This window comes from Bombina bombina, chromosome 1 (genome assembly GCF_027579735.1).
Source record: "Bombina bombina isolate aBomBom1 chromosome 1, aBomBom1.pri, whole genome shotgun sequence".
Classification (NCBI taxonomy): Eukaryota; Metazoa; Chordata; class Amphibia; order Anura; family Bombinatoridae; genus Bombina; species Bombina bombina.
Genome location: NC_069499.1, coordinates 531,693,403 through 531,765,491, shown reverse-complemented (window position 1 = coordinate 531,765,491; position 72,089 = coordinate 531,693,403).

Sequence of the window (72,089 nt, the reverse complement as noted above, 5' to 3'; positions counted from 1 at the left end):
ACTAAAGTCAAAATTAAACGTTCATGATTTCAGAGCATGCCATTTTTAACAACTTTCCAATTCCCTTTCATTATCAAAATGTACACAGTCTTTTTATATGCCCTTTTTCCTACGCACCAGCTCATACTGAGCATGTACAAGAATTCCCAGTATATGTATTTGCTTTTTTTATTGGCTGATGGCTGTCAAATGATGCATGGGGAGGGAAAATTTAAGTAACTGAAATTTGTCAGAATAAAAATCTACTTCTCATTTGAAAAGTGCTTTTGTGTTGTCTGTCTATTATACATTGTTGAATGTGCAATTCTACTGTATTTAATAGTCCTTTAAGAGAGAGCAATATTTATTTGTAATAAGGGTGGTTAGGTCTAAACACATTGGGCCAGATTACGAGTAAAGCATGATATTTGTGATCCACTCGTAATAACAGAGCACACAATTGTGCGCTAGTATTATAAGTGAGGCACAATGCGAACGTGACCTTGTGTTCCATGACATTGCATGGAAGCTTTGCGCTCACGAGAGCGCACTTCCATAGGCTCCAACCTAGCACAGCGAAGGAGGTAAGTTGCGCAGCATTGGACAGCAAAGTGTAAATATATACTGTATATGAATTTATACATATATATATATATATATGTGTTTATATGTGTATATACACATATTAACACATAAATATATTAGTATATAAGCACACAGTTCCCCATAGACTTTCTAACACCCCACATCCACAAACTGTAGGCCCTTAAAATTGGTTTGTGCAGTTACATTAATAAAAATAAAGATGCTACATTTTTTTACTATTACTATAGAATACTATTCTTCTTCATATGGAGATTGGAGTTGAGGTTATTTGTTCAGCTGTGAGAAACATGTAGTTGGTTCAAAGCACTGGTTTGAGTGGAAGGCGAGGCCTGTATTTCTCTATCCCAATCATTAATTGCCCCCAAAAGACAAGATTGTAAGAAACCCAGCAGTTTTAAAGGAAGCACATACAATGGGGGTCTCATAAGTAAAAAGGAATTAGAATTTTTGAATGGCTAAAGTCCTAAAAATCCAATGTTTTATGTCCTTCTGAAAATAAATAAGGGCAGAGATAATCCCCCAGGAATTGATTCCTTAACTAGCAATTTATCCACTACATAGGTACATTTACCCAGCCCTATCTATTATAAACAAAGGCATATACTAAAGCAACCACCAACATCTTAAATATATTAAAAGAGATGAAGTGGGTGGATAGAGGGTTTCTGGATACAATGGATGTAACCTCTTTGTATTCTATAATTGATCATAAGAAAGGGATGGAAGCTGTTCAATATGTTTCCAAACAAGATAAAAACGTTTTGCCAGAACAGATAGAATAAATTTTAGAGGGAAACTCAATTTTTTCTGGTTTTAATACTATTTATATTTAAAAAAAGTGGAACTGCAATTGGCACCAGGTTTGCTCCCAGTTATGTCAATGTGGGAAGACTACTTTGTATATTGTTCACATGACTGGACGCACTACTTGGTATTCCATTGTAGGTTTATTGATGACCTCTTCTTAAAGTAGTACAATTGGAGAAATATATAGAATGTTTCAACTCCAATGATAGAGGCCTCAGATTGACCTGGGAAGCCAATCAAAATTAAATAAAAAAAATTAGAAATTTTTTGGTAATTTTGTTTTAAAAAGGTTGACACTAAATCATACATAAATAAAAACATAATAGATAAAAGAAAAGAGGCGCCACATAGAGTAGTAATGTCTGGAATGCCCCGCAGGAAAAGCCCCCTGATCCCCTCGTAGTAGCAACTCACAGGAGGTAGCGGCACAACCGGAGTGCTGGACAAGACAGCATGGGACCCACAGAGTTGCCCGTAGGACTCACAAGGCGCCAGGAGCATCCAACGTGAGGTCAGGTGACAAGAGGATCCAATCCAGAGTGCCGTGTAGTGGCAGACAACAGTGGGCTTGAGGATCAAACAACAGACCGTGCGTAGCCGTATGGGAGATAAGGCAGCAAACACAGTACAAACATAGTGATATCCAGATATTATTAAAAACAAGGAGCAGGTAGTTGGCGATAAAAAGTGTATACATCTATTAATTTACACCAAAATTCAACAACGCGTTTCTCAGCAACAAAAGCTGTTTCATCAGGCTGTATGAAATGACAAATACTTGCTCAAAATATAAAACACTAGCTGACCAATCAAAGACTAATGTGATGCCACACCTTCTGATGTGTCAAATCACACTCCAAAAGGTGTAAGCTATAAAGTGTATTATCAGTCAGCGAAGGGTGAGCTTACAATCAGGTAGTTAATGTTAAAACATAAACATTACAACATAGCTTATTAAAATCCGGTAATACAAAAAACATAATAATAATGAAAATAAAACATAATAATAATGAAAATATAAATGATGAGGTAAATAATGATAAAATAGGGCACAAGAGTATGCACATATCTAACAATAAGCATGGATCCTGAATACCTAGAATCACAGACCAATGATCAGACACACCTTGTGGACAGTACGGATAAAATATGGTCAATGGTAAGGGCTATAAAAGACACATGACGATTAGCAAAACTTAGACAAAGGAGTCATCATTGAGAGTCTATCGCTAATACAGCTGAAGTACGTAACTCGCATTATCGACACAAGATGTTCGGATAAATTAGTACATTCGTCACAAATAATTAGTAGAATAACATTTAGAAAGAGAATAACCTTAATTCACTATATATATATATATATATATATATATATATACTACCCAAGGGTATAGGACTGAAAGGAGAAAATAACAGAGGGGATACAGACAGGACAGTGCCAAAGGTGGTCACATAGTGGTAAGGCTACCTAACTACACCCTAAGTAATATGTGTATGTAGAGCAGTAGTATAAGATGTGGACCTAGGTGATGGGAAATAGGAGAGAGTATCTCGTCAGGGGACAGGTACAACTGACAGAAAACTATAAAGATAATCTAGGAGGCTACTATCAGCACAAAATGCTAAAATGGTCGAGGGCCACAGTCCCTATGAGGGAAAATAAATATGAAATACATATCAAGGACAAACCACCAGAAGTAAAAGATGCCGAAGCATATAATATATCTTAGTTAAAGGCTGCTAAATCGATATTAAGATTAAGCCCGGTGGGATGCATGCTCTTAAGTACATGGATCCAGTAGGTCTCCCTCTGTCTTAACCTAAAGAACTGATTATAAAGGTGTGATTTAGGAATAAACTCTATTGGTGTAATGGAGTAACAGTTATTCTTACCAGGATGTTTAAGATTACAATGTCTCAAGACACTGAGATTTTTATAATTATGTTTGATGTTACGTTGATGTTCAGACCATCTGATGCTTAATCTTCTATAAGTGCGCCCAATGTATTGCACCCCACAAAAACAGGTAAGGAGGTAGACAACATATTTAGAAGAACATGATATATGGCCCAAGATGTAATAGTGACGGCCGGTAACACTAGATTTGAAGGTCTTGTTCTTATGTAATATATGATTACATAATTTACATCTCCTATTATTACATTTATAACTGCCATAAGAAATTACTGATGGCTTAGTCTTCAAGTTGGTAGGAGCCACATTCCTTTTATTCCTAACAATCTTGCTAGGAGCTAAGATCATTTTTAGATTAGGAACCCTTTTAAAAACTACCTTTGGTGCATTTCCTATCAAGTTACCTAGAATCGGATCCTTGGTCAGGATACTCCAATATTTAGTAATTGCATTCTTTATTAATTTATGATTGCTATTGAATTGAGTTATAAAAAGAGGGGATTTTTCCATCGGTTCTAAATCCATTATTGTTCTTTTGATATTTCTATGATTAGCAAAATATGTATTCCTATAATCAGATCTAGCTCTATGGTAGATCTTATTGATGATATATGGAGGGTATTTCTTTTCTAAGAAACGCTCTTTCAAGATCAAGCTTTGTGTTTTGTAATCACCAAGGGTACTGCAATTACGGCATACTCGATTAAACTGACCGTAAGGAACATTTAGTTTCCAAGGCAGGTAGTGATTGCTGGTGAAATCAAGATAGCTATTACAATCAATTGATTTGAAATGGGTCATACTTATGACTTTACCATTAATAAACTCAAGGTTGAGATCAAGGAAAGCAATACTCTTTGAGTCGATAGTGATAGTGAAGAAAAGACCCCTATCGTTTTGATTAAGATGATCTACAAAAGGTTGGCAGAGTTAGTATCACCTTTCCAAATAAAGATCAGATCATCAATATATCGACCGTAGAGTATCAGGTTCGCCCCATATCTAGGATCATAGATGTATTTTTCTTCAAAAGATCCCATAAACAAATTTGCATAACTAGGGGCGAATCTGGTACCCATCGCGGTTCCCTTGATCTGTAAGTAAAAATCATCCTGGAACAGAAAATAATTATGTTTCAGAATAAAAGATATTAAAGACAACAGAAAATCACATTGGTTAGAGGGAAGATATGGATCTTGTTCAAGATAGTATGCTATTTCTGTAAGGCCTAAGTGATGTTGTATGTTAGACTAAAGAGCCTGAACGTCACAGGTGATCCAGAGACAGTCAGGTGTAATTACATGATGTTCAAGTTTCTCTATTAGATCAGATGAATCACGAATATAGGATTCTAAACCTAGCACATATTTTTGTAAAAAGTGGTCTACATAAGTAGACACATTATCTGTAAGACTGCCTATGCCGGCTATAATTGGTCGGCCAGGGGGACAAGTTGAATTTTTGTGAAGCTTAGGCAGATGATAATAGAAAGCCACATTAGGTTCATTGGAACTAGAAATTCTTTTTCTTTTTTGAGAATCATACCTTCTTTGAAAGATAGTATTTTCTAGCCTCTAGAAGGTAGTCCTCCAAATTTTGCAGGACTATCCCCTGCCCTTATCTGCTTGCCTAATGATAAGAGATTTATTGTTCTTAAGGCTAAGTAAGGCCCTTTTCTCATTAGGAAACAAATTATTCCTAATGAATCTATTATTCTTAGGAATAAGTTCAAATTCTTCGCTTACCAACTGCTTAAAGATTTCAATATAAGCATTGTTGGTTATTGGGGGTGTAAAATTAGATTTAATTCTGAATTGAGTTTGAATATAGCCTCCATAAAGTTGTTCTGCTAAGGCATCAGGGGCGCGATCCGATATACGGCGTAGTTTGCGGCGCAAGCGAGGGAACCCGCGTTGCCCGCAGTTTCAGCTCGCATCTCGAGCTATCCAATATACGGCGCCGTCAGATGCTAACGTGCCGTAAGTCGGATAAACCAGTGATGTCCAGAAATCTGCACAAGTACAAATTTCTGGCGTCGTCAGTGACTTGCGCCACGTTAGAAACTGCCGGCGCCTACAAAACCTACAAATTCGGAACAGCCAATAGAATGCGAGCTCAATCTGATTGGCTGATTGGTTCAGCCAATCGGATTGAACTTAAATTTGATTGGCTGATTCAATCAGCCAATCAGATTTTTCTACCTTAATTCCGATTGGCTGATAGAATCCTATCAGCCAATCGGAATTCGACGGACGCCATCTTGGATGACGTCATTTAAAGGTACCTCATTCGTCGTTCAGTCGGCAGCCGGGATGGATGCTCCGCGTCGGTGGAGAGAAGATTGAAGATGCCACTTGATGGAAGATGCTGGCGGATGGAAGAAGACTTTGCTGCCGCTTGGATAAAAACATCGCCGGGATGAAGATTTCTTCTTTACCGCTTGGATAGACATCACCCGGATCGGATGAGGAGTTCGGCCCGGCTTGGTGAAGATAAGGTAGGGAGATCTTCAGGGGGGTAGTGTAAGGTTTGGGTTAGATTAGGGGTATGTGGGTGGTGGGTTGTAATGTTGGGGGGTGGTATTGTGTTTTTTTTCAGGCAAAAGAGCAGTTTTCTTTGGGGCATGCCCCCACAAAAGGCCCTTTTAAGGGCTGGTAAGGTAAAAGAGCTTTGAACTTTTTTTAATTTAGAATAGGGTAGGGAATTTTTTTTATTTTGGGGGGCTTTATTATTTTATTAGGGGGCTTAGAATAGGTGTAATTATCTTAAAAATCTTGTAATCTTTTTTTTATTTTTTGTAATTTAGTGTGTTTTTTTTTGTAATTTAGTTTAGTTTATTTAATTGTATTTTTAGATAGATATTTGTAGTTTATTTAATTTATTGATAGTGTAGGTGTATTTGTAACTTAGGTTAGGATTTATTTTACAGGTAATTGGGTAATTATTTTAACTAGATAGCTATTAAACAGTTAATAACTATTTAATAGCTATTATACATAGTTAAAATAATTAACAATTTACCTGTAAAATAAATATAAACCCTAACATAGCTACAATGTAATTATTAATTATATTGTAGCTATCTTAGGGTTTATTTTATAGGTAAGTATTTAGATTTAAATAGGAATATTTTAGTTTATAATATGAATTAGATTTATTTAATAAGAATTTAGTTAGGGGTTATAGGGTTAGATAGAGTTAATATAGTTAATATAAATACTATAGTAACTATAATACTAATAACTATAATAACTATAATATACTTAGGGTTAATATAGATAATATAGCTGGCGGCGGGGTAGGTAGATTAAATTAGGGGTTAATAATTTTAATATAGATGGCGGCGGTGTAAGGGGCTTACATTAGGGGTTAATACTATTAATATAAGTGGCGGCGGTGTAGGGAGTGCAGGTTATAGGGCAAAAGAGCTGTTTACTTTGGGGCAAAGCCCCGCAAAAGGCCCTTTTAAGGGCTGGTAATAGAGATAATTATTTTAGGGGGATTAGATTAGGGGTTAATAATATTAATATAGCTAGCGGCGGTATAGGGGGATTAGATTATGGGGTTAATAATTTTTATATAGGTGGCGGCGGTGTAAGGGGTCAGATTAGGGGATAGATAAGGTAGGTGGCGGCGGTGTAAGGGGTTCACATTAGGGGATAGATCAGTTAGATGGTGGCGGTTTTAGGGGTTCACATTAGGGGATAGATCAGTTAAATGGTGGCGGTTTTAGGGGCTCACAGTAGGGGCTTAGTTTATGTAGATGGCGGCGGTTTAAGGGTTAAATACTTTATTAGGGATTGCGGCGGGGGATCGCGGTTGACAGGTAGATAGACATTGCGCATGCGTTAGGTGTTAGGTTTATTTAGCAGGTAGTTTAGGGAGTTACGGGGCTCCAATAGTCAGCGTAAGGCTTCTTACGGCTGCTTTTTGTGGCGAGGTGAAAATGGAGTAAGATTTCTCCATTTTCGCCACGTAAGTCCTTACGCTGTATATTGGATACCAAACTGCGCTGGTTTGGTATACCTGCCTATGGCCCAAAAAACTACGGGCGACGGCAGGTTACGCCGTATATAGGATACCAAACCCACGCAAATATTGGCGTCGCCAGGTTTTGCGGGCGACGATTTTTATCGGATCGACCCCAGTGTTCAAAGACTGGAACATCTTGTCCATTTAGACTGCTGTCCATATTATTAATTAAAACAGGCCATCTAGTATTATCTTTTAAATGTTTTTCAGCAAAATATTTTTGCATTGATAGTTTTTGTGTATAACGGTAAAGATCTACAAATAGAGAGAACATATTATGCCCGTTTGTAGAACTAAAAGACAGTCCTTTACCCAGGACTTGAACTTCATCATCTGTTAAAGTGTGTGAAGACAGATTGAAAATGCCTTTATTTATTGCCTTTAATCTTGCCTTTTTGCTGGCTGTTCTTCGTCCTCTACATACCCGTGACCGTAAGGTCTTTTTCCTTTTTGGGGAGTTGTCAGGGAGATTACAGGTTCCAAATAACTTGATATGGTTTTTTGGTTTCCATGCTGGTAGGCGTGGACCTGACTCCAAAAAAGGCTGAACAGGAGTCTGATTGGCATTGGATGACCTGGGTTAGAACTGAGCGATAGATTATTTATATGATGTTGTAATCCAATGTTATTGGGTTGTGCAGATTTATGGTTTGTATTCTGTTTATTACCAGAATAAAAAAAATGTTCTCGTTGTGAATAGTCTCTTATGCATCCTGGTAAGAATAACTGTTACTCCATTACACCAATAGAGTTTATTCCTAAATCACACCTTTATCATTGGTTCTTTAGGTTAAGACAGAGGGTGACCTACTGGATCCATGTACTTAAGAGCATGCATCAGACCGGGCTTAATCTTAATATCGATTTAGCAGCCTTTAACTAATATATATATTACATGCTTCGGCATCTTTTACCTCTGGTGGTCTGTCCTTGATATGTATTTCATATTGATTTTCCCTCGTAGGGATTGTGCCCCTCGACCATTTTAGCATTTTGTGCTGATAGTAGCCTCCTAGATTATTTTTATATGTTTCTGTTAGTTGTACCTGTCCCATGACGAGATACTCTCTCCTATTTCCCATCACCTAGGTCCACATCTTATACTACTGCTCTACATACACATATTACTTAGGGTGTAGTTAGGTAGCCTTACCACTATGTGACCGCCCTTGGCACTACCATCTTGTTTGGGTCCTCTTTATTTAGTTTAGTGCAGCAATGTCCTGTCTGTATCCCCTCCGTTATTTTCTCCTTTCAGTCCTATACCCTTGGGTAGTATCTATTTATAGTCAATTAAGGTTATTCTCTTTCTAAATGTTATTCTACCAATTATTTGTACTGATTTATCCGAACATCTTGTGTTGATAATGCAAGTTACGTACTTCAGATGTATTAGCGATAGACTCTCAATGATGACTCATTTGTCTAAGTTTTGATAATCGTCATGTGTCTTTTATACCCCTTACCATTGACCATATTTCATCCGTACTGTCCACAAGGTGTGTCTGATCATTGGTCTGTGATTCTAGGTATTAAGGATCCATGCTTATTGTTAGATATGTGCATACTCTTGTGCACAATTTTATCATTATTTATCTCATCATTTATATTTTCATTATTATTATGTTTTATTTTCATTATTATTATGTTTTTTGCATTACCGGATTTTAATAAGCTATGTTGTAATGTTTATGTTTATGTTTTAGGTACCTGATTGTAAGCTCACCCATCGCTGACTGATAATACACTTTATAGCTTACCCCTTTTGGAGTGTGATTTGACACTTCAGAAGGTGTGGCATCACATCAGTCTTTGATTGGTCAGCCAGTGTTTTATATTTTGAGCAAGTATTTGTCATTTCATACAGCCTGATGAAACAGCTTTTGTTGCTGAGAAACGCATTGCTGAATTTTGGTGTAAATTAATAAATGTATACACTTTCTATCGCCAACTACCTGCTCCTTGTTTTTAATAATATCTGGATATCACTACATCTGTACTGTGTTTGCTGCCTTATCTCCCATACGGCTACACACGGTCTGTTTGATTCTCAAGCCCACTGGTTTCTGCCACTACACGGCACTCTGGATTGGATCCTCTGGTCACCTTACCTCACGTCGGACGCTTCAGACGCCTTGTGAGTCCTACGGACGACTCTGTGGGTCCTGTGCTGTCTTGTCCGGCACTCCGGTTGTGCCGCTACCTCCTGTGAGTTGCCACTATGAGAGGATCAGGGGGCTTTTCCTGCGGGGCGATCCAGACATTACTACTCTATGTGGCGCCTCTTTTCTTTTATCTATTAGGTTACATCTGACTACTTCATCTATCAAAAGCGCGGCTTCTCCAGTTTGTTTGTTCTCACTTCCTGCTTACATGAGCGCACCGCTTCGGGACCCTGGCGTCCTAGGATAAATAAAAACAGTTGTCATTGTAAAGGTTGGCTATTCCTAAGGGACCATTCTATAAGTAAGAAGGAATTGAACAGGGATGGATAATTATGAAGAACAGGGAAACGTACTGAAACAGTGGGTCAACTAAATAGGGATGATCTTTTGAAGTATAAGAAAGAGGAAGAGAGAATAAATAAAAGATAAAATAAAAGAAGAACCATATGCAACATATATATATATATATATATATATTTATGTTTTTTTATTTAGAGTGCTTATAATAGTTTATTAATTGTATTATTTATAAATAAATATGTGTGATGTAAACACTCCAATTAATTAATATATCCTTCTAAATGTATAAATACAGCAGTATTTTTATATATTTTTAAGTGATTTTATGTATTTTTATATCTTAAAATGTCTGTGCTATTATTCTTAATGAAATGCTTTGAAATGGCAGCTGAAAGGACCAAACAGAAAAGACGTAATAAAAAAACAGAAGCAACGTTTTTGGATTACACAAACTGGAACCAGAACGGGAGTGGCTGTTCTGATTACACAAAGACAGTGGTGCCAAAATGCATGAACGTTTACATAGATAGATGATGGGAACCAATAATATAACAGCATTGCATTTAAATATCCTTGAAAACATCATTTATGTTTACCTGATAAAGGTACAGATTACAAGTGGAGCCCTAAATATTGCTTTCATAAAATCAGTATTTGCACTCCAATTTGTAATACCAGCGCACGCTAATGAGCACTGGTATTACAAGTTGTCAGCAATGCAAATGCAACCTTGCATTCACATTGCTGGGAAGTATTGCACTCAGTGCGCTTCTATAGGATCCTATGGGAGCCTTGTTCTGATGCCATACACGTCATACACGGCATCGGAACTTCAGCACAGCGAAGGGGGTAATGGCTGATTAATTATCGCGTGCCTGCAAATTTCCCTCTTTGCGGGCGCGTGATAATTTAGGGCTCCACTTGTAATCTAGCCTAAATGTGTTTATATCATGGTGGTGAGAGTCCATGATCCATTACTCCTGGGAATTACTCTTCCTTACCACTAGAAGCAGGCAAAGATTCCCAAACCCCAAGAGCTGTATAAAACCCACCTCACAGGTACCTCAGTCTAACATATAGCCAAGAAAAATGAGGCAGGAAAAGGGAATAAAAGCCAATAAAAGAAGCAGGGAAAAAAGATGTGCTCAAAAAAAAACGAACCCTAAAAAATCGCTAGATTACGAGTTGTGCGTTAGGGTAAAAAAGCAGCGTAAAAGGGACACTGAACCCAAAAATTTTCTTTTTTCAGATAGAGCATGCAATTTTAAGCAACTTTCAAATTTACTCCTATTATCAATTTTTATTCGTTCTATTGCTATCTTTATATGAAAAAGAAGGCATCTAAGCTTTTTTCTTGGATCAGAATTCTGGACAGCAGTTTTTGATTGGTGGATGAATTTATCCACCAATCAGCAAGGACAACCTAGGTTGTTCACCAAAAATGGGCCGGCATCTAAACTTACATTCTTGCATTTCAAATAAAGATACCAAGAGAATAAAGAATATTTGATAATAGGAGTTAAATAGAAAGTTGCTTAAAATTTCATGTTCTATCTGAATCACAAAAGAAAAAATGTGGGTTCAGTGTCCCTTTAAAAGGTCCTAACGCAATACATACTGATCCCTTCGTTCTGAAGGTAACAGGGGGGACAGACATGTCCTTTTTTGCCTCCCCACTATAGAGGGTACCAGTATAACCCTCCTCAAATAGACACCGTAGATTATATACAAAGGATGAAATAGAGGCTGTGTAACTTCCAAAGTTCGGATCTCATTTTATATAACACAGAGATACCCCGGGAAATGTAACATAATATGTCATCAATGCCTGCCCTCTAGCCTTTTGGATATGGGTAGAGGGTTACAGACCATAGATTCTATTTCTGTTTATGTTTTTCTCTTTATGGAAGTGCATTAATAATCTGCTTTCTTTTATGTTTATGTTCGGATCCAACAAAAGATTTGGGCATGGATGGCAGATATGAAGAGGTTACTGGGAGGGGGGAGGGAGAGAGGATCTGATTTTCTTTTCACTTGTTTTCATTGTACACTTGTTATATTAAAATGCTAATAAAAAGATTTAAACATAAAAGGTCCTAACGCTGCTTTTTTACGCACGCTGCTATTACGAGTCTTGAAGGTTTAGGGTCACCACACACTTCTTTGGTCTTAACGCAAATCGACTTACGTAAACTTTGTAAAGTCTATTTTCTATGGGACTTCCATAGCGCCGGTATTACGAGTCTGTCCTGGAAGGCCAAAAAGTGAGCGGTGCACCCTACCCCGTCAAGAGTCCTAACGCATTTAAAAGTCAGTAGTTATGAGTTTTATGGTACAACGCCGTAGCATAAAACTCCTAACTAAAGTGCTAAAAAGTACACTAACACCCATAAACTACCTATTAACCCCTAAACCGAGGCCCTCCCGCGTAGCAAATACTAAAAAAAAAAATGTAACCCCTAATCTGCTGCTCCGGACACCGCCGCCACCTACATTATATGTATTAACCCCTAATCTGCTGCCCCCAACATCGCCGACACCTACATTATATTTATTAACCCCTTATCTGCCACCCCCAATGTCTCCGCCACCTACCTACACTTATTAACCCCTAATCTGCTGCCCCCAACGTTGCCGCCACTATAATAAACATATTAACCCCTAAACCGCCTCGCAAACATTAGTTAAATATTATTAACCCCTAATCTGCCGGCCCTAACATCGCTGCCACCTACCTACATTTATTAACTCCTAATCTTCCGCCCCCAACGTCGCCGCCACTATATTAAAGTTATTAACCCCTAAACCTAAGTCTAACCCTAAACCTAACACCCCTAACTTAAATATAATTTAAATAAAAATAAATAAATATTACTATCATTAACTAAATTATTCCTATTAAAACTAAATACTTACCTGTAAAATAAACCCTAAGATAGCTACAATATAACTAATAGTTACATTGTAGCTAGCTTAGGATTTATTTTTATTTTACAGGCAAGTTTGTATTTATTTTAACTAGGTAGAATAGTTATTAAATAGATTTAATATTTTAGATTAGGTTTTGGGCCGCAAAAGAACTAACTGCCCTTTTAAGGGCAATGCCCATCCAAATGCCCTTTTGAGGGCAATGGGGAGCTTAGGTTTTTTTAGATAGTATTTTATTTGGGGGGTTGGTTGTGTGGGTGGTGGGTTTTACTGTTGGGGGGTTGTTTGTATTTTTTTTACAGGTAAAAGAGCTGATTACTTTGGGGCAATGCCCCGCAAAAGGCCCTTTTAAGGGCTATTGGTAGTTTAGTTTAGGCTATGGTTTTTTTTTATTTTAGGGGGGCTTTTTTATTTTGATAGGGCTATTAGATTAGGTGTAATTAGTTTAAATATCTTGTAATTTGTTTATTATTTTCTGTAATTTAGTGTTTGTTTCTTTTTTGTACTTTAGATAATTTAATTTAATTTAATTTATTAAATTGTTGTTAATTTAGTTAATTTATTTAATTATAGTGTAGTGTTAGGTGTTATTGTAACTTAGGTTAGGTTTTATTTTACAGGTACTTTTGTATTTATTTTAACTAGGTACTTATTAAATAGTTAATAACTATTTGTAAACTATTCTACCTAGTTAAAATAAATACAAACTTGCCTGTAATATAAAAATAAACCCGAAGCTAGCTACAATGTAACTATTAGTTATATTGTAGCTATCTTAGGGTTTATTTTATAGGTAAGTATTTAGTTTTAAATAGGAATTATTTAGCTAATTATAGTAATTTTATTTAGATTTATTTAAATTATATTTAAGTTAGGGGGTGTTATGGTTAGGGTTAGACTTAGGTTTAGGGGTTAATACATTTAGTATAGTGGCGGCGACGTTGGGGACAGCAGATTAGGGGTTAATAAATGTAGGTAGGCGGCAGCGATGTTAGGGACAGCAGATTAGGGGTTAATAATATTTAACTAATTTTGCGAGGCGGGAGTGCGGCGGTTTAGGGGTTAATATGTTTCTTATAGTGGCAGCGACATTGGGGCAGCAGATTAGGGGTTAATAAGTGTAGGTAGATTGTGGCGACATTGGGGGTGGTAGATTATGGGTTAATAAATATAATGTAGGTGTCAGCAATGTTGGGGGCAGCAGATTAGGGGTTCATAAGTATAATGTAGGTGGCGGCGGTGTCCGGAGTGGCAGATTAGGGGTTAAAAAATATATGTACATTTTAATATTATTACCCCTGTATACAAGGGTTTGAATAAAAATACACAGACATGGCAGGCATTGACATCGATATTTGTAACATGGCAACAATTGATTTATCAAATGAAAATTCTGTGACTGATAATGGTGATATACATACATGGGACACTGAGTATCAACATGCTGTATTTGATGTTGAAACAAGACAAAGGTACTTTGATAAAATTTTTGCAGAAGATCCGGAGTCAGACCTAAAGGAACAGCAAGACTTCAAAAAAACTTTTAAAAACCTAGAGCACATGTTATCAGTGGATCTGAGATTAATGTGGGACATTATCACTTTTCAAAAATATTTAGATTGTAAGCGCATTCCCAGAGGTCTTAGAATCAAAAAATTTCCCTCTTTTGAATTTGAGGATTCAGCAGACTTAGAAGAATGGAACATGGCACTCACTGAGTGTTCTAGCAAACTAATTAATATACTCATCAGAGTTAAAGAAAAAAAGCGTATAAATTTAAGAGACCCTCTGATTTTAGCAAAAGAAGAACTTAAAAACCATGAAAGAAATACAAAATTCAGTGCTTTCAAAAAAAGAATGGATGATGCACTTGAAAAACTAGATGGTGAACAAGCTACCAGAAAGGGAAATAAGTTTATACGTGATAAAGAAGATTATGAGCAAAACCAAGTGTACAACTGGGCAGCCCTACGCCAACTAAATATGCAGAGAAGGAGGTCAAATTATAAAAATAAAAATAATAATAAAAATGCTGACAAACAAGGCAAATTAACCGCAGATAAAGAACAAGTCAAAGAAAGGTGGTGTTCAGCACAGATGAAGGTGACTCCACGGACTCTGACATAAGTGCAAGAAGCATAGGTGCCTCAGCCTGTTCCTCCTCTATGTCCTCTTTGAACTCCAACTCCCCCTCTCCCTCTCTCTCTTCTTCTTCTTTTTTACAGGAATCGTCAACAGAAGAAGTGGAGGAGGCTCCCATAGTGGACAAACCGAAGATCAGAAGAAATCCACAAAGAAACAAAGGCGAAGAAGAAGATGGAAAATCAAAAGGAGTAGGAAAGAACAAGGAAAAGAAAAAGAAGGGACTTTAAATCTAGGAAATATGGATTTACCAGCAGATTCACCTAGTAATCAAATTGACCAAGGCCTCAGTATAATAAATCTATCTGATCATGAATTAAATGCTCATGAAACAAATGTGCTCTCTAAGGGATTGGGATTTGCACCCACAAGTAGTTTCTCTGGTTTCTCCACCCTCCTGGATGTTAACAAATTTGTCCGCAAGCTAACATTGAAAAGATATTTTGTAATGAACAGGTTTCAGGACAGTGTTGGCTCCAGGGGGGTGGAGAATAAAAAGAGATACTATAAAAAAGTACATGTAGATTTTTAAGAGGCCTGTACTCTTAATACGTTGGTTGATATGTACAATGATGAAAATTCAAAATATCAAACAGTGTCTTTTCCTAATCCACATCATTATTCTGATTTTTACCCCACCAACTCTAGGGGACCATGTATTAATGCTTTTCAAAAAGCAGTACAAAAAGACATTCTGGCACTGGAAAATAAAACACACTGTGCTGCCCCCCATAATCTGACCTTCAATGAGTGTAAAGCACTTAAATCTCTGCAGAACAATCATGATATAGTCATACGCAATTCGGATAAGGGGGGCAGCATAGTTGTCATGAATAAAGAAGCATACTTTGATGAGGCTTATAGACAATTGTCCAATGAAAAAACATACAAGAAATTGACTAGTAATCCAACTAATTTATTTAGAAGGGAACTTGCTAAGTTGATAGACAATGGTATTGTTTTGGGAATTTCCTCTGATAAAGATAAATCTTCTCTTGTTCCAGCTAACCCTATTTGCCCTATATTTCACCATGTACCCAAGGTGCATAAGGATGCGGGGTGTCCGCCGGGTAGGCCGATTGTGGCAGGCATTGGCTCTTTATTTGAGCCATTAGCCGCATGGCTTGATTCCATCTTACAGCCTATTGCTGTGTCACAGTTGAGCTACCTACAGGACACCTCACATCTTTTGCTCACCTTGGATGAAGTCAATTGGCATAGTGATTACTCTTGGGGTGTTATAGATATAACTTCCCTTTATACATCGATTCCACAAAACCTAGGTATCATGGCTGTTAAACACTTTTTGAAAAGAGAATCTTATTACACTTTGTCTCAAATTGATTATATCTGTGAGGTATTACAATTTTTACTGTCTAATAATTATTTTTTATTTAATAATGAATTTTTTTTACAGATATGTGGTACGGCGATGGGGGCAAAATTTGCCCCCTCGTTTGCCAACATTTTTGTGGCTTTCTGGGAACAAACACATCTTTAATCTTTAAATAATCCATGGAATCAGCACATTGCACATTATGTGCGTTTTATAGATGATTTGTTATTTATTTTTAAGATACCCATGAATGATGATACATTTTCAAATTTTTTTAAATATTGTGACAGTAATGACTTAAACCTAAAATTCACTGGGGTACATAGTCAGAGTTGGTTAATTATTTAGATCTTACCATACAAATTATAGACAATACCATAGTGACCAGTACATACAGAAAGCAAACAGCAGGAAACACCATATTGCACGCACACTCCCAACATCCTAATCATTTAGTTCGGTCTATACCTAAATCACAGTTTCTAAGATTGAGGCGCAATACCAAAATCGACAGCATATATGAAAAACAATCTATAGAGCTCAGAGATAGACTAAAATTAAGAGGATATAATCATAAACAGCTGGAAGATGTAAGAAAATCAGTTCAAAAAGATAAAAACATAGTTAAAGAACAGGATGTATATCTCAAAGAATCCACTTATGATTCTGATTCAAATTTTAGTGATGCTATTGTTTTCTTTACACCATATAGTCAACAATATGAAGAAATAGTTAAAATTTTAAAAAAGCATCTTAATTTGTTGCAATCAGATGAAATTTTACAGCCACTTATACAACAATGCAAATTTGTACCAAGAAAATCAAGGACACTAGCCCAAACATTAACACCAAGCTTAGTGAAAAAACAAAATTCCACACAAAAATGTTACATCCTGGTTAAATAAAAAAGGCACTTTTAAATGTGGAGCTCGCATGTGTTTGGCATGCTCTAATGTTTTACAGGATGATCACTTTGTGTGTCAATTTAATGATAAAACATATCCAATAGAGTTCTATGCTAACTGTGGCTCTAAATATGCCATTTATCTATTAACTTGTAATCTGTGTTTTTTTCAGTACGTGGGAAAAACCACACGCACTGTCAGGACACGTTTTAATGAACATGTCCGGGATATAAAAAATTATAGCACAGACTCCTCAGTTGCTGAATATTTTAATAATAAACATCTTACAAATATTGCACAACTTACATTTCAAGTTATTGATTTAGCAAATGTCCCTTTAAGAGGTGGCAACAGGGATAAAATTTTGGAAAAAAAAGAACTTTACTGGATACTAAAATGAAATACACGTTCTCCTTCAGGTATGAATAGAGAATGTGATATAAATTACTTTATTGATAATTAAGTTTGATTTCCATGTATCCAGTTCCCATGTGGCATTTTAGCTAAACTATATATTTGGTATACGTTGAATATATATTAAGTATATATATAAATATTAGTGCAGTGTCTTTTTCCTGTGCCAGAGTGTCTATTCTAATGTTACTATATCCACATATCATGATATTTTTAAATCTTCATATTATATGTTATCTTCACTTTATAGTGTACATATTTCAAAAGATATGCGATCAGAATAATTAAGATTTGAATAAGCTTTAAATGCTGAGTAATAGTAGGTAAATCTAAAATATTAGCCATGGTTACTAATTCAATGACTTGTTTTTTGGTAAAACTAACTTTTTCTTTGATGTCAAACAATAGATTGTTTTTATCTTATTTTCTGTATTTGTGGGACTGAAGGGGTTAATCCAATCCCCACTTCAGCCTATAAACATGTGAGATGGAAACACAGAACTCAGTCTATGAGTAAGCACCTGTGAGGTGCGAAACATGTCAGACTTCCTGCTCTATTGCTCCCATGTCTGTTCATTCTTTTAAATGAATCAATAAATTTGTTTTTTTAAATCAACATACGCTTGGAGTAGTACCTGCCTACCGCCTTCTGTTCCTGAGTTTCTACGGCTTGATCTACCGTTATTGGCTACGGTACTCCAGGGGAGGTATTACTATACTAGCCCGGTTTTGGGCTACCGGTGTCGCACAACTTGAACGCCATGGTTGCAGCACTACTATCTTCTGTTAAAAAATATAATGTAGGTGGCGACGATGTCGGAGGCGGCAGATTAGGGGTTAATAAGTGTAAGATTAGGAGTGTTTAGACTCGGGTTCATGTTAGGGTGTTAGGTGTAGACATAAATTTTATTTCCCCATAGGAATCAATGGGGCTGCGTTACTGAGTTTTACGCTGCTTTATTGCAGGTGTTAGACTTTTTCTCAGCCGGCTCTCCCCGTTGATTCATATGGGGAAATCGTGCACGAGCACGTATGACCAGCTCACCACTGACTTAAGCAGCGCTGGTATTGAAGTGCGGTAAGGAGCAAAATTTTGCCCAAGGCTCACTTCTTACCTTTTAACGAAGGGTTTGTAAAAACCCGTAATACCAGCGCTGTAGGAAAGTGAGCGGTGAGTAAAAACTGCTTGTTAGCACCGCATAGCCTCTAACGCAAAACTCGTAATCTAGCCGATATTTTTTCCCTGAGAAACCACAACCCCACAGAAACCCAAAAAGGGCATAAATCTTTCCTTTTTTTTAATGCACTTAAAACAACTAATCAATCAGGCAAAAATAAATCAAGCTGAGAAAATGCCTGAATGACTTTCATACCAAAGGCTGTCTCAGATGAAGCAAAATCATCAAAATGGTACATTTTAGTAAAAGTATGCAAAGAAGACCAAATAGCTGCATTGCAAGTTTGGTCAACTAAACCCTTATTCTTGAAAACCCAAGAAGTGGCAACTGACCAAGTAGAATGAGCAGTAATCAGCTGTGGTGGAGGCTGACCTGTCACCAAGTAAATTTAGATAAGGCTTTTCAGCACACAGGCTTAGGTGCTGCACGTCACCCAGGGACCACTGCCTAGGTCCCCAGTTCACAAGTCAAAGGAAAAGCAAGCAGGTGACAGCAGATATATTATTCATTTATTAAGGAGGTAAAAAAGTTACCTCCTTAATAAATGAATAATATATCTGCTGTCACCTGCTTGCTTTTCCTTTGACCTGTCACCAAGTAAGCCTTGTGAATCAAGAGTTTTAACCAAGTGGCCAAAGAAATAGCAGATACTTTCTGTCTTTTTCTAGTACCAGAAAAGTGAACACACAAACTAGAAGTCTGTCTAAAGTCCTTAATGTATTATTTAAATGATCTAACCAGGATTAGGACAACAAGAAGGAACAACTACTGATATTGTCTGAATAAACAACTTTTGTCAAAAAGTCAAAATTTAGTCCGTAACACTGCCTTAACCTGATGAAAAATAAGATGAGGCTCACAGGAAAGAGCCGGTAACTCTTCTAGCAGAAGAGAGAGCTTAAAGGAATAAAATCTTCCAAGAAAGCAGTTTAACATGCACCTTATGCATTAATTAATACAAACTAAAGACTGAACAAAACTATGAATATCAGGATGATTAGCAATCTTTCTATGAAACAAAACTGAAAGAGCTGAAATCTGCCCCTTCAGAAAACTGGCAGATAGGCCCTTATGCAGATCATCCTGTAAAAACTGCAATATCATAGGAATTCTAAAAGAATGGCAGGAAAAACCATGATCAATGTGCCAAGAAATACAGGTCATCCAAATCTTATGATAAATCTTCCTAGTTACAGGCTTACGAGCCTGAATTAAGGTTTCAATCATAGACTCAGATAAACCTCTATGTCTAAAGACTAACCGTTCACTTTCCATGCCATCAAGTTCAGAGACTTGATATCCGGATGGAAAAACGGACCTTGAGACAGAAAGTCTGACCACAGAGGAAGAGGCAAAGGCTGAACCAGATATGCATACCAAATCGTGTGAGGCCAAGCTGGTGAAATCAGGATTATTAAAGGTTTCTCTAGGCTTATCTTGGAGATCACTCTGGGAAGAAGAACCAGATAAGGAAACAGATAAGCAAGCTGAAATGACCAAGGAGCTACTAGAGCATCCTCAAACTCTGCCTGAAGGTACCTGGACCTCGTAAAGTACCTGGGAAGTTTGTTGTTCAAATGAGAAGATCCACAATTTCCCCAAAGATTCACAATCTGGTGAAGAGACCATTCCCCTGGATATAGAGATTAATGACTGAGAAAGTCTGCTTCCCAGTTGTTCACTCCTGGAACATAAATAACAGAGACTAGACAGGAATTTATTTCTGCCCATGAGAGAATTCAAGACACTTCCCTCATAGCTAGAGAATTGTGGGTTCCCCCTGATGGTTGACATAAGCCACTGCTGTGATACTGTCTGTTTGGAAACAGAGATAAGACTCTCTTTTCAACAGAGGCCAAATCTGAAGAGCCCTGAAAATGGCACAGAGTTCCAGAATATTTAATGGCAACCTCGCCTCCAGAGAATCTCAAACTCCTTGTGCTCTCAGCGACCCCCCCCCCCAAAACAAAAAAACTGCTCCGCAACCTAAAAGGCTTGCATCTGTAGTGATCACAGTCCAGGTAGGACGAGTAAAAGAAGCCCCCCAAATAATGAACTGATGATACAGCTGACAAGTCAGAGAATGAATTGTACTGGGATGCAGAAAATTCCTTTGAGATAGCCGAGTATGATCCCTGCACCACTGACGAAGCATACAAACCTGAAGAGATTTCATGTAAAATAGAGCAAAAGGAATTGCATCTGAATCTGCAATCATGAGACCCAGAACCTCGATACAAAGAGCAACAGGAAGAATTGAAAAGGACTGAAGTTTCAGACAAGTCAAACCAATTTTAACCTTCTCTGCTCTGTTAGAGAAAGACTCATGGAGACTGAATCTATGTGAAATCCCAAAAAAGTAACCTTTGTCTGAGCAGCCAAAAAACTCTTTGAAAAACTGATCCTCCAATCATGTCGTTGAAGAAACAACAACATCCTGTTGGTGTGAGATTCTGCTAAGGGTAAAGATCGAGTTGAACCAAAATATACCGTCCATGTAAGGAAACACTGCAAATTCCTGAGATCTGATCAATAGGGCACCCAAAATCTTTGTAAAAATTTTTGGAGCTGGAGCCAGGCCAAATGATAATGCCACAAACTGAAAATGCTTCTCTAGAAAGGCAAACCTTTGGATAAATCTTTGTGGATCGGAACATGAAGATAAGCATCCTTTAAATCTTTTGTGGACATAAACTGTCCTTGCTGAACAAAAGGCAGAAAAGTCGGAATAGTTTCTATTTTGAAAGAAGGAATTCTTCAAACCAGGACTGGTCTGAAAGTACCTTCTTTTTTGGAACAATGAAGAGATTTGAATAAAATCCCTTCCCTTCTTCCTGCAAAAGAACTGACACAATCACTCCCATAGTTTCCAGATCCGAAACTGACTGAAAGAAGGCTTGAGCCTTCAAGGGATTCCTTGGAACATTGGACAGAAAAAAAAACTTCCTCTGGGGGGCCTTGTTCTGAATCCTATTCAGAACCCAGGGATCCGGAAAAGACTGAAACCAAGACTCCTGAAAAAGTCATAACCTGCCCCCTACTAGAACTTCTAGATCGGGGGCCGCACCTTCATGCAGTTTTGGTAGGAAGGATAGATGTCTATAGATGATATATTCTTAATCAGAACCAAACAATTTGCTAGATTACAAGTTTTTGTCGGTAAGGCTTGCGGGTCTAACGCTCCTTTTTTTTCCCACCGCTCCCTTAAGCCAGCGCTGGTATTACAGGTTTAAACCTGGGGTCAGCCGCAAAAAAGGTGAGCGTATAGCAAAATTTAGCTCCACATCTCACCTCAATACCAGCGTTGCTTACGGTAGCGGTAAGCTGGCTAAACATGCTCGTGCACGATTTCCCCATAGGAAACAATGGGGCTGAGCTGGCTGAAAAAAAACCTAACACCTGCAAAAAAGCAGCGTTCAGCTCCTAATGCAGCCCCATTGTTTCCTATGGGAAAATAAAAAATATGTCTACACCTAACACCCTAACATGAACCCCGAGTCTAAACACCCCTAATATTACATGTATTAACCCCTAATCTGCCGTCCCGAAATAGTCGCCACCTGCATTATACTATTAACCCCTAATCTGCCGCTCCGGACACCGCCGCCACCTACATTATACTTATAAACCCCTAATCTGCTGCCCCCAACATCGCCGACACCTACATTATAGTTATTAACCCCTAATCTGCCCCCCCCCCACTTCGCCGCAACTATATTAAATAAATTAACCTCTAATGTGCCGCCGCCGCAAACGTCGACGCCACTATAATAAAGTTATTAACCCCTAAACCTAAGTCTAACCCTAACACTCCCCTAATTTAAATATAATTTAATTAAATCTAAATAAAATAACTACAATTAAATAAATTATTGCTATTTAAAACTAAATACTTACCTATAAAATAAACCCTAAGCTAGCTACAATATAACTTATAGTTACATTGTAGCTATTTTAGGATTTATTTTTATTTTACTGGCAACTTTGTATTTATTTTAACTAGGTACAATAGTTATTAAATAGTTATTAACTATTTAATAACTACCTAGCTAAAATAAATACAAAAGTACCTGTAAAATAAATCCTAACCTAAGTTACAATTACACCTAAAGGCTGTGACACACTACAAGCGATGCGGTGCGAGGCGATGCAAAGCAAAGCAGCAAGAAAAGTTTGCAAGCTTCACTTCGCGCTGCACCGCCTCGTAGCTTGTCTACACAATTGTCTGTACTGTCTGTAGTTTTTCATGTTTACCTCTACAGATTCTGCTACTGATGGATATCTCTACTGAGTGGTTGAGTCCGGTTAATAAATTTGTGTTTTATGTAATCAAATTACAAATATACATTAAAGGGACAGTATACTATAAAATATGTTTACAATTACTTTTTAACCAGCTGCAGAATATAAAATGTATGATATTTTCTTTTTAAGGTTTATTTGTGTATATAAATGACTGGATTTGTGTTTTTGAGGCCACAAACTAATAAAAAGTGTTGAGCTTGTAGGTATAATTAGATCTCATTACTTTGTCAAATTGTGTACATATGCCTACTTCCTTATCTTATATCTGTAAGGTAACCAAACACCAATACTTCGAGAGAACAATGGAAAGTTAACATTTTATTACCTTATCTCTTCTGCACCCCACTGGGAGTGTAATTTATTCTGCTGGCTGTGTTTACACAGCTTGGCCTTAAAAGGGACATGGCACACAAAAATTTACTTTGGTGATTCAGATAGAGAATACAATTTTAAACAACTTTCCAATTTACTTCTATTATTTTATTTGCTTCCTTCTCTTGTTATCCTCTGCTGAAAGGTTTATCTTTGCAAGCTCAGGAGCAGCAAAGAACCTAGGTTCTAGCTGCTGATTGGTGGCTGCATATATATAACAATTGTCATTGGCTCACCCATGTGTTCAGTCAGTAACCAGTAGTGCATTGCTGCGCCTTCAACAAATGATACCAAGAGAATGAAGCAAATTTGATAATAGAAGTAAACTGGAAAGTTGTTGAAAATTGTATTCTCTATCTGAATCATGAAAGAACATTTTTGGGTTTCATGTCCCTTTAATGCCAAAATCTTTCAGGATAGGTGTGAATACCACAGGCAAAATAAACTATTTCAAATGCTAATATAAGGGTAATGAAAATACTTGTAAACAATTGAATACACTCCAGCAGGTAAAGTGGATCATTGGGAACAAATTAAAGGGGAGAATTTATTTGAGTAAACTTTCCCTTTAAAATTATGCTTCAATAAACTAAATGATGTCATTATAGGTAATAACTCAGGGAAGGAGGAGACAGATTTTAGCTGCTCTCCTTATAGACTCCCTGCTTCAGCGAAATACCAGAAGATGGTGGATAAGGCCCATTTACCAACGAAGGGCCCAACAAGGGGTCTTTAATAATCTGATTCAGGAAATGCGATTAAATGATGATGAAAGCCACTACTTGTATTTCAGAATGTGTCAAGAACATTTTGACAAGCTGCTGACATTAGTAGGACCAAGAATTTAGAGACAAGACACAAATTTCCTTCAATCTATCAATCCTGCTCAAAGGCTGGCAATTACATTAAAATTTTTGGCCACTGGAGAATCATATCCAAGTATCGGTTTGGCATTCCGTTGTGGTAGAACAACAGTTGGACAGATCATTCCAGATACTGCAGCAGCACTGTGGGATGTTTTGTGGCCAGTATACATGCCTGTTCCAAACCAGGAAATGTGGAAGATAATCTGCTTTGAGTTCTGGGAGAAATGGCAGTTTCCCATGTGTATAGGTATGAATTGTTTATTCAATTTTAATAAATCATGAATTTTAATGTATTCAAAATATCAAAATAATAAATGTATTATTACATTTTTTTAGGGGCAATGGCTGGAAGCATGTGTATATTCAAGCCCCACCCAATGCTGGATCCATGTGGTACAACTACAAGGATTCCAACTCTATTGTACTGCTGGCACTTCGTGATGCTAACTACAAATATATAATTGTTGATGTAGGGGAATACGGAAAACAAAGTGGTGGTGGAGTTTTTTCTGAAAGTAGTTTTGGGAAGGCAATTATTGCTGGAAATGCTGATTTGCCTCCTGCATGCAAGATACCGGGGACATCCATAGTTGTTCCACCTGTTATTGTTGCTGATGAAGCATTCCCACTACTCAAAAACCTCATGAGGCCTTTCCCTAAAAAAGAAATTAAAGAAGATCAAATCATCTTCAACAGAAGACTATCAAGAGCTAGGCGGATCTCTGAAAATGTGTTTGGCATCTGTTGTGCAAAATGGAGACCAATTTTGGATTCATTGTACATGCATCCTGATAATGCAGAAACTGTAGTAAAAAGCATTTGTGCATTGCACAACTACATCAGAGTAGAGGAAGCTGTAATGGAACTGGAGAGAAGAAGGTACTGCTATATGGATGTGGAGGAAGCAAATGGAAATATAATATCTGGACGATGGAGGCAAGAAGTGGATGCAGATCGTGTCCATGGATTATGTAGGCAGGGTGCCAATAACTATAGTAAAGTAGCAGATCAAACAAGAGAAACGTTTGTGAAGTATTTTACATCGAATGAGGGCAAGGCACATTTTGTTGAAATGACACATTTATTGTATAAAAACTTTTAATTTATTTGTTTAATAAAGTGCATTTAGTTAATGCAAAACAGTTTCAAAGCTTGAAATTATTTTTATTATATATACATAAATGTTTAACTATTCAAAAATCAATTGCCAATAACTATTTGTTTTTATTTATGTATGCTAATGACTGTTGTGTATGGGGGCCCAAACACTGACTCACATACATAAACAAAACAAAAAAAAATAGTTATTGGCAATTGATTTTATTAAAATATATAGATACATTTTTTTACAATATTATAACTGTTAAACACACTCTAGAACCAGTTAGAAATAACAAATTAAAAGAAAATATACTATACAGGTATATATATATATATATATATATATATATATATATATATATATATATATATATATATATATATATATATACTGTAAACTACATTGGCATGTAGTTAATGTAAACTGAATGCAAAAAATAATAACAAAACTTTGAATATTATTTTTAAACAAAATGCAAGTAACATTTGTACACATTCAGAACCGGTGCATCAATGTTCTTGTGCATCATCTATTAATTTAATGATTTCAATTTTAACATTATTTTTAATGCGCGGATTAATCTTCATAAAATCAGGTAAGAGACTTAATAGAAACAGCCTGTCTGCATCCGACTCCATGGTTGATTGGTTTGAAGGAACAATAATCGGTGCTTTTAAAGCTTCCAAAACCTTTTCCATAGTGCTTTGCTGAACACGTTTTCATTTTCCTGGAACAGCATCTCTTGAAGTTGTAGCAGAATCTGAAAGCACATAAAAATATTTTTGCTGTAAATGCAATATTCTTACCCTGATTATACTGCACTGTAACAATCCTAAATTTTAATTGACCACCAACCTGTCATGTCGGAACTCTGTGAAGCTATTTCTGCGCTGTCGGTGACAACTGGATTTAACTCAATATAAGTCTCCAAACTTGGGTTTTCCATTATGATGGTTTCAGTCATGTCCTGCACTGTGCCTGATAGCATATAGGTGTCCTCCTGCATTGATGTCTCTGACTGGGAGGTCTGAGGAGTTTCTCTTGATAGAAACTCACTAAAGTTTCCTGTAGTCCTAAAGAAAAAGATAATATGGTTTTAATACATTTTTCATAAATAATATAATAAACTGAATTTATAATAATTATTAAACAATTTCTATTTATTATATAATAAAATAATTAAATACAGAAATTAAGATTATAACTTTAATACAATGATATAGGAAGTTTTACCTTTTTGGTTTTAAACAAGGATTGATGAAACTCAGATATTTGCTCACAATCCATGTGGGATCTTCTATTATAACGTCTGCTCCCGATCCACTTTTTTTATAAATTCGGAGGTATTTGTCTCTTATGGACTTCCACTTGGCAGGACAAGCGGCTTCTGCATAACAAAATAAGTAAACAAAAATATTTATTTACTTAATTATGGTAACATTGTTTAAGTTACACTTTTTATAACAAACACTTTTAGGACTATTCTATGAAAGATCTCCATACAAACAGGAATACTGTACCTGGGATATTTAAAATTTCGCTGATTTCTTTCCATGCCATTTGCCGGAAGTTCTGATTGTGATATTCTTTTATTCGCATGTCGTAAAGACAAGGTCTTTTTTCAACTTCCAAAACAAACAGAATATCTGCATCCCAACCACACTGTTGCGAAAAGGCCATTTTCTATGAAAAATGTTTTTCTATAGAATAAAATAAAGCAGAAAAAAACAAATAAAATAAAATAAAATAAAGCCACTGAACACTCAAATTAAAAATGGGAAGGGTTTAGGAATACATTTTATATGTATATACCAAATACACAAGCAGGAACTCATGATTAATTATCACATCACCACCCCTTCAACAGCCATCTTACAAATTACTTCTTTTTTTTTTAAATGTAAAAATATTTTTTATCTTTATTTGTATTAATAATACACTTAATTGTTTTCAAGAATTTAAATATTTTTAAACTTTAATTCAATAAAATAAATTAATCAAACTTTTATTGAAAGTTTCAAAACACATCCATGTCCACTCACATGAACCCAATTGACAGTCCTGATTTTATTTTAAAATTTACCACTGTTATGCCGTTGTATTCCATCCAAACGGCACTGGGATTTAGCGCTGTTAGGACAAAATACAACGTCATAGCCGTTGGATGTCCTGAAGCCAACTGCGCTTCCTGGATTTGATCGCGGTTTGGAGGGCGTTCCTAGCGTTATAGGGACGCCCCCCAGACCTGATCCCATAATTGAAATCTCGCAATCGCATGCACAATCGCGACATCGTTCCGATGTAGACATTATGACCCTGTCATGAAAGGGTTAAACAAGTCCTTATGTTTGTTAAATTAGTAAACTATGAGAACTAATAAAGGTGCTATATATACTCTTTAGAATAAAAGAATGGAACATAAACCATTCTCTGATTATATAGATTATATGACTTACCCAACATAAGGACTTGTTTTAAAGAGAAAGTCAAGTCCGAAATCAACTTTTATGATTCAGATAGGGCATCTAATTTTAAATAACTTTCCAATTTACGTTTATCACCAATTTTCCTTTGTTCTCTTGGTTTTCTTAGCTGAAAGCTCAACCTAGGAGGTTCATATGCTAATTTCTTAGACCTTAAAGGCCGCCTCTAATCTGAATGCATTTTGCCAGTTTTTCAACACTAGATGGCATTAGTTCATGTGTTTCATATAGATAACATTGAGCTCATGCACGTGAAGTTACCTATGAGTGAACAATGATTGGCTAAAATGCAAGTCAGTCAAAACTACTGAAATAAGGGGCCAGTTTGTAGATGCTTAGAAACAAGGTAATCACAGAGGAAAAAAAGTATATTAATATAACTGTGTTGGTTATGCAAAACTGGGGAATGGGTAATAAAGGGATAATCTATGTTTTTCAACAACAACAAAAACTGGTGTTGACTGGCCCTTTAAATAAAATCAGGACTGTTGGTAGCTATATAGTGCACAGTGTAATTTATTTTATTTTATTTCTTAATTCTGTAACAGCCCTGATATCACTGGTCATGTATGGGGCCAGAATACAGAAATAAAAATTACACTGTGCTATATATAGCTACCAACAGTCCTGATGTTATTTAAAACAAGTCCTTATGTTGGGTAAATTTATAAACTATGAGAACTATAGGTGCTATGTATAATCTATATAATCTGAGAATGGTTCAATTTCCATTCTATTTTTATATAGATTATACTATATATATATAGGCTGACCATATTGCCGCTTTAAAAAGGTACACATATGAAAAATACATATGTCAGGGCTGTTTAAAGAAATGGTTTTGTATAAGAACCCTCACATATGTATTTTTCATATGTGTTCCTTCTTAAAGCGGCAATATGGTCAGCCTATATATATAGCACCTTTAGTTACCAAGGACTTTATTAACCCCTTAAGGACCAAGGACGTATAGGGTATGTCCTACAAAAAATGTCAGTTACTGACCAAGGACGTACCCTGTACATCCTCAAGGGTTTCAAGCAGTGGAAGCGATCCTGATCGCTTCCAACTGCTTTCAAGGGGTTGCAGTGATGCCTCGGTATTGAGGCATCACAGTAATCCCTTTTTGTATCCACAGATGAAGATAGAGACAATCTGTAGCCCTCTCTGCATCGGGCATTGATGGTGCCGATCGTTGGTGGGTGGGAGCAGCAGTAGGGAGGTGGGTGGGTGGCCCATCGATGTACCGGCATCCTGTTCCAGTGTCTCACATCTGCGCCTCACTAGACGGAAGCGTCCGGGGGGACGGGTGGGTGCGGAAAAATCAAGATCTTTGCGTACATTTTTTTGCAAGAAGCCCATGGTGGGGACATCCTCGATGTTGTGTAAGGGATCTGGGAGGGGGAGGGAGGTAGGATATTGAGGGGGGGGCAGCTACACTACAGAAATATATTATTATATTAAGAATAAAAAAATCACACATTTTTTGGGGGCAAACTGGGTACTGTCAGAAAGCTGCCAGTACCCTAGATGACGGTAAATAGGTAGAGAGGGTTGGATTTAGAGAGCTGTATGGGAGGGGGGGATCAGAATCAATTTAAGAAAAATAAAACATAATTTATGTAAGAACTTACCTGATAAATTAATTTCTTTCATATTGGCAAGAGTCCATGAGCTAGTGACATATGGGATATACAATCCTACCAGGAGGGGCAAAGTTTCCCAAACCTCAAAATGCCTATAAATACACCCCTCACCACACCCACAATTCAGTTTAACGAATAGCCAAGCAGTGGGGTGATAAAGAAAGGAGTAGAAAGCATCAACAAAGGAAATTTGGAAATAATTGTGCTTTATACAAAAAAACATAACCACCATAAAAAGGGTGGGCCTCATGGACTCTTGCCAATATGAAAGAAATGAATTTATCAGGTAAGTTCTTACATAAATTATGTTTTCTTTCATGTAATTGGCAAGAGTCCATGAGCTAGTGACATATGAGATATCAATACCCAAGATGTGGAGTCTTCCACTCAAGAGTCACTAGAGAGGGAGGGAATAAAAATAAAAACAGCCATATTCCGCTGAAAAAATTAATCCACAACCCAAAACAAAAATAAGTTTATTTCATCTTTGAAAGAAAAAACTTAAATCAAAAGCAGAAGAATCAAACTGAAACAGCTGCCTGAAGAACTTTTCTACCAAAAACTGCTTCCGAAGAAGCAAATACATCAAAACGGTAGAATTTAGTAAATGTATGCAAAGAGGACCAAGTTGCCGCTTTGCAAATCTGATCAATTGAAGCTTCATTCTTAAAAGCCCACGAAGTGGAAACTGATCTAGTAGAATGAGCTGTAATTCTCTGAGGCGGGGCCTGACCCGACTCCAAATAAGCTTGATGAATCAAAAGTTTCAACCAAGAAGCCAAGGAACTAGCAGAAGCCTTCTGACTTTTCCTAGGACCAAAAAATAAAACAAATAGTATGGAAGTCTTCCTGAAATCTTTAGTAGCTTCCACATAATATTTCAAAGCTCTTACCACATCCAAAGAATGTAAGGATATCTCTTAGGATTAGGACATAAGGAAGGGACAATAATTTCTCTACTAATGTTAGAATTCACAAGCTTAGGTAAAAATTGAAAAGAAGTCCGCAAAACTGCCTTATCCTGATGAAAAATCAGAAAAGGAGACTCACAAGAAAGAGCAGATAGCTCAGAAACTCTTCTAGCAGAAGAGATAGCAAAAAGGAACAACACTTTCCAAGAAAGTAGTTTAATGTCCAAAGAATGCATAGGCTCAAATGGAGGAGCCTGTAACGCCTTCAGAACCAAATTAAGACTCCAAGGAGGAGAAATTGATTTAATGACAGGCTTAATACGAACTAAAATGGGGTTTATTTAGCAGCGCTAAAAAAAGCTAGGAAATGATGATACCAATCTAATTTATGTTTTATACAATCTAGATTATTTAAAAATTCTTATAACACATAAAAACAACAGCAAATGTTTTTCCTAATTAATAAAGGGACATCTCCCTTATACAACACTTATAAAAACAGACTAGAACCATATAATCCTAGAATTCCAGGTATAGAGGAATTAATTCTATAGATAACATATGGCAAGCAACAAATTTCTAAGATAAATGGTGAATTGAATTTTTAAAAGGCACAAATGTATCAATTCTAACAGCTTTACAGTTCTTCAGTAACAAATACAGTTATAAAGTTACACAGTTACTTTCCTTGGACATATAATTGGCTCAGGTGTGCTGGATAGTTAAAAAGGCAAAAAACAGCCGTTATTCTGATTTAGGTGCCAAAGCAATCGTGGTTAATGGAAATGGTTAATTTAACAGATGAATACCTTGATGTCTTTAAAGTTCAGTTTGCGTGTTTTAAAAAACGTGGTGCAAATTAGTGTAGAGGTACCTTAATCTGTCCTGGTTGCAACCGCTGATATTCTTCACTGTGAGGGATTCACAGACTGTTTGTTCCTGGTGCTTCTGATAAGTCACCTGACCTTCTCTTTGATTCAGAGGTCAGGGGTGATGATCCGTTCTGGTGATGTAGTTATCCTTTTTTTTGTTTTCCTTTCTTCTTATAGCCCAAATATTGTTTTCATCTGGGTTCCCTCAGACTTCTTAAGGTTTGAAGAAATCTTTGGTCAGTGTTTAGCAGTAACACCGTATTCCCTGAAGTTACCAAAGGTAGATTTTAACTTGCAGGGTCAGGAGAAAAGTTTAAAGTTGCAGGGTCTCACAGCTTTGTGACAGTAGTAAATGAAGTTTAGTAGAGTGTAGCAGGTCCCATTCAACGCGTTTCACCCTTCTGGGCTTTATCAAGAAGTCTAGCGGCTGAGATAATACGCCTCCCAATTGTCTACACCTGGGATATGCACCGCAGAGATTAGACAGGAGCTGGATTCCGCCCAAGCAAGTATCCGAGATACTTCTTTCATAGCTTGGGGACTGTGAGTCCCACCCTGATAATTGACATAAGCCACAGTTGTGATATTGTCTGTCTGAAAACAAATGAACGGTTCTCTCTTTAGCAGAGGCCAAAACTGAAGAGCCCTGAAAATTGCACGGAGTTCTAAAATATTTATTTGTAATCTCGCCTCTTGAGATTTCCAAACCCCTTGTGCTGTCATAGATCCCCAAACAGCTCCCCAACCTGATAGACTTGCATCTGTTGAGATCGCAGTCCAGGTTGGCCGAACAAAAGAGGCCCCTTGAACCAAACGATGGTGTTCTATCCACCATGTCAGAGAGTGTCGTACATTGGGATTCAAGGATATTAATTGTGATATCTTTGTATAATCCCTGCACCATTGATTCAGCATGCAAAGCTGTAGTGCACATAGCCACTGAAGGGAATGACTGAGACTGAAGGTGCCAGCATGCTGCGACCAATTTTAAACATCTCTTGTCTGAATCTATCTGGAAACCTAAAAAGCTAACCCTTGTCTGCAGAATCAAGAAACGTTTTGGTAAATTGATCCTCCAACCATGTTTCCGAAGAAACAACACTAGTTGATTCGTGTGAGATTCTGCAGTATGTAAAGACTGAGCTAGTACCAAGATATCGTCCAAATAAGGAAACACCGCAATACCCTGTTCTCTGATTACAGATAGTAGGGCACCCAGAACCTTTGAAAAGATTCTTGGAGCTGTTGCTAGGCCAAATGGAAGAGCAACAAATTGGTAATGCTTGTCTAGAAAAGAGAATCTCAGAAACTGATAGTGTTCTGGATGAATCGGAATATGAAGGTATGCATCCTGCAAGTCTATTGTGGACATATAATGTCCTTGCTGAACAAAAGGCAGAATAGTCCTTATAGTCACCATCTTGAAAGTTGGTACTCTTACATAACGATTCAAAATTTTCAGATCCAAAACTGGTCTGAATGAATTTTCTTTCTTTGGGATAATGAATAGATTTGAATAAAATCCCAGACCCTGTTCCTGAACGGAACTGGCATGATTACCCCTTATAACTCCAGGTCTGAAACACACTTCAGGAAAGCCTGAGCCTTTACTGGGTTTGCTGGAATGCATGAGAGAAAAAAATCTCACAGGCGGTCTTACTCTGAATCCTATTCTGTACCCCTGAGACACAATATTCTGAATCCAATGATTTTGGACAGATTTTATCCAAAAATCCTTGAAAAACCTTAATCTGCCCCCTACCAGCTGAGCTGGAATGAGGGCCGCACCTTCATGCAGACTTAGGGGCAGACTTTGGTTTCCTAAATGGCTTGGATTTATTCCAATTTGAGGAAGGCTTCCAACTGGAAGCAGATTCCTTGGGAGGAGGATTGAGTTTTTGTTCCTTATTCTGACGAAAGGAACGAAAACCCTTAGGTTTTTTATCCTGAGGCAAAAAAACTACTTTTCCTCCAGTGATAGTTGAAATAATAGAATCCAACTGAGAACCAAATAAATTATTACCTTGGAAAGAAAGAGATAGTAATCTAGATTTAGATGTCATATCAGCATTCCAAGATTTAAGCCACAAAGCTCTTCTAGCTAATACAGCTAAAGACATGGATAATATCAAAAATGGCATCCCAAATAAAATTATTAGCATGTTGCAGTAGGTGAGTAGTGCTAGATATGTCAGGATCCAATTTTCGTTGCGCTAAATTCTCCAACCAGAAAGTTGAGGCAGCCGCAACATCAGCCAAAGAAATAGCATCTCTGAGAAGATGACCTGAATATAAATAGGCCTTCCTTAGATAGGATTCAAGCTTCCTATCTAAAGGATCCTTAAAGGAAGTACTATCTTCCATAGGAATAGAGGTACGTTTAGCAAGAGTAGAAATAGCCCCATCAACTTTGGGGATTTTTTCCCAAAACTCTATAGATTTTGCTGGTAAAGGACACAATTTTTTAAACCTTGAAGAAGGAATAAAGGAAGTACCTGGCTTATTCCATTCCCTAGAACTCATATCAGAAATAGCCTCAGGAATAGGAAAAACCCCTGGGGAAACCACAGGAGGTTTAAAAACAGCATTTAAACGTTTATTAGACTGAACGTCAATAGGACTGGTTACCTCAATATCCAAAGTAATTAACACTTCTTTTAATAAAAAACGCATATACTCTATTTTAAATAAATAAGTAGATTTGTCAGTGTCAATGTCTGAGGAAGGATCTTCTGAATCAGATAGATCCTCATCAGAAGAGGATAAATTATTATGTTGCTGGTCATTTGAAATTTCATCAGCTAAATGAGAAGTTTTAAAAGACCTTTTACGTTTATTAGAAGGTGGAAATGCAGACAAAGCCTTCAGAATAGAATCAGAAACAAATTCTTTAAAATTTACAGGTATATCATGTACATTAGAAGTTGAAGGAACTGCAAATGTCAATGTACTATTACTGATGGAAACACTATCTGCATGTAAAAGATTATCATGACAACTATTACAAATGACATTTGGTGGAATAATTTCTACACTTTTACAACAAATGCACTTAGCTTTGGTAGAACCGATGTCAGGCAGCAATGTTCCAGCAGAAACTTCTGAGGCAGGATCAGATTGGGACATCTTGCTCAATGTAAGAGAAAAACAACATATAAAGCAAAAACATAATTTATGTAAGAACTTACCTGATAAATTCATTTCTTTCATATTGGCAAGAGTCCATGAGCTAGTGACATATGGGATATACAATCCTACCAGGAGGGGCAAAGTTTCCCAAACCTCAAAATGCCTATAAATACACCCCTCACCACACCCACAATTCAGTTTAATGAATAGCCAAGCAGTGGGGTGATAAAGAAAGGAGTAGAAAGCATCAACAAAGGAAATTTGGAAATAATTGTGCTTTATACAAAAAATCATAACCACCATAAAAAGGGTTGACCTCATGGACTCTTGCCAATATGAAAGAAAACATAATTTATGTAAGAACTTACCTGATAAATTCATTTCTTTCATATTAGCAAGAGTCCATGAGCTAGTGACGTATGGGATATACATTCCTACCAGGAGGGGCAAAGTTTCCCAAACCTCAAAATGCCTATAAATACACCCCTCACCACACCCACAAATCAGTTTAACGAATAGCCAAGAAGTGGGGTGATAAGAAAAAAAGTGCGAAGCATATAAATAAGGAATTGGAATAATTGTGCTTTATACAAAAAAAATCATAACCACCACAAAAAAAGGGTGGGCCTCGTGGACTCTTGCTAATATGAAAGAAATGAATTTATCAGGTAAGTTCTTACATAAATTATGTTTTCTTTCATGTAATTAGCAAGAGTCCATGAGCTAGTGACGTATGGGATAATAAATACCCAAGATGTGGAACTTCCACGCAAGAGTCACTAGAGAGGGAGGGATAAAATAAAGACAGCCAATTCCGCTGAAAAAATAATCCACACCCCAAAATAAAGTTTTAATCTTATAATGAAAAAAACTGAAATTATAAGCAGAAGAATCAAACTGAAACAGCTGCCTGAAGTACTTTTCTACCAAAAACTGCTTCAGAAGAAGAAAACACATCAAAATTGTAGAATTTAGTAAAAGTATGCAAAGAAGACCAAGTGGCTGCTTTGCAAATCTGATCAACCGAAGCTTCATTCCTAAACGCCCAGGAAGTAGAAACTGACCTAGTAGAATGAGCTGTAATCCTTTGAGGCGGAGTTTTACCCGACTCGACATAAGCATGATGAATCAAAGATTTTAACCAAGATGCCAAAGAAATGGCAGAGGCCTTCTGACCTTTCCTGGAACCGGAAAAGATAACAAATAGACTAGAAGTCTTTTGTAAATCTTTAGTAGCTTCAACATAATATTTCAAAGCTCTAACTACATCCAAAGAATGCAACGATCTTTCCTTAGAATTCTTAGGATTAGGACACAATGAAGGAACCACAATTTCTCTACTAATGTTGTTAGAGTTCACAACTTTAGGTAAAAATTTAAATGAAGTCCGCAACACCGCCTTATCCTGATGAAAAATCAGAAAAGGAGATTCACAAGAAAGAGCAGATAACTCTGAAACTCTTCTAGCAGAAGAGATAGCCAAAAAGGAACAGAACTTTCCAAGAAAGTAATTTAATGTCCAGAGAATGCATAGGTTCAAACGGAGGAGCTTGTAAAGCCCCCAGAACCAAATTCAAACTCCAAGGAGGAGAGATTGACTTAATGACAGGTTTTATACGAACCAAAGCCTGTACAAAACAATGAATATCAGGAAGATTAGCAATCTTTCTGTGAAACAACACAGAAAGAGCAGAAATTTGTCCTTTCAAAGAACTTGCAGACAAACCTTTATCCAGACCATCCTGAAGAAATTGTAAAATTCTAGGAATTCTAAAAGAATGCCAGGAAAATTGATGAGAAGAGCACCAAGAAATGTAAGTCTTCCAGACTCGATAATATATCTTCCTAGACACAGATTTACCAGCCTGTAACATAGTATTAATTACGGAGTCAGAGAAACCTCTATGACTGAGAATCCTTGGAGCTGTTGCTAGGCCGAACGGCAGAGCCACAAATTGGTAATGCTTGTCTAGAAAAGAGAATCTCAGAAACTGATAGTGGTCTGGATGAATAGGAATATGCAGATATGCATCCTGTAAATCTATTGTGGACATATAATGCCCTTGCTGAACAAAAGGCAGAATAGTCCTTATAGTTTCCATTTTGAATGTTGGTATCCTTACATAACGATTCAATATTTTTAAATCCAGAACTGGTCTGAAGGAATTCTCCTTCTTTGGTACAATGAATAGATTGGAGTAAAACCCCAGACCCTGTTCCAGAACTGGAACTGGCACAATTACTCCAGCCAACTCTAGATCTGAAACACATTTCAGAAATGCCTGAGCCTTCACTGGATTTATTGGAATGCGAGAAAGAAAAAATCTTCTTGCAGGAGGCCTTACCTTGAAACCTATTCTGTACCCTTGTGAAACAATGTTCTGAATCCAAAGACTGTGAATCGAATTGATCCAAATTTCTTTGAAAAATCGTAATCTGCCCCCTACCAGCTGTGCTGGAATGAGGGCCGCACCTTCATGTGGACTTGGGAGCTGGCTTTTGCTTTCTAAAAGGCTTGGATTTATTCCAGACTGGAGATGGTTTCCAAACAGAAACTGTTCCTTTAGGGGAAGGATCAGGCTTCTGTTCCTTATTCTGACGAAAGGAACAAAAATGAACAACTTCCGGTGACAAGTATGACGCCGGAAATGACAAAGAATTTTTTTGCGCCAAAAAAGTCTGTGCCAAGAATGATGCAATAAAATGAAGCATTCTCAGCCCCCGCGAGCCTAACAGCCCACAGGGAAAAAAATCAAATTTTAAGGTAAGAAAAAATGTCTTAATTCATATGCATTATCCCAAATAATGAAACTGACTGTCTGAAATAAGGAATATTGATCATCCTGAATCAAGGCAAATAAATGTTTAAACACATATATTTAGAACTTTATATAAAAGTGCCCAACCATAGCTTAGAGTGTCACAAAAAATAAGGCTTACTTACCCCAGGACACTCATCTACATGTAGTAGAAAGTCAAACCAGTACTGAAACGAGAATCAGTAGAGGTAATGGTGTATAAGAGTATATTGTCGATCTGAAAAGGGAGGTAAGAGATGAATCTCTACGACCGATAACAGAGAACCTATGAAATAGATCCCGTAGAAGGAGACCATTGAATTCAAATAGGCAATACTCTCTTCACATCCCTCTGACATTCACTGCACACTAAGAGGAAAACCGGGCACCAGCCTGCTGCGAAGCGCATATCAACGTAGAATCTAGCACAAACTTACTTCACCACCTCCATGGGAGGCAAAGTTTGTAAAACTGATTTGTGGGTGTGGTGAGGGGTGTATTTATAGGCATTTTGAGGTTTGGGAAACTTTGCCCCTCCTGGTAGGAATGTATATCCCATACGTCACTAGCTCATTGACTCTTGCTAATTACATGAAATAAATGAATTTATCAGGTAAGTTCTTACATAAATTATGTTTTCTTTCATGTAATTGGCAAGAGTCCATGAGCTAGTGACATATGGGATATCAATACCCAAGATGTGGAGTCTTCCACTCAAGAGTCACTAGAGAGGGAGGGAATAAAACAAAAACAGCCATATTCCGCTGAGAAAATAATCCACAACCCAAAAATAAGTTATTTTCACTTTGGAAAGAAAAAAACTTAAATCAAAAAGCAGAAGAATCAAACTGAAACAGCTGCCTGAAGAACTTTTCTACCAAAAACTGCTTCTGAAGAAGCAAATACATCAAAATGGTAGAATTTAGTAAATGTATGCAAAGAGGACCAAGTGGCTGCTTTGCAAATCTGATCAACTGAAGCTTCATTCTTAAAAGCCCATGAAGTAGAGACTGATCTAGTAGAATGAGCTGTAATTCTCTGAGGCGGGGTTTGACCCGACTCCAAATAAGCTTTATGAATCAAAAGTTTCAACCAAGAAGCCAAGGAAATACCAGAAGCTTTCTGACCTTTCCTAGGACCAGAAAATAAAACAAATAGACTAGAAGTCTTCCTGAAATTTTTAGTAGCTTCCATATAATATTTTAAAGCTCTTACCACATCCAAAGAATGTAAGGATCTCTCCAACAAATTCTTAGGATTAGGACATAAAGAAGGGACAACAATTTCTCTACTAATGTTGTTAGAATTCACAACCTTAGGTAAAAATTGAAAAGAAGTCCGCAAAACTGCCTTATCCTGATGAAAAATCAGAAAAGGAGACTCACAAGAAAGAGCAGATAGCTCAGAAACTCTTCAAGCAGAAGAGATAGCCAAAAGGAACAACACTTTCCAAGAAAGTAGTTTAATGTCCAAAGAATGCATAGGTTCAAATGGAGGAGCCTGTAAAGCCCTCAGAACCAAATTAAGACTCCAAGGAGGAGAAATTGACTTAATGACAGGCTTAATACGAACTAAAGCCTGTACAAAACAGTGTATATCAGGAAGTATAGCAATTTTTCTGTGAAATAAAACAGAAAGAGCGGAGATTTGTCCTTTCAAGGAACTTGCAGACAAACCCTTATCTAAACCATCCTGAAGAAACTGCTAAATTCTAGGAATTCTAAAAGAATGCCAGGAGAAATTATGAGAAGAACACCATGAAATGTAAGTCTTCCAAACTCTATAATAAATCTTTCTAGAGACAGATTTACGAGCTTGTAACATAGTATTAATCACTGAATCAGAGAAATCTCTATGACTTAGAACTAAGCGTTCAATTTCCATACCTTCAAATTTAATGATTTGAGATCCTGATGGAAAAACGGACCTTGAGATAGTAGGTCTGGCCGAAATGGAAGTGGCCAAGGCGGGCAACTGGACATCTGAATCAGATCCGCATACCAAAACCTGTGTGGCCATGCTGGAGCCACCAGCAACACAAAAGACTGTTCCATGATGATTTTGGAAATCACTCTTGGAAGGAGAACTAGAGGCGGGAAGATCTAAGCAGGTTGATAACACCAAGGAAGTGTCAGCGCATCCACTGCTTCCGCCTGAACATCCCTGGACCTGGACAGGTATCTGGGAAGTTTCTTGTTTAGATGAGAGGCCATGAGATCTATCTCTGGAAGCCCCCACATCTGAACAATCTGAGAAAACACATCTGGATGGAGAGACCACTCCCCTGGATGTAAAGTCTGGCGGCTGAGATAATCCGCCTCCCAATTGTCTACACCTGGGATATGCACCGCAGAGATTAGACAGGAGCTGGATTCCGCCGAAGCAAGTATCCGATATACTTCTTTCATAGCTTGGGGACTGTGAGTCCCACCCTGATGATTGACATAAGCCACAGTTGTGATATTGTCTGTCTGAAAACAAATGAACGGTTCTCTCTTTAGTAGAGGCCAGAACTGAAGAGCCCTGAGAATTGCACGGAGTTCTAAAATATTTATTGGTAATCTCGCCTCTTGAGATTTCCAATACCCTTGTGCTGTCAGAGACCCCCAAACAGCTCCCCAACCTGAAAGACTCACATCTGTTGTGATCACAGTCCAGGTTGGGCAAACAAAAGAAGCCCCTTGAACCAAACGATGGTGATCTATCCACCATGTCAGAGAGGGTCGTACATTGGGATTCAAGGATATTAATTGTGATATCTTTGTATAATCCCTGCACCATTGATTCAGCATACAAAGCTGTAGAGGTCTCATGTGAAAACGAGCAAAGGGGATTGCGTCCGATGCTGCAGTCATGAGACCTAAAACTTCCATGCACATAGCCACTGAAGGGAATGACTGAGACTGAAGGAGCCGACATGCTGCGACCAATCTTAAACGTCTCTTGTCTGTTAGAGACAGAGTCATGGACGCTGAATCTATCTGGAAGCCTAAAAAGGTGACCCTTGTCTGAGGAATCAAGAAATTTTTTGGTAAATTGATCCTCCAACCATGTTTCCGAAGAAACAACACTAGTTGATTCGTGTGAGATTCTGCAGTATGTAAAGACTGAGCTAGTACCAAGATATCGTCCAAATAAGGAAACACCGCAATACCCTGTTCTCTGATTACAGATAGTAGGGCACCCAGAACCTTTGAAAAGATTCTTGGAGCTGTTGCTAGGCCAAATGGAAGAGCAACAAATTGGTAATGCTGGTCTAGAAAAGAGAATCTCAGAAACTGATAGTGTTCTGGATGAATCGGAATATGAAGGTATGCATCCTGCAAGTCTATTGTGGACATATAATGTCCTTGCTGAACAAAAGGCAGAATAGTCCTTATAGTCACCTTGAAAGTTGGTACTCTTACATAACGATTCAAAATTTTCAGATCCAGAACTGGTCTGAACAAATTTTCTTTCTTTGGTACAATGAATAGGTTTGAATAAAACCCCAAACCTTGTTCCTGAGGAGGAACTGGCATGATTACCCCTGAAGACTCCAGGTCTGAAACACACTTCAGAAAAGCATGAGCTTTTACTGGATTTACAGGAATGTGTGAGAGAAAAAATCTTCTCACAGGGGGTCTTACTTTGAATCCTATTCGATACCCTTGAGAGACAATGCTCTGAATCCAATGATTTTGGACAGATTGTATCCAAAAATCATTGAAGAACCTTAATCTGCCCCCTACCAGCTGAGCTGGAATGAGGGCCGCACCTTCATGCAGACTTAGGGGCAGACTTTGGTTTCCTAAATGGCTTGGATTTATTCCAATTTGAGGAAGGCTTCCAACTGGAAACAGATTCCTTGGGAGGAGGATTGAGTTTTTGTTCCTTATTCTGACGAAAGGAACGAAAACGGTTAGAAGCCTTAGATTTACCCTTAGGTTTTTTATCCTGAGGCAAAAAAACTCCTTTTCCTCCAGTGATAGTTGAAATAATAGAATCCAACTGAGAACCAAATAAATTATTACCTTGGAAAGAAAGAGATAGTAATCTAGATTTAGATGTCATATCAGCATTCCAAGATTTAAGCCACAAAGCTCTTCTAGCTAATACAGCTAAAGACATGGATCTAACATCAATTTTGATAATATCAAAAATGGCATCACAAATAAAATGATTAGCATGTTGCAGTAGGCGAACAATGCTAGATATGTCAGAATCCAATTCATGTTGCGCTAAATTTTCCAACCAGAAAGTTGATGCAGCCGCAACATCACCCAAAGAAATAGCAGGTCTGAGAAGATGACCTGAATATAAATAGGCCTTCCTTAGATAAGATTCAAGCTTCCTATCTAAAGGATCCTTAAAGGAAGTGCTATCTTCCATAGGAATAGTGGTACGTTTAGCAAGAGTAGAAATAGCCCCATCAACTTTGGGGATTTTTTCCCAAAACTCTATAGATTTTGCTGGTAAAGGATACAATCTTAAACCTTGAAGAAGGAATAAAGGAAGTACCTGGCTTATTCCATTCCCTAGAAATCATATCAGAAATAGCCTCAGGAATAGGAAAAACACCTGGAGAAACCACAGGAGGTTTAAAAACAGCATTTAAACGTTTATTAGACTGAACGTCAATAGGACTGGTTACCTCAATATCCAAAGTAATTAACACTTCTTTTAATAAAGAACGCATATACTCTATTTTAAATAAATAAGTAGATTTGTCAGTGTCAATATCTGAGGAAGGATCTTCTGTTTCAGATAGATCCTCATCAGAAGAGGATGAATTATTATGTTGTTGGTCATTTGAAATTTCATCAGCTAAATGAGAAGTTTTAAAAGACCTTTTACGTTTATTAGAAGGTGGAAATGCAGACAAAGCCTTCATCATAGATTCAGAAACAAATTCTTTAAAATTTACAGGTATATCATGCACATTAGAAGTTGAAGGAACTGCAACTGGCAATGTACTATTACTGATGGAAACACTATCTGCATGTAAAAGTTTATCATGACAACTATTACAAATGACATTCTGTGGAATAATTTCTACAATTTTACAACAAATGCACTTAACTTTGGTAGAACCGATGTCAGGCAGCAATGTTCCAGCAGAAACTTTAGAGACAGGATCAGATTTGGACATCTAGCTCAATGTAAGAGAAAAAACAACATATAAAGCAAAATTATCTATTTCCTTAAATGACAGTTTCAGGAATGGGAAAAAATGCAAAAGCATAGGCCTCTTGATAGAAAAGAAAGCAGGAGGCAAACAACAATGGGGTATTGAAATAATGAAGAAAAATTGGCGGCAAGTATGGCGCACAACGTAACGAAAACTTTTTTGGCACCAAAAATGACCAGAAATGACACACTTGCGTTACTAATGACGCCGCCGTGTGAAAGGTCTCGACGTCACGTATGACGCCGGAAAGGACGAAGTTGCGTCAAAAACGTAATTTCCCACGCCAAAAAAGTTTGCGCCAAAAATGACATAATAAAGTCTAACATTTGACGCACCCGCGGGCCTAATACCCACAAATGCAAAAGTAGTCAAATTGAAAAAGACTAAACCCCAGGTAAGAAACAAATTTCTTAAAATATGAAACTGACAGTCTGCAGAAAGAAATTCATGAACCTGACTCATGGCAAATATAAGTACAATACATATATTTAGAACTTTATATAATTTGCATAAAGTGCCAAACCATAGCTGAGAGTGTCTTAAGTAAATGAAAACATACTTACCAAAAGACACCCATCCACATATAGCAGATAGCCAAACCAGTACTAAAACAGTTCTTTAGTAGAGGTAATGGTAAATTTGAGAGTATATCGTCGATCTGAAAAGGGAGGTAGGAGATGAATCTCTACGACCGATAACAGAGAACCTATGAAATAGACCCCCGTTAGGGAAATCATCGTATTCAAATAAGTGATACTCCCTTCACGTCCCTCTGACATTTGCTGTACTCTGAGAGGAATCGGGCTTCAACAATGCTGAGAAGCGCATATCAACGTAGAAATCTTAGCACAAACTTACTTCACCACCTCCATAGGAGGCAAAGTTTGTAAAACTGAATTGTGGGTGTGGTGAGGGGTGTATTTATAGGCATTTTGAGGTTTGGGAAACTTTGCCCCTCCTGGTAGGATTGTATATCCCATATGTCACTAGCTCATGGACTCTTGCCAATTACATGAAAGAAATGATCTATTTCCTTATATGACAGTTTCAGGAATGGGAAAAAATGCAAAAGCATAGGCCTCTGATAGAGAAAAAAGCAAATTGCCAATTACATGAAAGAAATATATATTTTTATTTTAGTAGTGGCAGACTTACTGCCAGTACTTAAGATGGCGGTGACAATTGTGAGGTGGGGGAGGGAAGAGAGCTGTTTGAGGGGGGTCAAAGAGGGTTCAGGGTGTGGGATGTGTCAGGTGGGAGGCTGATCTCTACAATAAAGCTAAAATGAACCCTAGAAGCTGCCTAATTAACCACATCACTGTTGGGCATAATACAAGTGTGGTGCGCAGCGGCATTTAGCTGCCTTCTAATTACCAAAAAGCAACACCAAAGCCATATATGTCTGCTATTTCTGAACAAAGGGGATCCTAGAGAAGCATTTACAACCATTTGTGCCATAATTGCACAAGCTGTTTGTAAATAATTTCAGTGAGAAATTGGATCAGCCAATAGGATTGAGCTCACATTCTATTGGCTGTTCCAATCAGCCAATAGAATGCGAGCTCAATCTTATTGGCTGATTGCATTTTTTTGGGTGGTGGGTTTTAATGTTGGGGGGGTATTGTATTTTTCTTTTACAGGTAAAAGAGCTGATTACTTTGGGGCAATGCCCCGCAAAAGCCCTTTTAAGGGCTATTTGTAATTTAGTATAGGGTAGGGAAATTTTATTATTTTGGGGGGCTTTTTTATTTTATTAGGGGGATTAGATTAGGTGTAATTAGTTTAAAATTCTTGTAATTCTTTTTTTATTTTCTGTAATTTAGTGTTTGTTTGTTTTTTCGTAATTTAGTTTATTGAATTTAATTGTAATTAATTGTAGGTAGTTTAGGTAATTTATTTAATGATAGTGTAGTGTTAGGTGTAATTGTAACTTAGGTTAGGATTTATTTTACAGGTAATTTTGTAATTATTTTAGCTAGGTAGTTATTAAATAGTTAATAACTATTTAATAACTATTGTACCTAGTTTAAATAAATACAAAGTTGCCTGTAAAATAAATATAAATCCTAAGCTAGCTACAATGTAACTATTAGTTATATTGTAGCTAGCTTAGGGTTTATTTTATCGGTAAGTATTTAGTTTTAAATAGGATACATTTATTTAATTATGTTAAATGTATTTCGTTTAATTTAAATTATATTTAAGTTAGGGGGGTTAGGGTTAGGTTTAGACTTAGGTTTAGGGGTTAATACCTTTAATATAGTAGCGGCGACATTGGAGGTGGCAGATTAGGGGTTAATAAATGTAAGTAGGTGTCGGCGATGTTAGGGACAGCAGATTAGGGGTTAATAAAATTTAACTAGTGTTTGCGAGGCGGGCGTGTGGTGGTTTAGGGGTTAATATATTTATTACAGTGGCGGTGATGTCCGGTCGGCAGATTAGGGGTTAAATAATTTTATTTTAGTGTTTGCGATGTGGGGGGTGGGGGTGGTTTAGGGGTTAATAGGTAGTTTATGGGTGTTAGTGTACTTTGTAGCACTTTAGTTAAGAGTTTTATGTTCTGGCGTTAGCCCATAAAACTCTTAAAGGGACACTGAACCCAATTTTTTTCTTTCGTGATTCAGGTAGAGCATGAAATTTTAAGCAATTTTCTAATTTACTCCTATTATCAAATGTTCTTTATTCTCTTGGTATCTTTATTTGAAATGCAAGAATGTAAGTTTAGATGCCGGCCCATTTTTGGTGAACAACCTGGGTTGTCCTTGCTGATTGGTGGATAAATTCATCCACCAATAAAAACGTGCTCTCCAGAGTTCTGAACCAAGAAAAAAGCTTAGATGCCTTCTTTTTCAAATAAAGATAGCGAATAAAAATTGATAATAGGAGTAAATTAGAAAGTTTGTTAAGTTGCATGCTCTATCTGAATCACAAAAGAAAAAATTTGGGTTCAGTGTCCCTTTAACTACTGACTTTTAAATGCGGTAGAAGTCTTGACAGGAGAGGCTCTACCGCTCATTTCTTCCAAGACTCGTAATACCAGCGTTAGGCAAATCCCATTAAAAAGATAGGATACGCAATTGACGTAAGGGGATTTGCGGTAGCCTCGAGTCGCAGAAGAAAAGTGAGCCGGTAGACCCTTTCCTGTCTGACTCGTAATACCAGTGGGTGTTAAAAAGCAGCGTTGGGACCTCTCAACGCTGCTTTTTAAGGCTAACTCCAAACTCGTAATCTAGGCGAATGTATTTCCCTGAAAAGAAAGAGATAAAAGTCTGGATTAAAGGTATATTGTACACTATATTTTTCTTTGCATAAATGTGTTGTAGATGATCCATTTATATAGCCCATCTGGGATTGTTTTTGTAACAATGTATAGTTTTGCTTATTTTTTAATAACATTGTGCTGATTTTTAGACTCTTAACCAAGTCCTAACCAATCCAGTGTATCAGATGTATACTGATGTCTACAGATTTCTGCTTTATGTTTTTTCATATGCAGAGGAGGGTGGTTGTTCCAGCCTAGCCTCATCAACAGTGCTAAATTGTGAGCTTTTAAGTAAGTTTTTAAAAGGTTTTATACTGGATTTTTAGATCAGTATCTGTGCATATTCTTTTTTATAGTTGTGTCTATTACATGCAGTTATATACTGGTGCACACTGTCCTTTTAAGCCATAATGCTCCTCCGACTAGGACTGCCAAAGACATGCTTTTGATATTGATTCACATAACATTAAATACAGCTTCACAAATAAAGAAAGTATCACTTTTGAGTAAACCCAAATGATCTTTACTAGCAGAGCCATTAGAACACTGTTCTGAAAGACTATATAACCAGAAAGATTAAGCAGCAGTGACATTAGCAATAGAAATAGCTGGCCTAAGCAAATACCCTGCTTGCAAAAAAGGCCCTTCTATGAAAGGATTCTAATTTCCTATCTAAAGGATCTTTAAAAGAGGTACTGTTTTCCAAAAGGGATAGTAGTATGCTTACCCAGAGTTTAAATAGCCTCATCAAGTTTAGGAACATTTTCCCACAATTCAACATTAGTAGCAGGTATATAGGATATAACTTCCTTAACCTTGCAGAAGAATTAAAAGAATTACCTGGCTTAGACTATTCCCTAGAAACCATATAAGAGACAACCTCAGGAAGCTTAGCAACAGTTTAAAAAATCTATTTAAATGATTAAAATGCTTATCCTCAGAAACCTTAGAATCTTTAACCCCTAAAGTTATTAAAACCTCTTTCAAAAGAGAATGAATATGTTAAATTTTAAATAATTTTTTTATTTAAAATTTAACATATTCATTCTCTTTTGAAAGAGGTTTTAATAACTTTGTACAGGTTCAACGTCAGAGGAAGACTTCTCATCATCTGAAGAAACCTCCCTTTCTAAAGAAAAAACAGTATCCCTGACTTCAGGGAACATAGCACTAGTAGAAGGTAAAATCTTAACTGACTTTTTATGCTTACTTGAAGGCGAGAGAGCAGCCAGTGCCTCAGAAACAGCAGATTTGATGAGATTTTTCACTCCTGGTGATATCTGTCGCACTCTCCTGTAAAGAACGGACAGAAGGAGCAGTAATACCCATAAAAGCAGCATTAGGTTGGTCTGAACGCATTGACATAGAAAAACATGAGTCACATCAGCATTTTTTCAATAAACACACTTAATAATGGTAGGAAGGTATTCAAGGGACTCGGCTTCTAATGTAGATATAGGGACAGAATCATAAGCCATTATAGCTTTGGGAATAGCAAAAGCAAAAACAATCATATCCCCTTAAAAAAAAGCTCTCAAGTAATGTAAAAATTGTTCCCCCTAAATTAGCTTTAAAAGACTTACAAGTACAAGGTGCGCTAAGCCGAGCTGTAAAACAAAACAGAAGGACAAATAATCTTCACAATAACGCTCAGCAGCACTGAATAACAAACAGAAAAAAATGACAGTTGAACAGGTGATTAGCGTGCCAAACCCAACATGCGTGAGATTGAGGACATATGTGCACTAACCAGACATTCATAATCCAAAAAGCAGAAGTGCTATCTCCATATACGTCCCTCTGACAAGCACTGTACTCTGAGGGGAAACTGGGCTTCAATATAGACTGAAAACCCCTCTCTCTGAAGAATCAAATGCACATCTTCATTCTTTGATCACCTCCACCGGAGGGAAAGTAAAGACTGAGGTACCTGTGAGGTGGGAGGGGTTCTATTGAGCTCTTGAAGTATGAGAATCTTTGCCTCCTCCTAGTGGTAAGGAAGAGTTAGGAAGAGTAATTCTCAGGAGTAATGGATTGTGTACAGTCCACCTCTATAAAAGTAAAACATAATTTATGTAAGAACTTTCCTGATAAATTCATTTCTTTCATATTAGCAAGAGTCCATGAGTTAGTGACGTATGGGATATACATTCCTACCAGGAGGGGCAAAGTTTCCCAAACCTCAAAATGCCTATAAATACACCCCTCACCACACCCACAAATCAGTTTAACGCATAGCCAAGAAGTGGGGTGATAAGAAAAAAGTGCGAAAGCATAAAAAAATAAGGAATTGGAATAATTGTGCTTTATACAAAAAAATCATAACCACCACAAAAAGGGTGGGCCTCATGGACTCTTGCTAATATGAAAGAAATGAATTTATCAGGTAAATTCTTACATAAATTATGTTTTCTTTCATATAATTAGCAAGAGTCCATGAGCTAGTGACGTATGGGATAATGAATACCCAAGATGTGGATCTTCCACGCAAGAGTCACTAGAGAGGGAGGGATAAAATAAAGACAGCCAATTCCGCTGAAAATAATCCACACCCAAAACAAAGTTTAAATCTTATAATGAAAAAAACTGAAATTATAAGCAGAAGAATCAAACTGAAACAGCTGCCTGAAGTACTTTTCTACCAAAAACTGCTTCAGAAGAAGAAAACACATCAAAGTGGTAGAATTTAGTAAAAGTATGCAAAGAAGACCAAGTTGCTGCTTTGCAAATCTGATCAACCGAAGCTTCATTCCTAAACGCCCAGGAAGTAGAAACTGACCTAGTAGAATGAGCTGTAATCCTTTGAGGCGGAGTTTTACACGACTCGACATAAGCATGATGAATCAAAGACTTTAACCAAGACGCCAAAGAAATGGCAGAGGCCTTCTGACCTTTCCTAGAACCGGAAAAGATAACAAATAGACTAGAAGTCTTTCGGAAATTTTTAGTAGCTTCAACATAATATTTCAAAGCTCTAACTACATCCAAAGAATGCAACGATCTTTCCTTAGAATTCTTAGGATTAGGACACAAGTAAGGAACCACAATTTCTCTACTAATGTTGTTAGAATTCACAACCTTAGGTAAAAATTTAAAAGAAGTTCGCAACACCGCCTTATCCTGATGAAAAATCAGAAAAGGAGACTCACAAGAAAGAGCAGATAATTCAGAAACTCTTCTAGCAGAAGAGATGGCCAGAAGAAACAAAACTTTCCAAGAAAGTAATTTAATGTCCAGCGAATGCATAGGTTCAAACGGAGGAGCTTGAAGAGCCCCCAGAACCAAATTCAAAACTCCAAGGAGGAGAAATTGACTTAATAACAGGTTTTATATGAACCAAAGCTTGTACAAAACAATGAATATCAGGAAGACTAGCAATCTTTCTGTGGAAAAGAACAGAAAGAGCAGAGATTTGACCTTTCAAGGAACTTGCAGACAAACCTTTATCCAAACCATCCTGAAGAAACTGTAAAATTCTAGGAATTCTAAAAGAATGCCAAGAAAAATGATGAGAAAAACACCAAGAAATGTAAATCTTCCAGACTCGATAATATATCTTCCTAGATACAGATTTACGAGCCTGTAACATAGTATTAATCACAGAGTCAGAGAAACCTCTATGACTGAGAATCAAGCGTTCAATGTTCATACCTTCAAATTTAAGGATTTGAGATCCTGATGGAAAAAAGGACCTTGCGATAGAAGGTCTGGTCTTAATGGAAGAGTCCACGGTTGGCAAGTGGCCATCTGGACAAGATCCGCATACCAAAACCTGTGAGGCCATGCTGGAGCCACCAGCAGAACAAACGAGCACTCCTTTAGAATCTTGGAAATCACTCTTGGAAGAAGAACTAGAGGCGGAAAGATATAGGCAGGATGATACTTCCAAGGAAGTGACAATGCATCCACTGCCTCCGCCTGAGGATCCCTGGATCTGGACAGATACCTGGGAAGTTTCTTGTTTAGATGAGAAGCCATCAGATCTATTTCTGGAAGTCCCCACATTTGAACAATCTGAAGAAATACCTCTGGGTGAAGAGACCATTCGCCCGGATGTAACGTTTGGCGACTGAGATAATCCACTTCCCAATTGTCTATACCTGGGATATGAACCACAGAAATTAGACAGGAGCTGGATTCCGCCCATACCAGTATTCGAGATACTTCTTTCATAGCCAGAGGACTGTGAGTCCCTCCTTGATGATTGACATATGCCACGGTTGTGACATTGTCCGTCTGAAAACAAATGAACGACTCTCTCTTTAGAAGAGGCCATGACTGAAGAGCTCTGAAAAATCCAAAATGTTGATTGGTAATCTCACCTCCGGAGATTCCCAAACCCCTTGTGCTGTCAGAGACCCCCAAACAGCTCCCCAACCTGTCAGACTTGCATCTGTTGAAATCACAGTCCAGGTCGGAAGAACAAAAGAAGCCCCCTGAACTAAATGATGGTGGTCTGTCCACCACATCAGAGAGTGTCGTACAATCGGTTTTAAAGATATTAATTGAGATATCTTTGTATAATCCCTGCACCACTGGTTCAGCATACAGAGCTGAAGAGGTCGCATGTGAAAACGAGCAAAGGGGATCACATCCGATGCAGCAGTCATAAGACCTAGAATTTCCATGCATAAGGCTACCGAAGGGAATGACTGAGACTGAAGGTTTCGACAAGCTGAAACCAATTATAGACGTCTCTTGTCTGTCAGAGACAGAGTCATGGACACTGAATCTATCTGGAAACCTAAAAAGGTTACCCTTGTCTGAGGAATCAATGAACTTTTTGGTAAATTGATCCTCCAACCATGTTCTCGAAGAAACAATACAAGTCGATTCGTATGAGATTCTGCTAAATGTGAAGACTGAGCAAGTACCAAGATATCGTCCAAATAAGGAAATACCACAATACCCTGTTCTCTGATTACAGACAGAAGGGCACCGAGAACCTTTGTAAAAATCTTTGGAGCTGTTGCTAGGCCAAACGGCAGAGCCACAAACTGGTAATGCTTGTCTAGGAAAGAGAATCTCAGAAACTGATAGTGATCTGGATGAATCGGAATATGCAGATATGCATCCTGTAAATCTATTGTGGACATATAATGCCCTTGCTGAACAAAAGGCAGAATAGTCCTTATAGTTACCATTTTGAATGTTGGTATCCTTACATAATGATTCAATATTTTTAAATCCAGAACTGGTCTGAAGAAATTCTCCTTCTTTGGTACAATGAAGAGATTTGAGTAAAACCCCAGCCCCTGTTCCAGAACTGGAACTGGCATAATTACTCCAGCCAACTCTAGATCTGAAACACATTTCAGAAATGCTTGAGCCTTCACTGGATTTACTGGGACACGGGAAAGAAAAAATCTTCTTGCAGGAGGCCTTATCTTGAAGCCTATTCTGTACCCTTGTGAAACAATGTTCTGAATCCAAAGATTGTGAATCGAATTGATCCAAATTTCTTTGAAAAATCGTAATCTGCCCCCTACCAGCTGGGCTGGAATGAGGGCCGCACCTTCATGTTGACTTGGGAGCTGGCTTTGGCTTTCTAAAAGGCTTGGATTTATTCCAGACTGGAGATGGTTTCCAAACTGATACCGCTCCTGTAGGGGAAGGATCAGGCTTTTGTTCCTTATTGTGACGAAAGGAACGAAAACGATTAGTAGACCTAAATTTACCTTTAGATTTTTTATCCTGTGGTAAAAAATTCCTTTCCCCCCAGTAACAGTTGAAATAATAGAATCCAACTGTGAACCAAATAATTTATTACCCTGGAAAGAAAGGGAAAGCAAAGTTGACTTGGAAGACATATCAGCATTCCAAGTTTTAAGCCATAAAGCTCTTCTAGCTAAAATAGCTAGAGACATATACCTGACATCAACCCTAATGATATCAAAGATGGCATCACAAATAAAATTATTAGCATGTTGAAGAAGATTAACAATGCTATGAGAATTATGATCTGTTACTTGTTGCGCTAAAGCTTCCAACCAAAAAGTTGAAGCTGCAGCAACATCCGCTAAAGATATAGCAGGTCTAAGAAGATTACCTGAACATAAGTAAGCTTTTCTTAGAAAGGATTCAATTTTCCTATCTAAAGGATCCTTAAAGGAAGTACTATCTGCCGTAGGAATAGTAGTATGTTTAGCAAGAGTAGAGATAGCCCCATCAACCTTAGGGATTTTGTCCCAAAACTCTAATCTGTCAGATGGCACAGGATATAATTGCTTAAAACGTTTAGAAGGAGTAAATGAATTACCCAAATTATTCCATTCCCTGGAAATTACTTCAGAAATAGCATCAGGGACAGGAAAAACTTCTGGAATAACTACAGGAGATTTAAAAACCTTATTTAAACGTTTAGATTTAGTATCAAGAGGACCAGATTCCTCTATTTCTAATGCAATTAAGACTTCTTTAAGTAAAGAACGAATAAATTCCATTTTGAATAAATATGAAGATTTATCAGCATCAACCTCTGAAACAGAATCCTCTGAACCAGAGGAATAATTATCAGAATCAGAATGATGATGTTCATTTAAAAATTCATCTGAAAAATGAGAAGTTTTTAAAGACCTTTTACGTTTACTAGAAGGAGGAATAACAGACATAGCCTTCTTAATGGATTTAGAAACAAAATCTCTTATGTTAACAGGAACATTCTGAGTATTAGATGTTGATGGAACAGCAACAGGTAATGTAACATTACTAAAGGAAATATTATCTGCATTAACAAGTTTGTCATGACATTCATTACAAACAACAGCTGGAGGAACAGATACCACAAGTTTACAGCAAATACACTTAACTTTGGTAGATCCAGCATCAGGCAGCGATTTTCTAGAAGTATCTTCTGATTCAGGGTCAATCTGAGACATCTTGCAATATGTAATAGAAAAAACAACATATAAAGCAAAATTGATCAAATTCCTTAAATGACAGTTTCAGGAATGGGAAAAAATGCCAGTGAACAAGCTTCTAGCAACCAGAAGCAAATAAACAATGAGACTTAAATAATGTGGAGACAATAATGACGCCCATATTTTTTAGCGCCAAAAAAGACGCCCACATTATTTGGCGCCTAAATCCTTTGAGCGCCAAAAATGACGCCACATCCGGTAACGCCGACACTTTTGCCGCAAAAACGTCAAAAAATGACGCAACTTCCGGTGACAAGTATGACGCCGGAAATAACAAAGAAAATTTTTTGCGCCAAAAAAGTCAGCTCCAAGAATGACGCAATAAAATTAAGCATTTTTCAGCCCCCGCAAGCCTAACAGCCCACATGGAAAAAAGTCAAATTTTAAGGTAAGAAAAAAATTGATAATTCAAATGCATTATCCCAAATAATGAAACTGACTGTCTGAAATAAGGAATATTGAACATCCTGAATCAAGGCAAATAAATGTTTAAACACAAATATTTAGAACTTTATATAAAAGTGCCCAACCATAGCTTAGAGTGTCACAAAAATAAGACTTACTTACCCCAGAACACTCATCTACATGTAGTAGAAAGCCAAACCAGTACTGAAACGAGAATCAGTAGAGGTAATGGTATATATAAGAGTATATCGTCGATCTGAAAAGGGGGGTAAGAGATGAATCTCTACGACCGATAACAGAGAACCTATGAAATAGACCCCGTAGAAGGAGATCATTGAATTCAAATAGGCAATACTCTCCTCACATCCCTCTGACATTCACTGCACGCTGAGAGGAAAACCGGGCTCCAACCTGCTGCGGAGCGCATATCAACGTAGAATCTAGCACAAACTTACTTCACCACCTCCATAGAAGGCAAAGTTTGTAAAACTGAATTGTGGGTGTGGTGAGGGGTGTATTTATAGGCATTTTGAGGTTTGGGAAACTTTGCCCCTCCTGGTAGGAATGTATATCCCATACATCACTAGCTCATGGACTCTTGTTAATTACATGAAAGAAAAGTATTTTCAGGCAAAACACGTGCCGGAACCGTTTCACTCCAAGGCATGGTAAAGTAAAGGTAATGATAAATATTCTCTACTTCATGTATGAAGGATATATGACTAATGTGCCTGTAAGGAGTTTCTATTCTGCAATAAAGTTTTATAATCTTTACTGTAAGTGTGGCTGGTATTGGGCCTCTCATAACAATGCTGCAATAAGATAGAGCTCCATCTTTGGACAGTGTATCCTCTACTTGTGATATTAAAGGGACAGTCTACTCCAGAATTTTTATTGTTTAAAAATATAGATAATCCCTATATTACCCATTCCCCAGTTTTGCATAACCAACACGGTTATATTAATATACTTTCTACCTCTGTGATTACCTTGTATCTAAGCCTCTGCAGACTACCCCCTTATTTCAGTTAATTTGACATACATGCATTGTAGCCAATCAGTGCTGACTCCTAAGTAACTCCACGTGCCTGAACACAATATTATCTATATGGCATACATAAACTAATGCCCTCCAGCTATGAAAAACTGTCAAAATGCCCTGAGATAAGAGGTGGCCTTCAAGGGCTTAGAAATTAGCATATGAGCCTACCTAGGTTTAGCTTTCAACAAGGAATACCAAGAGAACAAAGCAAATTTGATGATAAAAGTAAATTGGAAAGTAGTTTAAAATTGCACACCCTATCTGAATCATGAAAGTTTAATTTTTACTAGATCAACCCTTTAATCAGATATATGACTATTCATTTATTGTGTTAATTTACTTTGTCACAGTTTTTATATAACTTTGGGAAATCAGGTTGTAAAGGCACAATCTTGATATCAGGAATACAGCATACAAATGTTTAAAAGTCTTTGTGTCATTTTCTCATATGAGAGGCATTGTCTGCCCTCTTGTGTTCATTTGTAAATATTGCAAGCTGTTATTTATTTATTTGATTCTAACATAAATATAAGATTTACATAAATGGTACAAGGATGGAACCAGCAGTTGAGACTCCAAATGTATCCCATTATCCCACTAAATGAATATATCTTGCTTCTTTACGTGAATACAAACTGTCATTACCTTGCCGCTTCTTCGTGTACTTTATTTATAGAAGTTTGAAGCTGGCTGGGGAAATACCATGGCATATAAAGGAAGGCAAAATTATTCTGCAGCATACTTGATGTTGTTTTTACCTTGTGCCCCAGCTTTAGTCCTTAAGACCAGGCCCAAATGCCCATTGGGTAACCAGGGCAAATGCTTGTTGGGTCAGGCTAGAAAATTAAAGCCATGATTACCTGCTCATAAGGATGAGCTCAGGCAGTGCATCAGCCTAGCCTGCAATTCTCCTCCTCATGCTTTAGAAATGCCACAAAAATGTACATAGCTCCAGGGCCAAGGGTGTGATATGGGTGGGGGCTGCTCTGTCTTTACATTTGCAGACATGTTTTTGGCCCAATTCTGGCCTTATTCAGGACCATCTGACATGTCTGATTTTCAGGATATCTGAAGTAAACAAAGGTGATATAATCAGCTGTTGACTAATTGTGATTATCTAACATATTCTCATCCAATGCAATCCTAAGAAAATAGCCTTTAGTGGGTCCTGAGGACAGGAGTAAAAAATGCTGGTTAAAGCCATATTTACCTACTGCAATCTTGGTGTTAGCGAACTTGACCATGAACTCTTTGCATTTGCTTGTACCTTTGCACACATGCTGAATTGCTGATGCATGTGCCTTACATTTCTCATCTTCATCTAGTGAGTCACATTGCTGCATATGTTATGTATTTTGACTTCACCATATAGCCAGTACCCCCGTACAATGAGGTGATTTAACCTCCATTTAGCCAGTACACCAGAAACTACTGTGGTATAAATTCAGCAGCCAGTACTCACACAAATCAGTGGTTTAAGCCCTATGTAGTTGTTACCCTACAGTGCCAGTGCATTGATTTAATCCTAATATAGCCTTTACACTTTATAGTGCAGTAATTTAGGCCCCATCTAGCCAACACTACACACTGTGCAGAGATATAACATGGTTATAGCCAATGACACACACAGAGCAGGGATATAACCCATTACAAATGAGGCACACACCATACACACCTACCCCTTTGGCATTTGGGCCACTAATGCTCTGGTGCTCCCATGTGTCTAGTGGTGAGGAGGAACATGATTTCTTCATAAAACACACTTAGCTGCCCTACTCCTGCCAAATTAAAACTTCTGCCAGGTGCATGATAATGGCAAATGTGACAGTATCCATAATGTCATAGGTTGATAGTACTTACATCGATTTGCTGTGAGGAAGGTACAATTAATATTGCCCCCCTTGAACAAGACACCAGGGAAACATATTTATGTATAAGCCGATTAGGTTTTGCTATGGGGACAAAACATGGGAAATAAACAGGTTTGTGTGCTCCAGGGTTAGCATACCGCTGTTGGCAACTTGACTTTTTTTTTATTTTACCACTTCTATGTGTCACTTTCATTGAAATCATTGGAAGCTCAACTGTCTTTACAAAGCACACCTAACAAGCTCCATATGTATTGTCAAAATGATCTACTATTGTTGATGTAATTGTCACTCACATTATACACCTAACCACAGACCTTATTGTGATCCTTTCCACTTTTGTGTAATCATAGTGTCTACAGCTAGGTCTGAGCAGTGAACTAACTGTGCTTTGTGCAGCAGATGACTTCATTAGTGTTACTCCTTTGATAAAGAATCATCATACCATTTAATATATCCTATTAATACTAATACATCAGCCTGCTTTAGTGTTCTTGTTTAATGCATTTCAAGCTTTTCAGATTGCTGTTCTTTCTACCTGGGTTAATCCATATGACATTTGCAAAGGTCAAATAAATGCAATGAAACAAAAACACTGTGGTTTTATGTGTTAAAGGGATAGTAAACCGAAAAAAAAATATTTTATGCTTCATATAGAACATACCATTTTAAACAACTTTTCAATTTACTTCTATTATCAAATTTGCTTCATTCTCTTGTTATCCATTCCTGAAGGAACAGTACTGCATTACTGGCAGGAAGCTGTACACATCTAGTTAGCCAATCACAAGAGACAAATGTATGCAGGCACCAATTAGCAGCAGCTTCGACTGGTATATGATTTGTGCATATTCTTTCTTTCATGTAATTAGCAAGAGTCCATGAGCTAGTGACGTATGGGATATACATTCCTACCAGGAGGGGCAAAGTTTCCCAAACCTCAAAATGCCTATAAATACACCCCACACCACACCCACAAATCAGTTTTACAAACTTTGCCTCCTATGGAGGTGGTGAAGTAAGTTTGTGCTAGATTCTACGTTGATATGCGCTCCGCAGCAGGTTGGAGCCCGGTTTTCCTCTCAGCGTGCAGTGAATGTCAGAGGGATGTGAGGAGAGTATTGCCTATTTGAATTCAATGATCTCCTTCTACGGGGTCTATTTCATAGTTTCTCTGTTATCGGTCGTAGAGATTCATCTCTTACCTCCATTTTCAGATCGACGATATACTCTTATATATACCATTACCTCTACTGATTCTCGTTTCAGTACTGGTTTGGCTTTCTACTACATGTAGATGAGTGTCCTGGGGTAAGTAAGTCTTATTTTCTGTGACACTCTAAGCTATGGTTGGGCACTTTTGTATAAAGTTCTAAATATATGTATTCAAACATTTATTTGCCTTGACTCAGGATGTTCAACGTTCCTTATTTCAGACAGTCAGTTTCATATTTGGGATAATGCATTTGAATAAATCAATTTTTTTCTTACCTTAAAATTTGACTTTTTTTCCTGTGGGCTGTTAGGCTCGCGGGGGCTGAAAATGCTTCATTTTATTGCGTCATTCTTGGCGCAGACTTTTTTGGCGCAAAAAGTTTTTTTCTGTTTCCGGCGTCATACGTGTCGCCGGAAGTTGCGTCATTTTTTATGTTTTTTTGCGCCAAAAGTGTCGGCGTTCCGGATGTGGCGTCATTTTTGGCGCCAAAAGCATTTAGGCGCCAAATAATGTGGGCGTCTTTTTTGGCGCTAAAAAATATGGGCGTCACTTTTGTCTCCACATTATTTAAGTCTCATTATTTATTGCTTCTGGTTGCTAGAAGCTTGTTCACTGGCATTTTTTCCCATTCCTGAAACTGTCATTTAAGGAATTTGATCAATTTTGCTTTATATGTTGTTTTTTCTATTACATATTGCAAGATGTCCCAGATTGACACTGAGTCAGAAGATACTTCTGGAAAAACGCTGCCTGGTGCTGGATCTACCAAAGTTAAGTGTATCTGTTGTAAACTTGTGGTATCTGTTCCTCCAGCTGTTGTTTGTAATGAATGTCATGACAAACTTGTTAATGCAGATAATATTTCCTTTAGTAATGTTACATTACCTGTTGTGGTTCCATCAACATCTAATACTGTTAACATAAGAGATTTTTTTTCTAAATCTATTAAGAAGGCTATGTCTGTTATTCCCCCTTCTAGTAAACGTAAAAAGTCTTTTAAAACTTCTCATTTTTCAGATGAATTTTTAAATGAACATCATCATTTCTGATTCTGATAGTGGTTCCTCTGGTTCAGAGGATTCTGTCTCAGAGGTTGATGCTGATAAATCTTCATATTTATTCAAAATGGAATTTATTCGTTCTTTACTTAAAGAGGTCTTAATTGCATTAGAAATAGAGGATTCTGGTCCTCTTGATACTAAATCTAAACGTTTAAATAAGGTTTTTAAATCTCCTGTAGTTATTCCAGAAGTTTTTCCTGTCCCTGATGCTATTTCTGAAGTAATTTCCAGGGAATGGAATAATTTGGGTAATTCATTTACTCCTTCTAAACGTTTTAAGCAATTATATCCTGTGCCATCTGACAGATTAGAATTTTGGGACAAAATCCCTAAGGTTGATGGGGCTGTCTCTACTCTTGCTAAACATACTACTATTCCTACGGCAGATAGTACTTCCTTTAAGGATCCTTTAGATAGGAAGATTGAATCCTTTCTAAGAAAAGCTTACTTATGTTCAGGTAATCTTCTTAGACCTGCTATATCTTTAGCGGATGTTGCTGCAGCTTCAACTTTTTGATTAGAAGCTTTAGCGCAACAAGTAACAGATCATAACTCTCATAGCATTGTTATTCTTCTTCAACATGCTAATAACTTTATTTGTGATGCCATCTTTGATATCATTAGAGTTGATGTCAGGTATATGTCTCTAGCTATTTTAGCTACAAGAGCTTTATGGCTTAAAACTTGGAATGCTGATATGTCTTCTAAGTCAACTTTGCTTTCCCTTTCTTTCCAGGTTAATAAATTATTTGGTTCTCAGTTGGATTCTATTATCTCAACTGTTACTGGAGGGAAAAGAACTTTTTACCACAGGATAAAAAATCTAAAGGTAAATTTAGGTCTAATAATCGTTTTCGTTCCTTTCGTCACAATAAGGAACAAAAGCCTGATCCTTCGCCCTCAGGAGCGGTATCAGTTTGGAAACCATCTTCAGTCTGGAATAAGTCCAAGCCTTTTAGAAAACCAAAACCAGCTCCCAAGTCCACATGAAGGTGCGGCCCTCATTCCAGCCCAGCTGGTAGGGGGCAGATTACGATTTTTCAAACAAATTTGGATCAATTCAATTCACAATCTTTGGATTCAAAACATTGTTTCAGAAGGGTACAGAATTGGCTTCAAGATAAGGCCTCCTGCAAAGAGATTTTTTCTTTCCTGTGTCCCAGTAAATCCAGCAAAGGCTCAAGCATTTCTGAAATGTGTTTCAGATCTAGAGTTGGCTGGAGTAATTATGCCAGTTCCAGTTCTGGAACAGGGGCTGGGGTTTTATTCAAATCTCTTCATTGTACCAAAGAAGGAGAATTCCTTCAGACCAGTTCTGGATCTAAAAATATTGAATCGTTATGTAAGGATACCAACATTCAAAATGGTAACTATAAGGACTATTCTGCCTTTTGTTCAGCAAGGGCATTATATGTCCACAATAGATTTACAGAATGCATATCTACATATTCCGATTCATCCAGATCACTATCAGTTTCTGAGATTCTCTTTCCTAGACAAGCATTACCAGTTTGTGGCTCTGCCGTTTGACCTAGCAACAGCTCCAAGGATTTTTACAAAGGTTCTCGGTGCCCTTCTGTCTGTAATCAGAGAACAGGGTATTGTGGTACTTCCTTATTTGGACGATATCTTGGTACTTGCTCAGTCTTCACATTTAGCAGAATCTCATACGAATCGACTTGTGTTGTTTCTTCAAGGTCATGGTTGGAGGATCAATTTACCGAAAAGTTCATTGATTCCTCAAACAAGGGTTACCTTTTTAGGTTTCCAGATAGATTCAGTGTCCATGACTCTGTCTCTTACAGACAAGAGACGTCTAAAATTGATCTCAGCTTGTCGAAACTTTCAATCACAATCATTCCCTTCGGTAGCCTTATGCATGGAAATTCTAGGTCTTATGACTGCTGCATCGGATGCGATCCCCTTTGCTCGTTTTCACATGCGACCTCTTCAGCTCTGTATGCTGAACCAGTGGTGCAGGGATTACACAAAGATATCTCAATTAATATCTTTAAAACCGATTGTACGACACTCTCTGACGTGGTGGACAGATCACCATCGTTTAGTTCAGGGGGATTCTTTTGTTCTTCCGACCTGGACTGTAATTTCAACAGATGCAAGTCTGACAGGTTGGGGAGCTGTTTGGGGGTCTCTGACAGCACAAGGGGTTTGGGAATCTCAGGAGGTGAGATTACCAATCAATATTTTGGAACTCCGTGCAATTTTCAAAGCTCTTCAGTCTTGGCCTCTTCTAAAGAGAGAATCGTTCATTTGTTTTCAGACAGACAATGTCACAACTGTGGCATACATCAATCATCAAGGAGGGACTCACAGTCCTCTGGCCATGAAAGAAGTATCTCGAATTCTGGTATGGGCGGAATCCAGCTCCTGTCTAGTTTCTGCGGTTCATAACCCAGGTATAGACAATTGGGAAGCGGATTATCTCAGTCGCCAAACGTTACATCCGGGCGAATGGTCTCTTCACCCAGAGGTTTTTCTTCAGATTGTTCAAATATGGGGACTTCCAGAAATAGATCTGATGGCCTCTCATCTAAACAAGAAACTTCCCAGGTATCTGTCCAGATCCAGGGATCCTCAAGCGGAAGCAGTGGATGCATTGTCACTTCCTTGGAAGTATCATCCTGCCTATATCTTTCCGCCTCTAGTTCTTCTTCCAAGAGTAATCTCCAAGATTCTGAAGGAATGCTCGTTTGTTCTGCTGGTAGTTCCAGCATGGCCTCACAGGTTTTGGTATGCGGATCTTGTCCGGATGGCCTCTTGCCAACCGTCGACTCTTCCATTAAGACCAGACCTTCTGTCGCAAGGTCCTTTTTTCCATCAGGATCTCAAATCCTTAAATTTAAAGGTATGGAGATTGAACGCTTGATTCTTAGTCAAAGAGGTTTCTCTGACTCTGTGATTAATACTATGTTACAGGCTCGTAAATCCGTATCTAGGGAGATATATTATAGAGTCTGGAAGACTTATATTTCTTGGTGTCTTTCTCATAATTTTTCCTGGCATTCTTTTAGAATTCCGAGAATTTTACAGTTTCTTCAGGATGGTTTGGATAAAGGTTTGTCTGCAAGTTCCTTGAAAGGACAAATCTCTGCTCTTTCTGTTCTTTTTCACAGAAAGATTGCTAATCTTCCTGATATTCATTGTTTTGTACAAGCTTTGGTTCGTATGAAACCTGTCATTAAGTCAATTTCTCCTCCTTGGAGTTTGAATTTGGTTCTGGGGGCTCTTCAAGCTCCTCCGTTTGAACCTATGCATTCATTGGACATTAAGTTACTTTCTTGGAAAGTTTTGTTCCCTTTGGCCATCTCTTCTGCCAGAAGAGTTTCTGAATTATCTGCTCTTTCTTGTGAGTCTCCTTTTCTGATTTTTCATCAGGATAAGGCGGTGTTGCGAACTTCTTTTAAATTTTTACCTAAGGTTGTGAATTCTAACAACATTAGTAGAGAAATTGTGGTTCCTTCATTATGTCCTAATCCTAAGAATACTAAGGAGAAATCATTGCATTCTTTGGATGTAGTTAGAGCTTTGAAATATTATGTTAAAGCTACTAAGAATTTCTGAAAGACTTCTAGTCTATTTGTTATCTTTTCCGGTTCTAGGAAAGGTCAGAAGGCCTCTGCCATTTCTTTGGCATCTTGGTTGAAATCTTTAATTCATCATGCTTATGTCGAGTCGGGTAAAACTCCGCCTCAAAGGATTACAGCTCATTCTACTAGGTCAGTTTCTACTTCCTGGGCGTTTAGGAATGAAGCTTCGGTTGATCAGATTTGCAAAGCAGCAACTTGGTCTTCTTTGCATGCTTTTACTAAATTCTACCATTTTGATGTGTTTTTGTAAGGATTCCAGTCCTGCTTTTACTTTTTGCCTCAACTCACCTTCCTCACCTGTACTTAAGGCATCACCCCGCCCCAAACAAGTGCTTAGTTGTTGAGTATTGTTTGCTGAAACCAGTGCTCTGTTTCTTATAAGCTATATACTTATCAAAAGAAGATTTACTTCTACTACTATAACATTTGGGATTACAAATACCAGCTGCAGTTTGGTCTCATAAAGGGACTAATAACAACTAGTCTCATTCATCCTGAAGTTTGCTATTCCAAGAAGTATTAATTTATTTCAACTCCACATCTCTACAGGAATTGCTACTTAATTTCCAACAGGAGGATTCTACCTACTACCGCTACGGTATTTGTATCAAATCGAATTTACCTTGGATGCCTTAAGTAACGGCTAATTACAAATTTCATGTTTTCTCTTGAACTTATCTAAATTGACTTTGTCTCTCAGATATTACTATGTTTTGCAACGTATGTTTCATTTAATTCTATGAACTTTCTTTGATTCATTCTCATACCGGACAGTAACGGACTTTACGTGACGTCACACAGCTTCATTCATCTCAGCGTGCCATACAGCTCCTTACAACTCAGCGTGTCTCACAGCACCTATTACACTCACTGGTCTGTGATCAGATATCCACGCTGCAAGCATTATTCTGTGTGCTGTGTCTCGCAGCAGGTCACGCCCCTGTCAGCAGCTGCAATCTGTGTGCCTCACATCTCTCATGCTTCAGTGCTTATTACAATGAACACTATCTCTCTCATTTGGGTTTGAGCACAACTAATGTCAAAAGTTGTTATTAATACTAATACTTACTTTCAGTCTCTAAATATTTATATGGTATAACAATAATATATAACCATATGAAGACTTACTGCCTTTCTTATAAAAATCACCCTGAGTAAAACAGTCTATGCTGATATAATAGCCTGTACTTCAGTTGTGAAACAAATATAATTTATTTAGATTCTGCAGTTGTGATTCAAATAACCAAGGAACCTGATAGTTTTCTTCTTCTGAAGCAGTTTTTGGTAGAAAAGTACTTCAGGCAGCTGTTTCAGTTTGATTCTTCTGCTTATAATTTCAGTTTTTTTCATTATAAGATTTAAACTTTAGTTTGGGTGTGGATTATTTTCAGCGGAATTGGCTGTCTTTATTTTATCCCTCCCTCTCTAGTGACTCTTGCATGGAAGATCCACATCTTGGGTAGTCATTATCCCATACGTCACTAGCTCATGGACTCTTGCTAATTACATGAAAGAAAACATAATTTATGTAAGAACTTACCTGATAAATTCATTTCTTTCATATTAGCAAGAGTCCATGAGGCCCACCCTTTTTGTGGTGGTTATGATTTTTTTGTATAAAGCACAATTATTCCAATTCCTTATTTTTTTATGCTTTCGCACTTTTTTCTTATCACCCCACTTCTTGGCTATGCGTTAAACTGATTTGTGGGTGTGGTGAGGGGTGTATTTATAGGCATTTTGAGGTTTGGGAAACTTTGCCCCTCCTGGTAGGAATGTATATCCCATACGTCACTAGCTCATGGACTCTTGCTAATATGAAAGAAATGAATTTATCAGGTAAGTTCTTACATAAATTATGTTTTTTTAACAAGAGATACTAAGAGAACGAAGCACATTTGAAAATAGAAGTGAATTTAAAAGTGTCTTAAAATTGCATGCTCTATCTGAAGCATGCAAGTTTAATTTTGCCTTTCCTATCCCTTTAAAGAAATTGCTGAATATAAATTGAGGCCTTTGGTAGCTCAGCAGTAACAATGGAAGTAAGCAAACGTGAACAAGACATGAAGAGCTACACCATGAGTGGATATTATTTTAACTTTAATTGCTGCTAAACTCTGCAATTCCTGAATTGCTTACAGAAATCAATAGCTATGAAAAAGTCAAAAATTTTAAGCAATTCGTTAATTAGTTAATTATTAATTAAACCTCCCAACTTTTCCCTGAGGCTTTCCTGGATGGGGAGATTTGGTAACTTGTAGGTGGGTTCACAATAGGAGCAGTGGGGTCACAGTTGGGTCATGGGCTGTGGGGGTCACAGGAATGGCTCGCTGGGAGGAGCTTATGCCACTCCCTTATAACTGGGACACTGAGAAACTTTGGGTTAGGAGGAGACAGACCTTAAAACGTATAACAATCGTGAAGGGTTCACAGGTTTGTGTTAATATCAACTAGATATGAGCATTCAGATACTTTGTTAGTTTCCTAATGCAGAAGAAGGGGGTCACTCGCAACATTCAGCTCTTTTTGGAGCTGGATTTCTTCATGTGTAAGTGAAACACATTAAGATCTGTGCAAATCCAGATCTTAGTGTGTAGCAGTTCCACAAGAATAAATCCAGCTCAGAAAGGAGGCAAATGCTGCGAGTGGTCATAGGCGGCTGTACCATTAAGCCAAGTAGATGGTGCCTAAGGCCTAACTTACATAGGGGCCTCACAGTGTGTCTCTATCTTCATATGGGTATTTCTTTCATATAGGTGGCGAGAGTCCACGATTTGTTACACATGGGATATACATTCCTACTAGGAGGAGGCAAATTTTCCCGAATCTCAAAGCCTATAAATACCCCACCCACCTCACTCATATCTCAGTTTAAGCTTTGCCTCCTTTGGAGGTGGTTAAAGTATGATGTTCTTAAGATATGTGTTTCAGTTTATACTGAAGTCTGGTTCCCCTCAGAGTTACAGAGTTTGTCAGAGGGAAGTTTGGGGAGTTTAGCCTTTAGACACCATGTTGTAAACCTCTGATAGTCATTAAAAGGTCCTCTGTAAATTCGGTCGCAGTAAGCCTTTTTCTGCCTCCCTTTACAGATCTACATACTCCTATCTTCTGCCTCTGCTGATATACTTTTCAGTACTGGTTGCCTGCCTGCTTAAAGAGTGGACATTTGTCTACAAAAATAAGGTAAGTATATATTTCTTTTAGACACGGCTTTTATTATTGGGCACTTGTTAAACGTATAGGCTTATATGGTTTTATAGGCAGCCCAGGGACAAGAATTAGGATGTTTCATGCTGGAAACAGTCAGGGTTCCGATTCATAATTGCGATCTATTTTTTGTGTGTCATATGGAGCGTTTAGGCTTAGAGAATACTTACGGTCTCCAGGGGATGTTTTAAAAAAAAATTATACAGATCGGCCGCGATGTCGCACCTTTTTTTAAACCCCCGGTGACATCATAGTGCACTGGCGCGCTTTTTTGCAGAAAAAATTTTCACGCACTTTTTACATTTAAATAGTTTCTATTTTCAATCTCGCCCTCGTTTTTATATAGGGGCATTAAAAGATAACAGCTAATAAGCGCTCCATATTTATTATGTTTAAAGAAACAGTTATTTATTTAGCAAACTTCTTTTAGCACAAACTTTTCCAAATCCTCAAAGTTTTTTGATGCAAATAAGGAATGATATTACATTTTTTCATTCTTGCTTTTTTACTTTGTCTGCCATAATGGAACATCTTGCTTCTGTCCCTGAAATTACCATAGAACCTGAGTCTGTTGTACACCTTTCTATCAAAGCTAAGTGTGTTTTTTGTAAATCTTTTGAAGTGCCATCTTCAGCAAATTTATGTGACTCTTGTATAGTATTTCTATCACGTTCTAATGATGTATCTATGGTTTCAAATGCTCCTTCTGTTTCAAATTCACAGATGGATACAGATGGCGTACCTCAAGCAATAAAGACTTTTATTGCTGCTTCAATTCAGAAGGCCCTGACTGAAATTCCGCCTTCAAATAAGCATAAGAGATCTGCACGTGTTTTACCATAATCTAGTAAAGTACGTAATGATCCGACTATTACTGATGTATCTTCTCATGATGGTTCCTCAGATTCTGAGGCTCCCCCATACGATACAGAACCAGATAAAACATAATTTATGTAAGAACTTACCTGATAAATTAATTTCTTTCATATTAGCAAGAGTCAATGAGCTAGTGACGTATGGGATATACATTCCTACCAGGAGGGGCAAAGTTTCCCAAACCTTAAAATGCCTATAAATACACCCCTCACCACACCCACAATTCAGTTTAACGAATAGCCAAGAAGTGGGGTGATAAAAGGAGCGAAAGCATAAAAAAATAAGGAATTGGAATAATTGTGCTTTATATAAAAAAAATCATAATCACCACAAAAAAGGGTGGGTCTCATGGACTCTTGCTAATATGAAAGAAATGAATTTATCAGGTAAGTTCTTACATAAATTATGTTTTCTTTCATGTAATTAGCAAGAGTCCATGAGCTAGTGACGTATGGGATAGCAGATACCAAAGATGTGGAACTTCCACGCAAGAGTCACTAGAGAGGGAGGGATAAAATAAAGACAGCCAATTCCGCTGAAAAAATAATCCACAACACAAATCAAAAGTTTTAATCTTTATAATGAAGAAAACTGAAATTATAAGCAGACAAATCAAACAGAAACAGCTGCCTGAAGTACTTTTCTACCAAAAACTGCTTCAGAAGAAGAAAACACATCAAAATGGTAGAATTTAGTATGCAAAGAAGACCAAGTTGCTGCTTTGCTAATCTGATCAACAGAAGCTTCATTCCTAAAAGCCCAGGAAGTAGAAACTGACCTAGTAGAATGAGCCGTAATCCTTTGAGGCGGGGACTTACCCGACTCCACATAAGCATGATGAATTAAAGACTTTAACTAAGACGCCAAAGAAATGGCGGAAGCCTTCTGACCTTTCCTGGAACCAGAAAAGATAACAAATAGACTGGAAGTCTTCCTAAAATCTTTAGTAGCTTCAAAATAATATTTCAAAGCTCTAACTACATCCAAAGAATGTAGCGATCTTTCCTTAGAATTCTTAGGATTAGGACATAATGAAGGAACAACAATTTCTCTACTAATGTTGTTAGAATTCACAACCTTAGGTAAAAATTGAAAAGAAGTCCGTAACACCGCCTTATCCTGATGAAAAATCAGAAAAGGAGATTCACAAGAAAGAGCAGATAACTCAGAAACTCTTCTAGCAGAAGAGATAGCCAAAAGGAACAATACTTTCCAGGAAAGTAATTTAATGTCCAGAAAATGCATAGGCTCAAATGGAGGAGCCTGCAAAGCCTTCAAAACCAAATTAAGACTCCAAGGAGGAGAGATCGACTTAATGACAGGTTTGATACGAACCAAAGCCTGTACAAAACAATGAATATCAGGAAGATTAGCAATCTTTCTGCAAAAAAGAACAGAAAGAGCAGAGATTTGTCCTTTCAAAGAACTTGCAGACAAACCTTTATCTAAACCATCCTGAAGAAATTGTAAAATTCTAGGAATTCTGAAAGAATGCCAGAAGAATTTATGAGAACACCAAGAGATGTAAGTCTTCCAAACTCGATAATAAATCTTTCTAGAGATGGATTTACGTGCCTGTAACCTAGTGTTGATCACTGAGTCAGAGAAACCTCTATGACTGAGGATCAAGCGTTTAATCTCCATACCTTCAAATTTAATTATTTGAGATCCTGATGGAAAAATGGGCCTTGAGATAGAAGGTCTGGTCTTAATGGAAGTGTCCAAGGTTGGCAACTGGCCATCCGAACGAGATCCGCAAACCAAAACCTGTGTGGCCATGCTGGAGCCACCAGCAGTACAAATGAACGCTCCAATAGAATTTTGGAGATCACTTTTGGAAGAAGAACTAGAGGCAGAAAGATATAAGCAGGATGATAATTCCAAGGAATTGACAACGCATCCACTGCTTCCGCCTGAGGATCCCGGGATCTGGACAGATACCTGGGAAGTTTCTTGTTCAAATGAGAGGCCATCAAATCTATTTCTGGAAGACCCCAGAGTCAAACAATCTGAAGAAAAACCTCTGGATGAAGAGACCATTCGCCCGGAAGTAACGTCTGGCAACTGAGGTAATCCGCTTCCCAATTATCTACACCTGGGATGTGAACCGCAGAAATTAGACAGGAGCTGGATTCCTCCCATACAAGTATCCGAGATACTTCTTTCATAGCTTGAGGACTGTGAGTCCCACCTTGATGATTGACATATGCCACGGTCGTGACATTGTCTGTTTGAAAACAAATAAACGATTCTCTCTTCAGAAGAGGCCAAAACTGAAGAGCTCTGAAAATCGCACGGAGTTCCAAAATGTTGATTGGTAATCTCGCCTCCTGAGATTCCCAAACCCCTTGCGCTGTCAGAGATCCCCATACAGCTCCCCAACCTGATAGACTCGCATCTGTTGAGATCACAGTCCAGATTGGACGAACGAAAGAGGCCCCTTGAATTAAACGATGGTGATCCATCCACCAATTTAGAGATGATCGAACATTGGGATTTAAGGATATTATTTGTGATATCCTCGTATAATCCCTGCACCACTGGTTCAGCATACAAAGCTGGAGTGGCCTCGTGTGAAAACGGGCAAAAGGGATCGCGTCCAATGCAGCAGTCATGAGACCTAAAATCTCCATGCATAATGCTACCGAAGGGAACAATCGAGACTGAAGGTTTCGACAGGCTGAAACCAATTTCAGACGTCTCTTTTCTGTCAGAGACAAAGTCATGGACACTGAATCTATTTGGAAACCTAAAAAGGTTACTCTTGTCTGAAGAATCAAGGAACTCTTTGGTAAATTGATCCTCCAACCATGTCTTTGAAGAAACAACACAAGTTGATTCGTATGAGATTCTGCAGAATGTGAAGACTGAGCAAGTACCAAGATATCGTCCAAATAAGGAAATACCGCAATACCCTGTTCTCTGATTACAGAGAGAAGGGCACCGAGAACCTTCGAAAAGATCCTTGGTGCTGTTGCTAGACCAAATGGAAGAGCAATAAACTGGTAATGCTTGTCTAGAAAAGAGAATCTCAGAAACTGATAGTGATCTGGATGAATTGGAATATGCAGGTATGCATCCTGTAAGTCTATTGTAGACATATAATGCCCTTGCAGAACAAAAGGCAGAATAGTTCTTATAGTCACCATTTTGAAAGTTGGAATCCTTACATAACGATTCAATATTTTTAGATCCAGAACTGGTCTGAAAGAATTCTCTTTCTTTGGTACGATGAATAGATTTGAATAAAACCCCAGACCCTGTTCCAGAACAGGAACTGGTATAATTACCCCAGCTAACTCTAGGTCTGAAACACATTTCAGAAACGCTTGAGCCTTCACTGGATTGACTGGAATGCGTGAGAGAAAGAATCTTCTCACAGGCAGCCTTATTTTGAAACCTATTCTGTACCCTTGCGAAACAATGTTCTGAATCCAAAGATTGTGAACCGAATTGATCCAAACATCTTTGAAAAATCGTAACCTGCCCCCTACCAGCTGTGCTGGAATGAGGGCCGCACCTTCATGCGGATTTAGGGGCTGGTTTTGACTTTCTGGAAGGCTTGGATTTATTCCAGACTGGATTAGGTTTCCAACCGGAAACTGTTCCTTTAGCGGAAGGATCGGGCTTCTGCTCCTTATTCTGACGAAAGGAACGAAAACGATTAGCAGCCCTGTAATTACCTTTAGATTTTTTGCCCTGAGGCAAAAAGGCACCCTTCCCTCCAGTAACAGTTGAAATTATAGAATCCAACTGAGAACCAAACAACTTATTACCTTGGAAAGAGAGAGAAAGCAAAGTTGACTTAGAAGTCATATCTACATTCCAGGATTTAAGCCATAAAGCTTGTCTAGCAAAAATGGCTAAAGACATATACCGGACATCAACTCTAATGATATCAAAGATGGCATCAAAGACAAAGTTATTAGCGTGTTGAAGAAGTTTAACAATGCTATATGTATTATGATCTGTCACTTGTTGCGCTAAAGCTTCCAACCAGAAAGTTGAAGCTGCAGCAACATCAGCCAAAGAGATAGCAGGTCTAAGTAGATTACCTGAACATAAATAAGCTTTTCTCAAAAAAGATTCAATTTTCCTATCTAAAGGATCTTTAAACGAAGTGCTATCTGCCGTATGAATAGCAGTACGTTTGGCTAGAGTAGAGATAGCCCCATCGACTTTTATCCCAAAACTCCAATCTATCAGATGGCACAGGGTACAATTTCTTAAACCTTGGAGAAGGAGTAAATGAAGTACCCAGACTATCCCATTCCCTAGCAAGCACATCTGAGATAGCATCAGGAACTGGAAAAACTTCCGGAATTAACACATGAGGTTTATAAACCGAATTTAAACGTTTAGCAGTTTTAGTATCAAGAGGACTGGACTCCTCCATATCTAAAGCAATCAAAACTTCTTTAAGTAATGAACGAATAAACTCCATCTTAAATAAATATGAAGATTTATCAGTATCAATATCTGTAGTAGAATCTTCTGAACCGGAAAAAACCTCATCAGAAACAGATAAGTCAGAATGATGGCGGTCACCTAAAAATTCATCTGAAAAATGAGAAGTTTTGAAAGACCTTTACGTTTACTGGAAGGAGGAATAACAGACAGAGCCTTCCTAATAGAATTAGAAACAAATTCTATTACATTAACAGGAACATCCTGAACAATAGATGTTGAAGGAACAACAACAGGTAAAGGATTATTACTAATGGAAACACAATCTGCTTTGGAAAGTTTATCATGACAGCTTTCACAAACTACAGCTGGAGGAACAGTTACCACAAGTTTACAACATATGCACTTAACTTTGGTAGAACCAGCATCAGGCAGCGTCTGTCCATTAGAGGATTTTGATCCAGGGTCAGGAAGAGACATCTTGCAATATGTAATAGAAAAAACAACATATAAAGCAAAATTATCAAATTCCTTAAATGACAGTTTCAGGAATGGGAAAGAATGCAAAATAATAAGCTTCTAGAAACCAGAAGCAATGAAAGAGAAATGTTTAAATAATGAGAGTAAAAAAGACGCCCACATTTTTTTGGCGCAAAAAAATGTCTGAATACGCATGCGTAATAGAATACAACTTCCGGCGTAATTGCGTCGCCGGAAATGACCAAATTTTTAGCGCCAAAAAAGTATGCAACAAAAATGACGAAATAAAAAGAAACATTTTCTGCCCCCGCGAGCCTAACAGCATGCAGGAAAAAATAGCCAAATGAAATTTTTCAAGGTAAGAAAAAAATAACTAAATGCATTATCCCAATAATGAAACTGACAGTCTGTATTGAAAAGGAATACTGATTATCCTGAATCAAGGCAAATATAAGTTTATATACATATATTTAGAACTTTACATATAAAGTGCCCAACCATAGCGTAGAGTGTCACAAAAAATAAGACATACTTACCCCAGGACACTCCTCTACATATAGCAGATAGCCAAACCAGTACTGAAACGAGAATCAGTAGAGGTAATGGTATATAAGAGTATATCGTCGATCTGAAAAGGGAGGTAGGAGAAGAAAGCTCTACGACCGATAACAGAGAACCTATGAAATAGATCCCCTAGAGGTAGACCATTGTATTCAAATAGGTAATACTCTCTTCACATCCCTCTGACATTCACTGCACTCTGAGAGGAAAACCGGGCTTCAACCTGTTCCGAAGTGCATATCAACGAAGAATCTTAAGCACAAACTTACTTCACCACCTCCATGGGAGGCAAAGTTTGTAAAACTGAACTGTGGCTGTGGTGAGGGGTGTATTTATAAGCATTTTAAGGTTTGGGAAACTTTGCCCCTCCTGGTAGGAATGTATATCCCATACGTCACTAGCTCATGGAGCTAGCTCATGGGTTTTAGTTACTTTAGGAATTGAAGACGCTAAACCTTCTGAGGATATTCCTTAAAGTTTAATTATTTTTTTATGTCTAATATTGATTTTCCAGAAATATTTCCTGTTCCTAACGCAGTTTATAATATTATTTCTAAAGAATGGTCTAAACCTGGTACTTCTTTTTGTCCTACTTCTAGGTTTAAAAAATGGTATCCTTTACCTGCTGCTAATTTGGAGCTATGGGAAACTATCCCTAAAGTAGATGGGGCTGTTTCTTCTCTGTCTAAGCATACTACAATTCCCCTAGAGGATAATACTTCTTTCAAAGATCCTTTAAATAGGAAACTTTTGAAAAGGACAAATTTACATACTGGTTATGTCCTTAGGCCAGCTATATCTATTGCTGACGTAGC